General features: G+C 45.8%; 3 protein-coding genes across 3 annotated transcripts in view; 2 read left to right on the top strand and 1 right to left on the bottom strand.

Annotated features, from left to right (window-relative positions):
- Window positions 1-13,974: 13,974 nt before the first annotated feature.
- Window positions 13,975-21,356, top strand: LOC119374334 (innexin inx2). The gene is made up of 2 exons (XM_037644410.2): window positions 13,975-15,810; window positions 18,019-21,356. Exons 1-2 carry the CDS (start codon window positions 14,885-14,887, stop codon window positions 18,242-18,244), a joined length of 1,152 nt encoding a protein of 383 aa, XP_037500338.1. The 5' UTR covers window positions 13,975-14,884; the 3' UTR covers window positions 18,245-21,356.
- Window positions 21,357-30,838: 9,482 nt separating this feature from the next.
- On the top strand, window positions 30,839-60,075 carry LOC119374251 (ubiquitin-like protein 7). The gene is made up of 10 exons (XM_037644329.2): window positions 30,839-31,242; window positions 33,537-33,638; window positions 35,040-35,125; window positions 36,312-36,393; window positions 37,741-37,798; window positions 39,513-39,678; window positions 43,829-44,104; window positions 47,521-47,580; window positions 48,732-54,659; window positions 55,876-60,075. Exons 1-9 carry the CDS (start codon window positions 31,086-31,088, stop codon window positions 48,879-48,881), a joined length of 1,137 nt encoding a protein of 378 aa, XP_037500257.1. The 5' UTR covers window positions 30,839-31,085; the 3' UTR covers window positions 48,882-54,659; window positions 55,876-60,075.
- A 7,714-nt stretch (window positions 60,076-67,789) lies between these two features.
- LOC119373803 (retinol dehydrogenase 12-like) overlaps window positions 67,790-71,812 on the bottom strand; it is a 23,348-nt gene continuing 19,325 nt past the window's right edge. The window contains exons 6-7 of the mRNA XM_037643859.2: window positions 68,574-68,683; window positions 67,790-68,177 (exon numbers count right to left, since the gene is read on the bottom strand). Coding sequence (XP_037499787.1) covers window positions 67,800-68,177; window positions 68,574-68,683 — 488 coding nt within the window. The 3' untranslated portion in view covers window positions 67,790-67,799. The remainder of the gene's footprint in view (window positions 68,178-68,573; window positions 68,684-71,812) is intronic.

The following is a 71,812-nucleotide window of genomic DNA, read 5'->3' as shown; positions in this document are numbered from 1 at the left end:
TAATGCACGTACTTTCGCTCCAGAGTCTATAGTTCGTGTCATATCGGCGTAATTATAACACTTGCATCAGAGCCAACATTACCTTCAGATGACAGGTTCTTCAGCGACGTTACTCGGTTATCACGAGCATTTGTTCATAGCAATCGTTATACTAAAAAAAAAAACAAAGATGAAAACAAGAAAAAAACGATGACGCCTTTCAGTCCGTGAGTAGTGCACATACAGCCGTGAGTAATGTGAGAGGGAACACCGGAATTCGGTGTTCAATCAATTATTACCTGCAATGTACCGTTATGAATGTGACATAACGAACTGCAAGACATACCTTTCCGCTTAATCATTTAGTGCTGTGAACGCATTTGCTATTGCAAACTGCGGTTAGTCGTTATGACATTTAAAATTCAATTGCAGTGTTCCCTCTCATACTGCTCAAGACTGCACGTATAGTATACATACATGCATGCATACTCGGAGCACGACATTCATCCTTTATTTTCTTCACCAGCAAATAATCATCATTGTCAGCGTCATCATCGACAGCGCGCGGATCAGCCTAGTAAACTGCGTTGAGGTAACAGCAATCCGTGTTACACACACACACAACACACACACACACACACACACACACACACACACACACACACACACACACACACACACACACGCTAATTTAGGATTTGGAGAAGTATGTTAGAGTTTACATACCTTCGTTTGCTGTAAAAAAAGCATAAATGGAGATATCACGTTTAGTTAAGACTCTTGAATATGTGTATTGTCATAGTATCGACTCAGAAATATTTTCTTGTCTTTGGTCACAAGAAAAAAAAATCTACATTGCACCGGACACAGGTACTCGACGAAGTCATTAATGCTTCTGCACTCGAAACCAATTACTCAACATGGTCCCTATTTTGCGCGGCGAAACTTCTAGAACCCCGCGCACGCCTGTGAAGATGAAGAAAGACTTCAGTTTTTTTTTTCTTTTTTCACATATATAAGCGGGCCCAACCGGTATCGGCAAATTTTTTGATCGTGGAGAACATTATCAACAATAGTGCTTATTTCCAATAGAACTTGCAGGGCACACGTGCCCCCACTGTCCCTTCATTCCCTCCCCCCCCTCCCCCCCCCCCCCGCCACCCCATCTCATGTTTTTTCTGACAGCGTAGGCAGCGATTACAAAGAAGGGCGCTCACATAGCGAGGTGGCGAGCCAAAAAAGGACGAATGCCAAGATGAAGATGCCAATACCAGCGATCGCCACCTTCCAGGGTAGTTGGTGCCTGCGGAGGAAAACGCTGTGTTACGTCATCCGTCCGCATTACTTTGAATAAAGCCTCATATCATCATTATCATCGTCGTCATCTTGGCGATATTATTCTAATATTAGCATTCGTTATGAACAAGTATTCATTATAATTGACGCCATAATCGCTAGTATGAATTGAGACTTTTAAGATCATACGATCCGCCGGACACTTGGCCTATACCCCTGTGTGGGTAGGTGCCAATCATCCCATCAGCATCATCAGCGTCGGGATCATTATCGGGAGCTGCGAGCGTGAACGGTTTAATTGTCGAGTATTGAGATGAGGGACACAGCAGCAAAACACAAGGCGCAGTCGAACTGCTCTTGCTCTGATGAAGTTACCTGTATAGACTAATTAGAAATGGAATTAATTGGTTGGCTTCTGTGTTCCATACTGTAAGGAGTGTTTTCGTGTAGTACTTGAAACCGGAGCGGGCGAAATGAAAATTTCAAGGGAACGGGATCGTGTAGGTTTTTTTTTCTTCTTCTAGCCTTTTATTGTGACGTCACCAGATCAGTTAATCTACACATTATCCGCACCTGGGAACCAGTTCACGTTACTTACCGTTCGGATAGATGCACCGGGGCTGAAAGTAATGGCGGGCATATGTATTCGTTAAATGTGCAGATAATACAATACATGAGCACAATAAATGAACGAGCTGCGGTTGGTAGATGGGGTTACGCGATGCGCGACACCAATCCCCCAAATGGAGTTGCACGCACTCCTTCTTTCCTTTGGGCGTAGCTTAAAGGGACACTAAAGAGAAGCAATGAATTGGTTTAGATTGATAAAGTGTGCTCAGAGAACTCTTGTGTAGTTTATTTCACCACCATAGGTTTATTATTAGAGGAGAAAACCACGTTCAAAGTTTCATTTTTAAATTTCGCGCCGAACTTTGTAATTCGTGACGTAAAAGGTTTCGAAGAGCATTTAAATTATTTTTGGCGCCACAGGCTCGACGAAATTTCCACAAACTCGTTATGTCAAGTCTCTGGCCCCCTCAGAGGACAATGTACTTCGATTTAACCGATTAGGAACTACGTAGGCCCAAGCAGGCGCCGTCAAAAATATGTGACGTCACGGCAAATGGTGCGGGAATTCCAAGGTGGCGTCGCCACCTGTATTTTCTTTTTGCGCGTTTTCTCGCTTATGAAGCGTCTTCTCGCAGCAAGCGTGGTGTTTTTGGTATCGTGGAAGACTACTTTACTAATGCGAGAAAAATCGTTTTGCTCTTTAGTGTCCCTTTAAGTCAACGCCTCCTCTAGAAAGATGCCTGCCGCGTGAGCCAAAAACCTCCTGCCCTACCCTTTCCCTCTTTCACCGTTTCTAATGAGGGCAGTAGCTGGCGATCCTTGCGGTGGCCGCTTGCAACGCACATTTGCGCATGCGCACATTACCCCCCTCGACGTCACACCACACCAGCCCCATTGAAAACAATAGGGGAGAACGTGGCGCCATCTTTCGACAAGCGACCACAACTCAAGGCAGGACGGCTACAATGGGATAGCCAGCGATGCCGCAGGCATGTTTCTAGAGGAGGCGTTGCTTAAGTACATGAATGAGCTGCGGTTGGCAGACGGTGTTACGTGATACAGCGACACAATCCCCGCAAATGGAGTCGCCAATATTCGCTCTTTCCTTTGGGTATATAGCTTAAGTACATGATCGAGCTGCGGTTGGCATGCGGTGTTACGCGATACGGCGACACCATTCCCGCAAACGGAATTGTACGTACTCCCCTGTTTATGGTGCACAGCTCAAGTACATGAACGAGCTGCGGTTGACAGACGGTGTTACGCGTACGGCGACACCATTCACGCAAACGGAGTTGTACGTACTCACGTGTTCCTTAGGGTGTATAGCTTAAGTAGGTGAACGAGCTGTGGTCGGCATACAGTGTTACGCGATACAGCGACACCATTCCCGCAAACGGTGTTGCACGTATTCCGCTGTTGCTGAGGTTGTGCAGCTTAAGTACATGAATGATCTGCGGTTGTCAGACGGTGTTACGTGAAACAGCGACACCCATCCCCGCAAGCGGAGTCGCCAGTACTTGCTTTTTTGCTGTGGGAGTAGCTTAAGTACATGAAACACATAGCAAGCTACGGTTGGCAAATCGGTAACGTGCATTTGCAGGAAACACATGACCACCACGTCATACAGCGTGCTTGCATATCATTACAAAATAGAAATACGAAGCGACTCACTCATGGAATTCACGGCTTCTTCCACCTTCATTTTCATTTTCTCGGCAAGACACGAACAGAAAGAGAAATGTTTACACCTTTCAACGCTGCCGCAAAGAGCGATTGGCTACGCCTTTGACTCGACTTGGCTAAAGGTGGTTCATCGAGACAAGGCAGTGAGTTCTGAATATTGGTATTTATAGTTGTCTTAGCTCGATGCCTTCTCTCATTGGGAAAAAAATAACACCGCGGGTCATTCTTGTTTGTTATTTGCAACTTCCTGTCATGGTTTCCATTTTACCATGGTTGGAAGGTATTGTCCAGAAAACAATGTCATGATACTGAATCCATGCTGATGGCGGCGCTTGATGTATGAACCTTCTGTCTTGTTTTGTTATTTTCGTTCGACACTCAGTGTAACAGGGTCATTACATATGATCGATATCTTTCGGAGATATCTACTTACTCGATTTTGGTTGTTGTTGTTGTTGTTGTTGTCCTCATGGCACATACCCAATGGAGGGGATCGGCCGAGTAGTTGGTGAATTCTTCCTATATTTTCTGCATGGTGTGACTTCTTGGTACGCTATTTGTTTTTAATTATTGAATTGAAGTTCCAATTATGAGTAATGAAAAATTTAATGCCCATGGAATTTAGCAAGAGATTCTTTTAGTAGCAATGATATATTCCTGAACAGCAAGGAAAACATCCCTGTGGCTGTACCCCAGAGTAGTGGCCCCAAAAGAAAGAGGAATGGGATTCTGATAATTCCAGGTCCAGCTTTCGAAGAGGTGGTGCTAGTATTCTTTTCCTGAATGTGTTGAAACGGCGACGTGATATGAAAAAATGACCAACGGTTTCTTCCCGATTACAGAAGAGGCACAGAGAGGAGTTCACTAAACCTGATGGATGGAAGTAAAAATTGAGAGAAGTAACGCGGCAACGAATTTTTGTTATGGCAACTTCCATCATCCTTGAATTAGCTAATTCGCTGTGCCAAGAGAATAGAAAGTACTTGTACTCTGGAAAAGCTGTCAATGCCGAGTATAATAAGCCTTTTCTAATTGTAAGTGTGCGGAAACGCGCCGTCGTGATGTGGAGCTGTTGGCGGGAAAACAGGAATTATCGGTGCGGTCAGCGACGCTTTTGCAAGACTGCCCGCCGTTTCATTGCGAAACAAGCCCTTGTGGCCAGGTACCCAGATTAAATGGATACATTGAAGATGCGCTGGGACAAGTGGTTCCACTTGTGTTCTTGACCAAATTTTTTCTTTTTTTTTGTGCGATATGTAGGAGAATGGCAGTGCTAGTTTTCTCGCGTGATTTTTGTTCTTTTTTATCGCCTAGAGGAAATCGGCACGTACCCACGAGGGGGATTGGTGACATTGTTTTAGTTTATATTGCAAACAATTATGATTCTTTTAATGCCTTCTTTCGAGTCTACTTTCTTTCCTCTTTTCGTTATGTAACGTTATGTAATGCCCACTTGGGCGAAGCACGTATGAAATAAATAAATAAATGTACGAACAAACAAATGAACAAATAAATAGATCGCTCTGTGTTATAGTGGGTATGTGTCATTATGCCTGTGCTCTTTTCAACGCCAGCTGCCGGTGAGTTTCTCAGCGTGTGTTGCTGCCTCCTTCGACGAGTGGCGCCGCGCGGCATGCGGCGCACCGTGTGGCGTCGCGGCCGCTAGGCAAAGCCCAAGGTTTATCCCACACAGTGACAGGAAACAATGACGTCCATATAGACGAGTGCCCAGTATAGTGTGGTGTGTGGAGTGTACCCTTGCGAACACTCACTACACCCCTTTTTAAAATTCTGGCACGTATCATCCCCAACCAACCTTCTTGCCGGTGGCCATTTCATGCTTACCTATACTATCGATTACGACAGAGCCAGCCATTTTTTTAGGGGCGAAGCTCCTTAAGGCGGCACCCGTTCGTCCCTCGTAGTCGTAGTAGTCGTAGTGCGTAACCAGTCGTAACGCTAGTACCAGATCTTGACCTCCAAGGTGGTGCCGGTGGGAGATTTTCCTGTGCGTTGTTGAACAATAAAAAAATTCGCAGCGTGCGCGTTAACTAAAAGCCGAATTCTTCTGTCTCTCATTCCCCATTAGCAGCCATTGGCATGTTCCAGTAGGAAACGTTAGTAGAAGTAGAAGTGTAAGTGTTAGCTAAAAGCCGACTTCTTCTGTCTCTCATTCCCATTAGCAGCCATTGTTTACCTCCGAGGTAGTGCCTGGTGAGATTTCTCCTGTGCGTGATTAAACAATAAAAATTTTGTTCAAAACGCCGTTGATTGATGAAATAAACCAACGAAAGACGCCAGATGTTTTCTAAAAGCAAAACGAAAGAACGCCATATGTTCTAAAGCAAAACGAAAAGACGCCAGCTGCTTAACGAAAGACGCCAGATGTTTTCTAAAGCAATGGTTTTCGAAACAATGATAATTCACAGCGTACATGTAAAATTAAAGTGAGCTGCAAGTCGTCATAACTCATCGAACCTTTAGTATAAACGCGCCCGATCTCACGTCGGCGATGATGTACTGGGCAGAATTCACGGAAGATTCACGGTTTACCGATGAACCTCGCAGCTTCGCCCACTCATCATCATTCACTCCGTGGATATGCTGTGATTTTTTTAATTTCCTCAACAGTTGTATTGTGGCTTCCGCGATTAGCTCCGGCAGCACAACGGCGCGCTGCCGCAGCTAACCGCAGAGGCCACAGTAGTATCCCACTCGGTTGTACCAAGGTAGTGTAACAGGTTTAACCTCCTTGGTTGTATCCGACTTGCGCGGAAGCATGGCGGGAAGGGATGGGTAACACGGATGTAAGTTGAGTACGAAAATGAAATAACCGTAACTTTTATTTCACCTTTCTGTCGTGCACGTTAGAAGAATTAGTGTAAACAGTAAACGCTAGTAATGTAGTGCTATGCACTCCTTCTTTCGAAGTGGCTTATCTGAAGGATTGCAGGAGCCTCGTTGGCAGTAACTGCAGTGCAGCTTGAGCCAGAATGGAGGTCTTTACATTTGACGTAGAGACATCGCTGCATCGTTGTTAGTGGTCATAGAAAGATCATTCAATTTTTGTTGACTGGCGTATGAGCCTCCAGGCGGAGTTCAAGTTTCGGACGCTTCCATAGTTCTCGGAGTGGTCTTTGACGAAGAGAGCATGGCAGTTAGAACGTGAGAAGACGCGATAGCCAAAAGAAGGGACGTGATAAAAAAATATGGCTTCGGAATGCAAGCTGTCACTCGCTGCGAGGACAGGTGTGGTAAAGACGCGGGCGTGCGCGTGTGCTTGCTACGTCGCGCACGTTTCGTTTTGAATCGGCTTTCCAAATGACTATTCTTCGAAGGTATACTGCCACTAGCTGCTCTGTTTCCAAATGACGTCACGTGGCGTGGGCGCCACGTGACGTCATTGGACACTGGTTCCTCATTGGTTATTGCAGCTTCTACGAACAACTTGTGTTTCACAGTGTGTTTTCATCTGTTGTGTTGACTCCCATCTTTACATAGCTGCCGTGGTGGCTAAGTGGTTACAGTGCTCGGCTGCTGACCTGAAAAAAAATATATAACAGGCCGCGGCCTGCTTTGCATGGCGTTGCTATTACAAGGCTAAAGGCACAGCGTAGCTGTATTTTCTGTCATTCTATGGTTTTACTAGGTTATGCTATATCAAGTTTTGCTAAGTTCGGCAAGTCATATATCACGTTTAACGTTCATATTACAATGGTATGCTATATAAAGCTAGACAATGTTTATCCCTCATTCACCCTCCTTATGCAAGCTTCATCCCAGTATTTGCCCATGTTTTTCAAAGCACACCAGCAAGCTAAACTAAGCTTGAACTCTGGTTCGCTTTGGCGAGCGCCTTAGCGCTCCGTCTCTGGCTAGCTTACCTCTGGAACGCCTACCATGCTGTGGAAGAGAGAGCGTGCCGGTTCATGATGATGATAGTTTTCGGATACAGCAGACACATTACGCCCGGCTCAAAGAGCTCCGCCGTTAAAACGCAGGTTCGATCCCGGCCGCGGATGTCGCATTTCGATGGAAGCGAAATGCCAGAGGCCTGTGTTCTGCGCAATTTCAGTGCTCGTTAATGAACCCCAGGTGGATCGAAATTATCCGGAGTTAGTGGAATAGCCTTCAGCACAACACTTGGAGCAGGCGACGCCTGCTGCTGAAAACATGTATTGTCTCCCACAAATATTATGCTAGAGGAAACCCTGAAACCGCGATGGTTTAACTGCCATGAGAACAACGCGTGGGGAGAAAACATTTCCTCTCGGAAACATTGCTTTCTATTCGGTCTTTTTTACATGCATTTCACATGCATGAAAAAAAAATAAAATTTTTTTTCGAGGAACTTGATTCCATCCATCAGCGCTAACGCGACAGGGCGAGGGTGACATTTCGACGGCGGACACATACATCTCGCATGCGACGCAGTTAAGGCTGTCTGCGCAAAAAGAGCAAAGGTTCGTGGGCTCGAACCCCCCAGAGCTTGCACCGTGCGTCGTGGCATCGACAGCTGCAAACTTCTGCGTACGCACGAAAGCGAGAAGTGCTTCCCGCGCTTTCACCTAGCTGCCGTATTTACTCCCGTAAAGCCAGCTTACGTCTGGTCCGCTTCCTTCATACACGGTGACAATTTCTTATAGGAAATTTCAGATAGCATGCACATTGATTATTATTATTCTGTCGACGATGATGATCCACATTTATGGCATGGGCTCACTAAGAGTTACGAGCCGAGAATCAGACAGCAGGGCCCTCGTACAGTGGTCTAGGAAAAGGAACGCTTTCTGTTGTTTTTCTGCGAACATTTTGGACATTGTGACGATGACAGATGTGACACACTTATCTGGGGCCTCCGCGGTGGCGCATGTGGTTGTGGCGCTCGGCTGCTGACCCGCAAGGCGTGGGTTCGATCCCAGCCGCGGCGGTCGCGTTTCTGAGGAGGCGAAGTGCCCGTGCACTGTGCGATGTTACTGCATCTTAAAGTACCCCAGGTCGTCGAAACTATCCAGACCCCTCGACACACGGCGTCTCTCGCAGATCGAGTCGCTTTGGGACGCTAAAGCCCCTAAACCGTTCGTTCCTTTTGTGCCTGTCGTCGTGCGCTGCTTCATATTTAATCTAAACTAACCATCTTATCTGGGACACAGAAAGGGATAACGGTGCAGTAATCGCAGTGCAAGGTTTTTATTTTTTTGAAGAAATGGGTAGCCGTGATTCTTATCGAGAATGCAGGACCTCCTGGATAAATGGCCATGATCCAGGATGTTATAGGTCCTTTCGTCGCGCCCTGTTATCATCACAAGCATCAGACCCCCGTGCTCAGGGACTGGTCACTTGGGCCTCCCATCAGGCAACAAGCGCAATAACCAAAGCTCAAAAATAATCAGAACTTGAGCTTGATGGCTTTCCGGCGAAAAAGAATATCGCAGCGTTGTTTTGTCTATTCTTTCTTGTTCTATTAATCGGCGATGGCTTTCGGCATGGTATACTACAGTCTTCAGGGCTATATAGTGTATCTGACTCCTTTTAATAGCGACAGCCTAGGCATCGTTGAATTCACTAGAGACAACAGACTTGCACAGAAAGCGGCTGTATACTAGCTGTGTTTATCACAATTGACTGGCGCTGTCGTGTCAAAGTGAGCGCCTGTGACGTTGCGTATGCGTTCCCTGCGTTTCTCTCTCTCCACTCTTAACTTTCAAACTCCGCCGTCCCTTTCTCCGGTATACGTATACGGCATGCCGGTTATCTTGAACTAGTTAATCTCCCTACCTTCACTCTCTCCTGTATCCTTTGCTGCGGTCGCGTTTTTAACGGGGGTAAAAATGGGGAAGCTGCCATTTGTGAATATACTATTTAGATTTAGAATATACTATATATAAGAGATTAAATCTCTTAGACGCGAGCAACCACAAGCTGCCCCACGTATGTTAAAACTAAATGATAACGATATATCTCGAGTAGAGCTGGCAGAAGCTTTTAACAACTTTTTTACAACTCTCACCGATAACAACCCGTCAGAGGATTCCAATAAATACATCAACTCGTTTAATAATGAAACGATATTTCTGAGCCCTGTTACAACAGAAGACGTTATAGCAGTAATACAAAACCTTGAAAAACAGTCATAGCTATGACACAGATGGTATTCAAGTAAGACCTGTGAAGCATGTTGCAGCCGTCATTGCGCCTGTTCTTGAAGACATATTTAGCCTATGTTTAGATACCGGTACATTTCCTAGTAAAATGCAAGTTACTAAAGTAACGGCTGTGTTTAAGAAAGGAGATCGCAACGATTTAGGAAATTATAGACCAGTATCCATACTTCGAATATTCTCGAAAGCTTTTGAGAAAGTGCTATGTACTAGGTTGTCTGACTTTATTAATAAACATGGCCTACTATCACCAAATCAATTTGGGTTTTGTAAAAATAAATCTGCTGAGCTCTAGTCGAACAAAAGGAATATGCATATTAACGCAGTTTGAAAAGAAAGCCTTCGTTATTAGTGTCTCCGTGGATTTCTCGAGGGCGTTCGACCTTGTGAACCACACTATACTCCTTGAAAACATAGAATGTTATGGTTTTCGTGGACAGGCTCAAATTATCCTGAAATCATATCTATCGCATAGAAAACAGGCTGTTTGCATATACAACATAAAATCTGAACTAAAATCGGGTACTTCTGGCGCTCTACAGGGCAGTATATTAGGACCATTGCTCTTTAATATGTATCTTAACGACATTTGCAATATTAACACCACTGCAAAATTTATTATCTATGCTGACAATACTACCATTTTTTTTTACTGGAAATAATCTTGATCTCCTTGTTCGGGATTGCAATGACACCGTGAGTGAGTGTCATGATACAGAGGCGCGGAAAAAAAAAAAAAACAACTACTCAGTGATCGCCGTGCGGGGGCGATGAAGAAAACGAAGCGTGACGCGTGGTGCGTGCGGTGGTTCGAGGCAGCGCATGCAAGGACAGTCAGTTCTCGGCTGGACGTCTGGTCCGGGGAGCTAGACAACGTCGTCTAGGCGCTCTACCGTTCCTGGGCTCCGGCTGGGCGACTGGCCCAGGGACCAGGCGATCCGCTGCTGTTCCGGCTGCCGTTCCTGACAGCTGGACAACCGGTGAACGAGACCTGGACTCCGGCTGGGTGACTGGCCCAGGGACCAGGCGAGTTCCGTGGTTCTGGCTGCCGTCCAGAGTGGCCGCGAGTTGCCTTGCTGTGGGCCGATGTTCCTGCTGCCGTTCCGGGTGGCTGGCGCGACCCCGGTGCGCTGCTGAGACGAACGTGGTGGCGGAGAGCTGCTGCGGAGCTACCAAGCAGCTGCCGATACTCTACTGCTGCTGCTGCGGCAGAAGGCCGTGTCATGGCTTGCTGCGACGCACGTTGAGGACGGCAACGAGCCAGACGGCGCACAGTCCACGAGCGATCGGCGCTGGCGTCCAGCAAGCCACATCGAAACACGGCGAGACACTTATAATTTAGAGAGACATTGAATACAGCTAGGACTGCACGTTTCTACTACTTTAAGTGTTATTCGTTAAGCGTTACGTCTTCCTGTAAATATATTCTCGTGGGTGTGTGTGTGTGCACTCGTGTTTCGATTCAGTTCCTTGCTGAGTGGTCCTGGGCCCAAACCTGACACTAACGTCACAGTGAGCTACAAAAATGTTCACAATCCAAGTGTATGCGTATTAACGAGAAGAAAACACGAGCTGTCGTATTCCGCCCCCAAAATAAACCACTTCTTTTTTCCTTCGACGTTAAGCTGAACTCGCGACGTACAGATGTGGTTGAACAATTTAAGCGCCTCGGAGTGGTATTTTCATCCTCTATGTCTTGGCAACAGCACGTGGACCACATTTCATCGAAACTGGCTCAAATAACCGGGGTCGTAAGCAGGCTCAAATACGTTCTTCCAAAACCAATAAAATTACAACTGTAAAATTCCCTTTTTTACTCCTATTTAAACTATTACCACTTAGTCTGGGGACCGGCTACTCCTGGCTGTCTTCAGCACATTTTAGAAAAGAAATTTTTCGTCATGTTTATAATGTTCCCTGGGGCTCACCGAGTGCGGATCTGCTTTTGCAAAGTAGCGTATTAAAGGTCCAGAACTTGTGCAAATACTTCTTGAGTGTCAGCTTTAAATTCGTAAACCACTTACGGTGTCTTGCTGATTTACATGCCCTAGAAGCAGCATATATGACAAGGCATGCAGAGACTTGGGTTGTGCCGACACACAGAATAAATTCAGGTAGAGAACGTCTGCAGCTCACTCTTCCTTCCCTTTTAAATTCGTATCTACATAATAGTTTTGATCACTTCAGTTCGCCAAACAGTGCTTTGCGTGCTATGTACACTGACATGTAGATTCTTTTTTTTTGTTTTTTTGCAGCCGTACCTGTTTGTATCCGATGTGAATATTATCTATACTATATTGTATAACCTCTTTTTGTTTCTTTTTTGTATTTGTCGATTACTGTACTGATTTGTCATTACACTTTGTCAATACTGTTGTTTTCGCCTTGCTGTGAAGCCGCTGCCGAGCAAAAGGGTGCCGCGGCTCTGTCAAGCTGTTTCTGACAGCTTTTTCTGCGCCTCCACTGTCTGTATACCTCTACAAGGCAGAAAAAAATACAGAATTTGAATTTTTAACAGCTTTTTCTGCGCCTCCACTGGCTGTACCTCTACAAGGCAGAAAAAAATACAGAATTTGAATTTCTGACAGCTTTTCCTGCGCCTCCACTGGCTGTACCTCTACAAGGCAGAAAAAAATACAGAATTTGAATTTCTGACAGCCTTTTCTGCGCCTTCACTGTCTGTACCTCTACAAGGCAGAAAAAAAATAGTATTTGAATTTCTGACAGCTTTTTCTGCGCCTCCACTGTCTGTACCTCTACAAGGCAGAAAAAAATAGTATTTGAATTTCTGACAGCTTTTTCTGCTCCTACACTGTCTGTACCTCTACAAGGCAGAAAAAATTACAGAATTTTAATTCCTGATAGCTTTTTCTGCGCCTCCACTGTCTGTACCTCTACAAGGCAGAAAAAAAAATACAGAATTTGAATTTCTGACAGCTTTTTCTGCTCCTCCACTGTCTGTACCTCTACAAGGCAGAAAAAATATATAGAATTTGAATTTCTGACAGCTTTTTCTGCGCCTCCACTGTCTGTACCTCTACAAGGCAGAAAAAAATACAGAATTTGAATTTCCGACAGCTTTTTCTGCTCCTCCACTGTCTGTACCTCTACAAGGCAGAAAAAAAAATATAGAATTTGAATTTCTGACAGCTTTTTCTGCGCCTCCACTGTCTGTACCTCTACAAGGCAGAAAAAAATACAGAATTTGAATTTCTGACAGCTTTTACTTCGTCTCCACTGTCTGTACCTCTACAAGGCAGAAAAAAAAATACAGAATTTGAATTTGATTTCGGTGCGTATATAATAAGGAACCTGACGGACTCGAAATTATTCCGCAATCTTCGACTGTGCAGTTGCTTTAACAACTTCGTGCAAGTGCCGTTGGGAAGCGTTAAACTCTATGATGCAGATCATAGTAAAATGAAAAAAAAAAAAAAAAAATCTGAGTACGAAGACGAGTGCCACTACAGAAGTACAAATTAACCTTCCGGAACGATTGAACAAATAAACGGAGAGCACATCACAAGATGTCGAAGCGCACGTGTTTGAGAAGGTTCTTCGTCAGGCTCAAGGCATCCGATCTTCAACGCAAGATCGAGGGCATATCTCGTGTGGACTTGCGGAAGTAGAAAGAAAATTCGGCTAGTTCCACGCCATGAAAACTGTCAGATAGCGAATCTGTAAGCGTGCGAGTGTGTGTGATTGGCTAGCGAGATCACGTGGTGTCATGAATACGCCGCTAGACTTGAAATACGCTTTGAATCTTCATCATCGTTATCATCGTTATTTTGTTTTGTTTATCACGTGATCTGCGAGCTCATGACTACTGCTACTACTACTACTACTACTACTACTACTGCTGCTGCTGCTGCTGTAAAGGCGAACGTGCAAAGTGGTTAAGAAACGGCTTCGGGACAAACACAGGTCGTGAATGCGTGAACCTTATATAGACGTCCAATGGAAATCTGCTCGAAGAGGACGTTACCGTCGATAGGCATCCAAATGAAATCCATGCACTGCTCGACAAGACACCCTTAAAACCGATGAAGTTAAACGTAGATGCGTAGTTGTTGTGCACATTTACATCCTCAACTTTCAAAGGTCGCCGCGTCGTTGTTAAAAACACACAAGTGCGAGTCTTGCACGGATAGATACGGTACATCGATGTCGGTTCGCCCCGACCGTGAACAGAAAACAGTCGTCGCGTGCAGCGTTGTTCTCACAGGTGCAGCGCCATGCATTACGAAGGGCTCAGACTCGCCACAGCTGGCGCTGTGTGGTGGCAAGGGCGGGCGCCGGGATAAGCCCGCAGAGCGCGAATACTTAGTCATATTAGACTGCGGCTGCGCCAACAGCAGTACACCTAAGCCAGCTTTGCGGGGGAGAACCGTTCTTGCGGAACGTTTAGAAACGGGACCAACGACCCCGGTGCCGCTGCGAACCTGCCAGCTCTGCAGCCACAGAAACGGTGCTGTTCTTCCACGCCACGTGCTAGTACTGCGCAAAGATCAAGAACCCGGATCGAAGTTGTCGAAATGAGCCGAGATCGAGAACTCCGGCAAGGTCAGACTTTCGATTTCCCTTGACCTGGCCGGCCAGATGACCCTGTGAGGACCTGCAGCTTCGCTTCGTCTGAAGTTCATATTCTCAAAACCACGGGCTCTGCTTTGTCGCTTAGGTGACACATACGACGGGCTTGTGCTCTTCAATCATTTGCGCAGTCGCTTCGATTGCTTGAGGCAGGCAGCGTAGGATCTTCAGCGGTCATGATGTTGGGCTCCTGCTTCGTTACTCAGACGCTTTGATTTTGAACTCGAACAGCTTCGTGAAGGTTTCAACGACGGTTTTTCTCGTATTGCTGTTTTTCGTAGTGTTTCCTATACCTTCTGCCAGTGATTCAACTCGGTGAACTTTAGGACCACGTGTGTGTGTGATCGTAGTGCGTCCAGCGGCGGTCGTCTTTTGCCAGAACTGTCGCGGACCTTTGTTGTTCTTCTGAACACGAAATGTGACGGTGCAGACACAATGACAAAATCACACGCGTAGTCATCGATTCGAGAATATAGTCTTTCCCTGAACGAACATTGCATAGACAACCATACCGCGCTTAGCACCTCGCAGACAGCTGACGTAACCACCGTTTCGGACGTCTTCCAAGTTTAACTGCACGTCAGGACAAACCGCAAGCAACCATGCTGCACGTGCTGGGCAACCTCAAGAAGCTTTTCAGCATCCGTAGACTCAGCATCGACTGCTTCGTCTTTCGGCTCCACCACCAATTCACCGTGCTCGTGCTGGTAGCGTTCGCCGTCCTGGTCACCACCAAGCAGTACGTCGGCGATCCGATCGAGTGCGACAGGTCCTCGGGCGTCCCGGCAGGGGTCATCAACGTCTACTGCTGGATCCACGCGACGTACAGCGTCAAGAGTCTGTTCGCCAACGCCGACGGCAAGCGCATAGTCTATCCGGGCGTCGGCAACGGGGCCGACTTCACGGACCGCGACGACGTCAAGTACCACAAGTACTACCAGTGGGTGTGCCTCGTACTCTTCCTCCAGGCCCTGTTCTTCTACGTTCCCCGTTGGCTCTGGAAGGCCTGGGAAGGCGGCAGGCTCAAGACGCTCGTACAGAGTCTCGAATACCACGTGGTACTCGAACCGGACGCCAAGCGGCAGAGGACGGACCTTCTGGTCCGGCACCTGCTGTCGAACCTCGGCTCCCAGGACCTGTACGCCTGGAAGTACTTCGCGTGCGAGGCCCTGGCGCTGTTCAACGTGGTGTGCCAGCTGTTCTTCATCGACGTCTTCCTCGACGGCGAGTTCCTCACGTACGGCGTCGAGGTCCTGAGCTTCGTGTCCAGCGACGAAGACAGGGTGGACCCCATGGTGCGGGTGTTTCCCCGGGTGGCCAAGTGCCACTTCCACAAGTTCGGCTCGTCGGGCAACGTGGAGACCCACGACGCCGTGTGCGTGCTGCCGCTCAACATCGTCAACGAGAAGATCTACGTGTTTCTCTGGTTCTGGTTCGTTCTACTGGCGGCGCTCACAGGGGCCCTGCTCGTGCAGCGGGTGTTGCTGGCCTCCAGTAGGGCCTTGAGGTCGCGGGCTCTTCACTACAGGTGAGTTAAAGTTAAAAAATTGGGAGCCCTTCCCCTATCTGGAAAATGAAGGCAAGCGAAGCTTGGCCTGACCTATTATTTTTCTTTCCTTCTTTCGCATTACGCAATGCTCCCTCTTAACTTTTTCCTTCCTCCATGCCGGGAATTGGGCTTCACCGACATGCTTGGCAGCTCAACACTTCTGTTGCTACAGGCGACAACGACGACCATGCGTGAAACAATGGAAAGCAACGATGAAATGTCACAACGTGAAATTAAAAGTAACCTCGATAAAAGATGAGATTTGCATATCAGAAACGGCTTATCGCCGACAAGCCCGCGATTGATAGAGCATCGGTTATCGCAAACGGCGATACGCATGTGACCGCGGTGCACCTTCGGGGGCGCACTATTTGTACATAACCGCATCTCTGTACACTCGCTCGCGCCGGGTTTTTCGCGAAATATCTCGACGCTGCCGCCGCCGCCTGTGTAACTCATGGAAGCTTCGCTTAAAAAAAAAAAGTAAAAAGGAGAAAAACCGTACGGAGTGCAAAAATGAGTACAGACGAAGAAGTTCTGAATTCACTGTGAGTTCAACTTTATCGATCGCCGTTAAACATGGCCTTGCTTTCTGTAGCTGTTTTTGGCATGCACTTGCGCCTATAATTACAAAAACAAACACATGCGCTACGCCTGTTCAATTGCGTGGTCCAGTATTGTTCTAAGCCATACGCAGCACGTCAGGATATTTTTTCCAATCTGTCAAGCGGGCTAATTAACAAATTTGCTTTGCTTAATTAACTTTTTAATTAGCAACTAGCGAAAAATTCTCAATGCAACAGTTCTACCACTTCATCTGAAACGTCGGAATATTTCATCCATGGTAACATAACCGCCGATCAGATAAGCTGGGTAATAAACAATTATTGCCTAATTAACCTTTAAAATAGTAACTCTAACGGAAGATATTCAGTAGAAAGGTAACTTTTGTTCAGCAACGTCGGATTATTTCATCTATGCTAAGTTAGCTGCCCTGTTTATTATTATTTTTTTCAATCTTTCCATTCTATTCCATTTTCTTTGGGGTGCGCGAAATTAAAAAGCATACTTGGCGCAAGTTAGCTGGAACACCTTGTATATGGTTCTATATTATGAAAAATTGTTACTGTTTGGAGAATCTGTGCCGGGACGGCTTACTGCTTTGCCAATACAAAGCACACAGATTACTCTAACTCGTTCATCACTTGATCTAAATACAACTATGGAAACTCTTTATGCGTGGGACGACTGTGGCTGTAGGCAGAGCTTATATATAAATTACGCTGTTACCAACGAGGTTTACGAAACCTCCTTGGCTGTAAGCGACTACACTTGAATCTCGACCTAACGAAACCCGATTTTACGAATTTCCCGATCTAACGAACATATCCCCATTACCCAGAAGGTGCCCATAGGGTTCAGTGTTTTCATCAACTCGAATTAACGAAACTATCATAGCACCAAACCAGATTTAGCGAAGTTTTCCGGAAATAAATGAGTTAAAAATGCGGTGATTTCTTTCTAATTTTGCCACAGACGGGTTTCTCTTCGGACGTGCGCTCAACGCTATCGCGCTATACATCTAGCGCCCTAGAATAAAAATCAGTTGTCAGTAGCCGTCCGTCCGCGTCACCTCTTGTGTTCGTCTCGTTGGTGCCTTATTCCGCTAACATGCACCAACTAGCCCAACAAAAAGTTCTGTTGAAAAAACAGCCGGAACACTTGATACACCGAACATCGGGCAGTGCTGAACGCCCCGAGGAGTTGGCTTTCCCTCAGAAAAAGTTGGCTTTTTCTCACGGAAGGGGACTTTCCCGCATGCATTTGCGAGAGTGAGCGGTGCGATTAGAAAGGCCTCATATACACCGCATTTTCTCGCCTACAACCCGCCCCTGCATATAACCAACACCACCAACTACAGACCACGCAAAAATAACAATAAAAAATACCGCGCGTTGCCCTAAGCCGCCGCTTTTCTTGCATTATTGTGTAGCAGTTATGGGAAGCCAACTTGCGACCAAAATTCGCGTCCAAAATACGGCAAATTATTTAGGAATTTTATATCGAACTATACGATATATCGAACTGATTCCCGTTTTTTTAGCGAGTTAATATACGCGGGTGCGACTGTATATGCATATATCCATAAGCTATATATATTTCATTATGGCAACTCCACTGCTCCAGGTTCCACATGGTCCCGGCGGAAGACCTTCGCCAAGTCCTGGACAGCGGCTCCCTGGGCGACTGGTTCCTCCTCTACTTGATGGGTCAGAATATGGAGGCGCGCACCTTCGCGCAGATCATCGCGGAGCTGGCTGACCATCTACGGGAAGAGCCCAACCAACGCACCTTGCCCGCCGGGGACACCGAGAAGATGAAATACGGCTTGGTGCCAGTGCAGGACGTTTGAGCGAGTCGGGGAGAGTGTTGCACACTTCCACACAAAAAAAAGAGTGTTCCACACTCGCCGTCATGGCTGCGAGCGGCGCTGGCTAACACTCCCAGGATTACACAAATACCCAAAAAAGTGGAGCAAACCACGACTGCCACCGTAGCTCGATCGGTAGAGCATCGGACGCGCTATCCGAAGGTTGCAGATTCGGTCCCTACACCGAGGTCAAGTAGTCTTTTCGTCCACTTTAATTCCTTTCCATTTACGTCGTAATTATTACACCACAGTTAAAACTTATGAATGATTCCCTAGCTTCATTATAGAGAGAGAGAGAAGGAATATAGGAAATGTGGGGAGGTGGTCATGACAGTTCATGGCTGTTAGTACAATTGTTTGTTTCATTTTAGTGGAAATTATGCAAATAGCCAATTGGAAGGGCTTGCCGTGTTTCCATGCTCTTGTTCTTTTTTCTGCATTTTTGTGTTAAATTAGTGGAAATTATGTCATATAATATCCATGTAAGCTAAAAAATTTTAAAAGTGAACAATTAACTCTCGCAGTTTTCTGGTTTTTCTTTTGGGCCTTTGGATCTTCCTTTACGTGAGATGTCGTTCCGTCGCGCACTCGGGCACTGTGTTTCAATGCATGCGAAATGCTGCGCACTCAACATACCTTTGTCTTTCCACTAAAAGGTATTGGCACTTCCCGCCTGAATTAATTATTAGAGGCACCGTACCATGCAACTCGTTGCTTCAAAAGCGACTTCGGTAGTTTTACGTCGTACGATATCAGTAACTGAGCGACCGTTTTGTTCCATGAGCAGTTCTTTTTATAAATTTGTCAAAAAGTAGGCAATGCAGTATATGCAATGCAAGTATACTGTATCCGCGTACTTGATCGGGCAGAGTACGTGTACTTTTGTCTGAAGTATTTAAGTGATTTGGGAACGTACGTATGTTGACACACGTTTGCTCATATGTGTGAGGGATTCTGAGGTAGGCACCATTTGTGCTCGAAAATACTAAATCAAGCTATTTCTTCAAACTGCGTGTTTTGAAGCATAACCGTATATCTACACTCGCATGCGGCGCTCGAGACCCGCCTCTCACCGTTCCCCCGTGTTTGCCCATGTCTACTTATCGCTTTGTTCTATAAACTGCGAAATACCTTGTATCCATTCGCAAAAGAATTCAGGAACACAATCGATTACTCGACAACCGGTAACAAACTCTGATTACACTGAACAGCAGGCACCTTGAAGCAGCGAAGAGCGAGGACTCGAACCGGAGGTACCGTAGCAGACGACGCGCCGCTTTTCTATCCACCTACTGTCGGTCCGCCTTCTCCCCCTTTCTCTCGATTTGGCTCCTTGGGACTCGAATTCACTTCCAGCGCTTATGCTAATTTCTCCTCTTCTATAGCTAGCTCTCTGCGTGTCATAGATCTTCCAGCTCAACAAACGTCCACTGTGCTAATGCAGGCAAAATCGAAAAAAGAGTTGATGCTTTGCGCTAGAAAGCAAGTACTTCTGACTAAAGCTGATGGCATTGCTGCTCAGGCTTAGTGATTGGCTCCCACGTAGTGCTTATTGCTCTTTTGTGTATGCAAAAACCTTGACTTTATACGTAGAGGATATTTGCTAAGTTGCTTGCTCTACTGGCATAAGTCCAATTCGCATTTGACTCAATCCTTATCAAAGCCCAAAACAGGAGAAGCATGATGATTGCATGCATGCAGTCAAAAATGTATTCAACGATCAAATTGTAAAAATTGGGGATAAAATTTTGAAGCGGTCATTACCATATTGTTGTTTAGTAGAAAGTAGAAGCGTCGTACATCACCTTCATAAAGCTAAACAGTTTCCCAATGACTGAAAAAGTGAGATGGGGGAACTGAACAAGATTACTTATCTAATATAAAAGATGTACCAGCAGCTGCATTAATGCTGTGAACTTTGTGCACAGTAGAGCTAATGTGATCAAGTAGAGTATCGGACGCATTATCTCAAGGGTCCCTATAATCAGCAAGTTGATTTTGCATCCACTTTAATTCCTTTCCATTTATGTCATATTACTACTTTGCAGTTAAAGCCCACAAATTATGTCCTTTATACTTTCCTTGGCTTCATTGTCTCTAGGTTCTCATTTGGCAGAATCCCCGTTTTTGTATTTCAAATGCATAAAGCTGCCCGTATTGTTTTGGAAACATTGTTAGAGCAGAAAATTGATACTTGTGATGCTGCTTTGCATCCATCCCATTTTTGTATTTCAAATGCATAAAGCTGCTCGTATTGTTTTCGAAACATTGTTAGAGCAGAAAATTGATACTTGTGATGCTGCTTTGCATCCTCCAAAAACCTTCTATAGGAATCATTGAAAATCCTTGAATTTGGGCTTCGAAACCAGTATGAGCCCTGTTCACTCCTCCTGTACATTTTTTCAGCAGTGTTTATGTGCTTTTATTGCAATAGCAATTATATATGGACAGTCTCGGCTGGTTTTTTCCGCCGCCGTCATGCACCGTATATATATATATATATATACACAAAAGTCCAAAGAAAAATTCAGAAAAATGCTTACGAAACGCGGAATCGAACCAGCGACCTCTCTCCGCAGCGCGTGGCGCTAACCACTACGCCACAAAGCGCAGATCCTTCAGGTAGCTAATGGTACAGACCCTTTACCGCTGGCAGGACTCGGAGACGGCAGGCGCTTATAAGCGTTTCTTTATTACCAGCGAGTTGGCGCGAGGAGCGCAACGGGCACATTTAAAAGTCGTCGGCCAGCTCGCTCGCTTCTTCTAGTATTTGCGCAGGGAAAACATTGCCCTTTCGCTGTCTGCTCGCGCGGTATTGCTGCCGGGGGGCAGATATTTCTGCAGCATAGCAGCGCGTCCATCACGGGCCGCTTTTCTTGCTATCGCATTCATTGCTTCGCCCTTGCGGCGAAACTGACTTTTTTTGTTACCTTCCGATACGTCTAGTTCTAAAACTCATTTAATAAAAAGTGGTACTTTAGTGCAGTTTATTTTGTCAACTTGGATGCGGTTTGCACATTACAGTGGGAAGTTCTCAAGTATGTCAAACCACAAATATTTAGAAACTTGAATAAAAGTTGTTGCTTCAAAAATATTTTACTTAGAAAACTGTTCTCTAGTTTTGTCCAAAGTTACACGGTAAAAGAAAACTAAGGAAAAAAGATGCTGTTCTTAGTCTTCTCCGGCACGATTGAGCACCTCGCGCAGCGTGTACAAAGACCTTGGCATGCGTACTCCCAGCTTCTTGCAGAGAACCTTTAGCCCTTCTTGACAGTTTCTGTCAATAGTCTTGTAACGACCCATGTTGCAAAGGTCTGCCATCCGGTTCCCAATTTTTATTGTTGCGAACTTCTTGCTTAGCTTTAGACGGAACTGTAAAAAGAGAAGGTAAACATTCTTTTTTCAGTAGAAGTTTTCGTAGTGCTAAAAATGACGCAATTGTTGGAAGCTATATTTATTAAGTGCGTATATGGCATGCTGTACGGGTGGTCTCGTTGTGTCAAACATGACATATTGAAACAACCTTATGTCTTAAACCCCGCACATTTTTTGAAGTATTTTTATTCCAGTGGGCTACTGCACCTGTACTGTGCTGTATGGCTCTTTATACGCAATAAGCACAATTATAAAAGAACAACAGCGCCAGTCCTTAGCCCACTTAAACGAATAGCTTACGCACTATTCTTGCTGCCTGCACTGTGTCATGCGAAGCCAAGTGTCTTACAGTCATGCAGACACACTTCTGCTCAAGGCTTGTTTGTGCCCTTGTGACACCGTGCTTGTTAACTTGGATAACACTAGACTGAAAACCATGCGTCTAGCTGAAGATAACTATTAGTATCTTGCTTTCGCTATGACTGTTTAACTTGTCGTTCTAAGGCCCTCTACTTGACTCTACCGGAATAATGTCGCCACCGCTTCCACATTGGTACATTCACTCTTCTGGACAAAAGCCGTAACCGCAGGATTCAACGGCCGTGCGTGAAACTGCTTTTCTCCGCGGCGTTCCCATAATTCGCATTCAGTCAGCTGTTGACATTTGCACTGTTGCTCACGTGGTTGCATTCAGTGGGAGCCTCTCACGAACGCTTTCCCCGTCCGCTCATTATTATATTTTCTTTCTCTTACTGCGCACACGATCTGCGAAGGGATATTTCTACCAGCCTATCATGACGGTGCTTTCCGCTCATCTTATTTCTTTGCTGTCGTCTTTGATAACATTAACATAGAACTACTCTCTTTCCTCTGAAATAAAGTAGATGCCTTATTTAATTTATAGCTGTTCAATACTTACGCATTTGTAGCTCCGTGCCTTGATCAATCGTAGATGATCCTTTGTTGTCCATGTCCCTTTACCAACAAGGTGTTTACTGCCGTCGATCACAAATTCAACAGTCATGGCGCCTTTGTGTCCGTATCTGAATGCGGCCATCCATTGCATCGTGCTTTCTCTTGGGAACTCGTTCCCGAACGCACCTTCGGCAGCCTGAAGAGCTGCTTCAATTTCAATGCCCCTTCCCGTTTCTTGACACAACACACAGCCTCGGATGATCTTGTTTTTGCCTGTTGAAAAGACAGAAGACGAGTCTGTTGTACCCACCACAATATCCGAACTTTTACAGCCACTACGCCGAGTGCTGTGCACCCGAAAATTCGAGGTAGATACCAAAAAAGAGGTTGGCAAAAAAAAAAGATGCCAGAAAAAAAAGGGGGGGGTGGTGGTTTGACAACCACTATTGAGGCTGTAAAAGGCATGCTGTAGGCTTGTTCTTAACACGTTCCGCACGATGTGGCAGAGAGAGCAAACGCTCCAAATATATTTTGCTTTGCTTCCAAACTGTGCCTATCTCGTTCTCGCGATCGACACCCACCGCTAGCGCGACTTACACTGACGGCACTGTGTATGAAGCGTAACGAAAATTTTGATGGCGTCGTACCACTTACACTGACGTGCAGTGAGCAGTGATCCGCAGCACCGCCCAAGCCTGCAGAGCTGCTCGGCAGCGAGCCCACATTCTATCGTTTTTCTCAGTGATTTAGTTGCCGAATTAGGCAAGCTTGCTGGCATTTGCGAAGTGCTTCGCATCGTCACGCGAACCTGCGAGGACATTAGGTAATTTTAGTTTGTCCTCACACGTCTTTGTGTTAGCGTAATAACGGGTTACCGTAGCCGTAAACGTGACAAGCCGGATAGGTGGGGAAAACGTGACGGGTAGGTGGATCATAAGACGTGAGAGGCCGGATAGGTGGGGCTTATGATTACGAGGGAGTTTTGAAGAGAAGCCGGAACAGGTCATAATTGACGATGCTAGCATTAATTATGCGATACGTTATAACAATTACTATTCAACTTCAGGGTTACGAGACAAAAATCTGCAAAGCTATAAATGTCGCAAACGAAAATTTCGCTATCAGGATTCCTTCATGGTACGAAAGGACGGAGGCTTCCAAATAAGCTGTTCATTATACTCGGTTACAACCTAAGAAAAATATAAGCTCCACACACAGTGTGGCGGCGTGCCCACTCTTCACCTGTGAAGGACGGTCGTGTTTCATAGTTCCTGCTGGGAACGTAAGTACTTTTTTCTCGGCTAATGTAAACGCTACGCATGTTAGGAAGCTGAACGTTCGTCATTACTGCCTTAAACCCAAGTACTTCTGGAAGTGGGAAATATAAACGTGCTTGAGGCCACGAAAATGTGTAAACGCTATTGGATGGAGCATTTATGCAAATTTTCTATGGGAGTCAAAGCGATGGTTGTGGGCGGAGCTCACATTTTTTCTTAGGTTGTAAACAAATGTATATAGAGCCGGAAGTGAACGGTCGGCGGCATAGGCGTGCGCAGGGTTCCCCATCATCGCAGCGCCCCCCCCCCCCCCCCCTCACCTACTAATGGCATCTTCGGCTGGCGGCACTCGTGGCGTATTCTGCGCACTCGTGCGGTGCCGTACGTTCGTCTGGGCACCACGCGTGCGGTGCCGCATGTTCGGCTGGGCCGGCCACGACACGAGTGCACGCCACCGCGCCACCGCGGAGATCGACGGTGGAGCGTGGTGCAATCCCGTCGTTCAGCGCGCGCTGGCAGACGACGCTGCGTCGTTCCATCAATGCAGGCGCAATTTACAGCTGGCGCTGCAGCAGAACACGGCCTGACTGGAGGTAAAACATGCGTGCGCTGTAAATCGTCCGGCCGCGCTCACACAAGGCTACTTTTGCTGTCGGGATTTCACCGGAGAGCAAAGACGATGCAGAAACTACCAACCTTCGTCGAGTTTGTGCAAAACTGACGCAGTAAAAGCGCGTGTAGAGCAGGCGAGTTCACGCTGGACGCACAGCGTCTCGCAAGCGTCTCTAATCGTCTGGTTTTCCGTCGTTCGCGCTCTCAATTCCAGTGCAAATCCGCCGTTGCAAAATGTCGTCTGCTGAATTTCGACTGCTGTGCGCGCCTCGCAGACGGCGCTGCTGTCGCAGATTCGAGTTCCCTGGCTCACACGTTCGTCTGGGCCGTAGCGGGGCCTGAAACTCGGGCGGTGTTTGACGTAACTTCCCTTCCACCGCCACGGTGCCAGTGCGGCTCAGCCGAAGATGCCATAAGTCGATGTACGAGGCAGATTTTGCGCCCCCCCCCCTCCTAGGTCAGTCAAATGACACGCCAACTACTAGCCGCAAATACTAAGACAACAAGCTCGAGAAGCATGGGCGTCCGGAGGGGGGTGCAAGGGGGGGGGGGCGGCTGCCCCCCTCTGGAGTTTCAGATAATATATTTCTATGCAGTAGCAATAAGCTGCACACGTTCGTTAGCACACAAAAGGTCCGCATATCCGTGTGAAACGGTCTTCAGGATTGCCAGCCAACTTTGCACGTTATTACATATTATTGACTAACCTTGTCGGTCAAGTCACGGTAGTGAACTCTCCCCCCCTCCCTCCCCCCCATGGATGCACCCCCCCTGGGAAAATTTCTGCGGACGCCCTTGTCGAGCAGAGCTACAAGAGATATACAAGGCGCCGGCGCCCCGCCTGTCACTAAGGGCGACCAAACTGTTAAAACACACACGGTGCGGCTAACCAAGTTACCCGAAATAAACAGTGTCGCTGTAACGTCTGCATCGAGTGAGAATGTGCTGAATTTAAAACAGACGAACCGCGCGCCCAGTCTTGTTACTTCTGTAGAGAACGCTTATCCGTCAGGGCGAGAAACTCCAAGGCTTGCGGGTTTCGTCCTCATCCAGCCTCAGTCAGCATCTGATGTAATGTTTCCTAGGTGGTAGCTATCGGCACGCGCGATCGGCAACACGCATATTACGGCTGACATATCTTTTCGCTGCTGTCGGAGTCCGCCCACTGAGTCCGCCTAGCTGCGGCTATTTGCTGCCTTCTTTGTTGCTACGGTACTGCCGCAATCATAAACGTTAACAAATTGCCTGAAACGCGTGACGCGTCCGTGCTTGTCCGGATCCAGCGGATCCAGAGCTTATTACGGGAACGCGCGGCGCGTCCGCACTTCTCTGCTTGCCGCGTTCCGTCGGAAACGCTCGTGGGCTAAGACCGGCCGATGACGACGATCCAATTCTTCGACAACCTCGTAGGGGTTGACTTGCTTACTGGGTGCAGGTCAGAGCAATGAAGTAAACGTCGTCCACATTGTCACCGCTACATGATAAGCAGTTTTAGAATAGCGTACGCAAAGCTTTGCGTTGGCTTTTCGCGTAACTGCGCACGCTAACCGCTTGCGGGCTCCCGCAACGCCTCCTATATTTATATGAGGCGTTGGCTGCCGTTAAGTGATGGAAATAGCGGGCCGCAAACTCTAACGCTAACTTACCGTACGCTATTCTAAAACTGCCAATTAAGAAGGTACCACTCTATTTCCAGTGACTCACTCTATAGAACCCCCGTTATTTGAAAGGTTCGGTGCTTCTCACCCGGTGGACTGCAGACCTCTCGAATCGCTTGGAATACGCACGGCAGTTGATCCTTGTCTTCGCAGTCAGGTTGCCATGTTCATCACGAACAAAGTCTACCGTTTGCACGCGGTCATCCCCGTAGGAGAACCTTATAGACCAATGACAAAGTTCGCGCTGGGTGCGCGAGTGGCCGCGACACCAGCTGGCAATACGTGCCGCGATTCGAGCACTCGATTGGCTAACTTCATATCCGTAGAGAGTCACTCTTGTTGGCATTCTTGCAGCAGCTTTGTCACGTGTCCGGTTGAAAGAGGTCAGAGGTATGCCTCCAGGATACCGAAGGGAAGCACTCGAGTTCGAGCACCGAATGGCGACTGGTTCCGAACGCCGACCCGCCGACTGCTCGCGAGCACGGCGAGCACGGTGCCTGCGCCGCGCCGGCGCTGCCGGCGCCGCGCCACGCTATGGTGCTATGGTCGCTATGGTAGCTATGGTGGCTAGCCACGCCGCGCGACGACGAATGATGATGATAGTGATATTGAAGCGGGGTAGGCTGGCAACTGTAGTGGCTGGCCCCTTGAAGAAGTTAATCGGTGTTATCGGTGTCAAGGCATTGTCGGTGTGCGCCAGTCCTCCTTGGTGTGCGCGCGCTATGCGCTTTTGGGTAGCCTTTTAGGGGCGAAGCTCCTCAAAGCGGCACCCGTTCGTCCCTCGTAGTCGTAGTAGTGCGTAACCAGTCGTAACGCTAGTACCAGATCTTGACCTCCAAGGTGGTGCCGGTGGGAGATTTTTCCTGTGCGTTGTTGAACAAAAAAAAAAAAAAAAATTCGCAGCGTGCGCGTTAACTAAAAGCCGAATTCCTCTGTCTCTCATTCCCCATTAGCAGCCATTGGCATGTTCCAGTAGGAAACGTTAGTAGAAGTAGAAGTGTAAGTGTTAGCTAAAAGCCGACTTCTTCTGTCTCTCATTCCCATTAGTAGCCATTGATTACCTCCAAGGTAGTGCCTGGTGAGATTTCTCCTGTGCGTGATTAAACAATAAAATTTTGTTCGAAACGCCGTTGATTGATGAAATAAACCAACGAAAGACGCCAGATGTTTTCTAAAAGCAAAACGAATGAATGAATTGAACCTTTATTTCGTAGGAGAGGAAGGCGCTCGGCCGCAGTTTGGGAATAGGTGGGGAAGGGATTGTTCGGTAAACAGCATATGCACAATAAATTAACATGACTTGGTGCGAATCCGTTTTCGGTATAAGTTCAATGGAGTCGCTCTCACGAAAGAACGCCAGATGTTTCTAAAGCAAAACGAAAAGACGCCAGCTGCTTAACGAAAGACGCCAGATGTTTTCTAAAGCAATGGTTTTCTAAACAATGAAAATTCACAGCGTACATGTAAAATTAAAGTGAGCTGCAAGTCGTCATAACTCATCGAACCTTTAGTATAAATGCGCCCGATCTCACGTCGGTGATGATGTACTGGGCAGAATTCACGGAAGATTCACGGTTTACCGATGAACCTCCGCAGCTTCGCCCACTTATCATCATTCACTCCGTGGATATGCTGTGATTTTTTTAGATCCCGCGGCGTCGGCGTCCGCACTCACACTACGCATGCGCAACTCTCCTCCTTCCCTCTCTCCAACAGCTGTGCGTTACTCTCTCCACTTCTCTCCTACCACCTGCTTGCGCTTCTCCTGCGTTCTCGCTTCTGCTCTCGCGGCGCATGCGCTACTCTCCTCCTCTAGTCACATCTCCTTCAAGTGTGAATATAAAGCGGGTAGAGCGCTGCGTGCGTTCAGTGCAGCGCTTGCTTCGGTTGACTCCGCTTGACTCCGTTGATGCTTCCGGTGAAGTGTGATGGTCCGATGAAGTGTGATGGAAGCAATAGTCCCGTCCATTAGTGGGTTGGCGCAAGCAAGCGTCAGCATCAGCCCACAAACTAACAACAATTTCGTGTGCTTTCTCGTGTCTTTCTTGTGTGTGACCGCGTGTGTGGGCAGCTTGCCTCATGTTTCATGCTCCTTAGTACAGTTTTTAGATGCGAAGCATCTTATGGCCGAGTTCAATCCGGTGGTGTTGTGCGGCGTGACGACCCTTACTGCGCATGCGCATTCTCCTCCCCCTCCTCTCCTCTCCTACGCCCCCCCCCCCACTCGCGCGCCCGTCGACCGCGTTCCCCGCTCGCCCTGTGAGAATTAAAGGCCAGTCTAGAGGGAAGACACGACGCGCGTAGCGTTCCTCTTCGCGTTCCACGATCACTGACCTCCATTAAAAAGGCTGGACGGCGCATCCCCGCTCTGCGAGGCGGGCGCTTGTGAAGCCACCGGAAGGTGCCCTTTTTGTCCCGGAAGCCGGCGTCTTCTGTGCGTCTCAGTCGCGCAATTCAAATATTCTCGGGTGGCAGCTGTTGTTATGATCGTTTTTATTTTTTATTTTTTCAAACTCTGCGATTACGCGTCGCTTTAGACGCCGACGAACGCTACACGAAAGATGACAGACGCCGTGCCGGCACCGTACGAATACGGCGGAGTGCTGCAACGAACAAAATGCGTAAAAAGTAATGCAACTTTGAGGTACTTACGCGTGAAATGTCTTCCCTGACAACTTTTCCGGTCGATTCGTACAGTTTACTGAGCTACAAGCAGGTATTTCTTTGAAAAAAGAAGAGAAAAGCTCTTTTCCGGGACAAAAACGGCGGCTTCCGGTGGCTTCACGCCCGCGTGCTCGATGCGCCATCCAGCTCCTCCTAGTGGAGATCAGTGTCCACGATGCGAGTAGATGTACGGAGAGGCCCCGCCAAGACCATAGAGTTTCCTACAATACTTACTAGAGGGAACTCTGGCGCTAGTGTCTATGGGAGCTGCAACGCATGACGCTTCAGCTAGCATGGGAATGATGGGTAGTACACAAATTTGCCTAAACTTCGTACTTTCGGCTCCGTTTGGCTCCTCGTTGGCTGCATCCGCTTTGTCGAAAAACGAACTTCAGCAAAAGTCAGCAGTTTCACTTCGCTACTTTAACTTCTTTAGACTCAGCAATTCAAATCTGGTCACGAAGTTCACAGCGATCCATTCTTTTATCCGAAAGAAATCCAAAACATAGCAATAAACAAAGCTACAAGTACGTTTGAAGCCGTAAGCACGAAGACTAGGCAAATTTGTGTACTACTATAGTACTACCCATCATTCCCATGGTAGCTGAACGATCGCAGCGCCAGAGTCCCCTCTAGTTAATTTTAGGAAACTCTATGGCCAAGACGACCGAAGCGCGGCAGCCGGTCGCTTCCGCGGCTCAAGAAATAGTCCCGCGCCGTGCACTCGGCAATGTTCTCCGAAGGCGGGGTCACTGGCCGTCCGGCTCGTGACGTCAGTCGGGAGGGCGCGCTTATTGGTGCACGGCTTGTGTGCATCCGCCTTTGAGGAGGAAATGCCGCAGTGTAGGCGTTTTCAATATTCTTTAGGCTATCCGAACACAAACCCGACCTTTCCCCCTCTTTAGTAAGCGGCTGAAGCTGCTACAACCGACTTCCTTGCAAGAATGCCGGTAATTGGAAATGCAACTACAGCAGTGGCGTAGCCAGAAGTTTTTTCCGGGTGGGGGTTTCAGCTATACATGTATGCATGTACGTTCGTGCATGTGTTTGTATGTGCGCGCATAGGCGTCAGGAGGGGTTGCAAGGGCGGGGGGGGGGGGGGCTGCCCTCCTTTGGAATTTGGGATAATATGTTTCTATGCTGTATACCAATATACACACACGTTGGTTAGCACACTCAGGGTCCGCAAATCCGTGTGAAACAGTCTTCAGGATTGCCAGCCAACTTTGCGCGTTATTGTACACTATTGGCTAATTTTGCCGGCCATGTCACGGCAGTGAATCCACCCCCCCCCCCCCCCCTCCCGGTGGATGCACCCCCCTGCAAAAAGTTCTGCGGACGCCCTTGTGTGTGTGTGTATACAAAACTCATACAAAACTGAAAGATTTCAGAGGGGTTTGAACACTCCCCTACCTCCCACCCTAGCTACGCCAGTGGCAGACAATACTTGGGGAAAAAGAGCTCTCGTGTCGTTGCACCGTCAACTAGAAAAAAAAAAAAAGAGCCCGCAAACCACTGGCGCAGCCAGGGGTTGGTTTGGCGGTGTGAACTCCCCAAAATTTTTACATGTACACAAAAGGGGTGTTGGACCGCTACCCCCGTCCCACCCCCTAAAAGAAAGTTTGGACAACGCCTTGAGGCACATCCACCAGGGCTTAAAGTCTCCCTTCATTGTAGGGGGGGGGGGGGATGTTCCCGGCGTGGACTTCAGCTACTTTATTTGGCCTCGTTAAGGGGCTGATGACACGAAATTAGACACCATGTAAAATACTGTGCGCAAATGTCGCTCTCTTTATTGAGTTCCGCAACCGAAAAACTTGCATGCCAGCGAAAGTACAGTTTGAATTTTCCGCCACATTGGAGCATCGCGTCGATCGCGTTTTCCGAATGAAATGCTATGCACTAAAGGAAACTGACGCATGACGCGCCGTACATACGCCACAACTAACGGTGAAAGCTATTTACTGCAGTATTTAGCGCTTATATCTAGCAGCGCCAGAAAGGAAGTGGACGAGAAAGAAAAAGAGAGAAAAGCACGGAAGCGTCGCTAGCGCCGCTTCGGCCGCTTCGAGCGTGTGTTGTGTTTTGGTCCTCCTCTGCGTGGTTCGGCCGTGCGCTCGCGCTCGCCTCACGACTGCGTTTCTTTCCACGATACATTCGGGCGTGATTTCGCCGTTCATCCAAGGATAGGACATGTCATTCGTGACGCCTTGTCAACCGTCGCCGTGATCGTAGCATCCATCAGCGCTGTTAAGTCCACACGCCGCTTCGTTTCCGCAGCGTGCGATCGGCGGGTATCCGAAGAAAAAAAAAGAGAGGAACATGGCTTCGGACGAGTGCTGCATCTACGTCTCGCTAGTGCCCGAGAATACGTGCAAGTTCGAGCGACACAAGCTATCTTGTCTCAAGCTCGAAGATAAGGTGTCGGCGCTGCACACCAAGGTGGCCGAGCTTTTCGGCAAGGACATCGGAGATCTTGGTAAGAGTCCACGGCGCGACCCTTCGAAGCGGCAGCCGCTGCTCGCCTCGGCAACGCAATTCGATCATTTTGTTCTTTCCCCCTCCTCTTCTCCCCGGCACCCTATTTGCTCTCCTGATTGTTTCTCTTTTTGTATCTTTTGCGCCTAAGCTGTTGTCGTAATGATCCGCCTATAGATTGCGCCTGGCGCACAAACGCTTGCGACATTTTGCGAGCACTCTCCGATGTCGTGACGTTACACTAGAATGCGGGCAATGCGGAGGTTGTTTGCTTCCTGTCACCTTGAACTTGAAAAACCTCTCGCTTGCAATGGCTTAGCTGAATTAGTGTCTCCTAATGCCGCATATCGAATTGCCTTTTTACGAGGTTCGTGTTTCGTTGCGTGCTCGGGGTATTGATTGATTTTGTCATCGATAGCTGCGTGAAAATGCGAAACTTGAACTGAAGTACCGAACCGCGAATGTTTTGGATTCAATTCTCGTTTAATTGCGTGCGCTGTGTCCGGGCGGGTCACGGAAGCACTTAATTAATACGTGTCAGCACGATACAGTAATGAATATGGAGGTTAGCATAACGTTTAAGGTTTGGGATGTTGGAGAAATCACCGACAAACGGCGAATTTTCGTGAATGCCTTGCGTGACATGCACTGTCGGTTGTGTGTGCTCCCCGTGTGTTGGGTGACATTTCACCCGTGCAGCTCGGTTGTAACGCGTCTTATCAGCCTCAGTAACGTCACGCAATGACGATTCATTTGTGTACATTTTAATCACACTCTAGTTGAGGCAAACATCAGTTATTCTGATGAATGAAAATGAAGAGGTAATGATTTCAGTACAAGCAGTTGTATGTCGGTCATACATACATACATACTTACATACATACATGCATGCATGTATACACACATACAAATCCTGCTTTCAGTGCACATGTTGACACCTATTTAAAGCAGAAAACTTTTGCACAATGGTTAGCTCAATACTAAAACAGATGTGATTCATACAATTGTACTTAGTTTCCTACTTGGAATGTATCTCATTGAATGTTCACATGCCGAACGACTCACAACTTTAATTCGGCACACTGTGTATGTTTACGAACCACATTGTTCACAGGCTAGGCCAAACTGAAAACATCAGTTCATACATGCTGTGACACCTCGGCACGGTGACGCTTCTAGAACAATGGCGATGTTTGATGCCTACCAAGACAAGAGCAGGGACGAGAGGCTCATGCATGGAGAAAAGTGTCGTGAGAGATGGTGGTAACATTGAACAGCATTCGCCTGTTTCATTTGTCTTTAACCCAACGGAAACAGCTAGGTTAGTACTTCGGCGTAAAAGAAGCGTGTGTGTGCGTGAGTGTCTTCAACTGTGATCTTATAGTAGGAGTATCGGGCTTTAAAGGCCCAAACTTTAAAATGGAGTTATCGCCCAAACTTTAAAATGGAGGGACTTCAACAGCTATAAAAAGTTAACCCATATATGCCCAAACTCTGAAAAAATGACCAAACAAATTTTTTTTTTCACAAAAAGTGTACTTCTGCCCTCAAAAGAAAGCACAAGTTCTTTATATACTGACAGGTAAACGAAACACTGTTTTTCAAGCCGTCCTATACATATAGGACACTGGTCATTAGGGGTGCTATGTGCAGGTGTGGTAAGCCTTGAAAGATGTCACGTGCACACCGGCATTGCACTTCTTCCTCTCGATGACGTCTTTCATACAAAGCACGCGTTTGCCCGGAGAAAGCGGTCGGCATTCACGTGCACTTGTTCCTCTGCATGACGTCTTTCACGCAAAGCACGCGTTTGCCCGGACAAAGCGGTTGGCACGTGGCAGCATGAAAAGCAAGCAATGTCTAGACTTGCACACGTTGAGAATGAGGCCTGCTTGATGTGCTGTAGGTGGCGCTAGTCATCAGCTAAAGAAATAGCGATGTTAGAGTGCATCAAAGAAGCGTCCTATATGCAGGACACTGGGCATATACGGGTTAAGATGCAAGGAAGTAGTTTCACTTTCGTGCGTCGAGTGCTGAACAAAATGACGAAACTTCTTTTTGTCATGTATTTTCTGTCTGTAGTAGAGAGCTACTTCATGACGACCTTTATCGGCTTGCCCTTTCTCTGTAAGTGCTTACAGAACTAATCAAATCAAAAGACAATGAAGCTAAGAATGGTATAGGGACATTACTTTTATGGTTTATCTGTAGTATAGTAATTAAAGTGGATGAAAAATCAAACGTCTAACAAAAGAAACAAGCCCTCAATCGATCTCCCCTCTTTCGTTCCTACAGAACTAGTGTTTCTCGGCAAAATACTCAAGCAGGATGACACCCTTGAAGCCAGCGGGATCAAGTTCGGCATGACGGTGTTTGCCTACCCCCACCATGAACTTGGTAAGTAGCTCCCCCACTCCCCCCTGAACTGGCATCCTTTTCCGAGCAGTTAAAAAGAAGAAAAAAGAAACGACTGCTTGAACGACGACCTTGCCTTGTTGTATGCCTAATGCGTTCATAGTGATCGTGCTTCATTGTGCGATGATGCCTTGCGTGCCTTGTATGCAAAGCAGTTTGTGTTTTTGTTTCTGGGTAAGATTACGCGCGACACGGGACACGCCTACTGGAGCGACTCGGTGTGCACGACAATACACAAGACATGCGGCTTGCAACGTGGATTAGAGCATAGAGTTTCATTCAATACTTACTAGAGGGAACTTTGGCGCTAGTGTCTGTGGGAGCTGCAACGCATGGCGCTTCAGCCGCATGGTAATGATGGGTAGTAGTACACCGATTTGTCTAAACTTCGTTCTTTCGGCTCCGTTTGGCTCCACGTCGCCTTCATCCGCTTTGTCGCAAAACAAAGTTCAGCAAAAGTCAGCAGTTCCACTTCACTACTTCAACTATTTTAGGCACACCAATTCAAATCTGGTCGCGAAGTTCACAATGATCGATTCTTTTAACCGAAACAAAACCAAAACACAACGATAAACAAAGCCACAGGTGCGTTCGAAGCCTGCAAGCACGAAGACTAGGCAAATCCGTGTACTGCCCATCATTCCCATGGTGGCTGAGCGATCGCAGTGCCAGAGTCCCCTCTAGTTAATTTTAGGAAACTCTCTGGATTAGAGAACAGATTCAGGGGTGTAAGCTAGTGATTTTGGAAGCTTACTGACGCTCCTTTTGGATACTAAGTGGGAAGTATTCTGTAAAATACTTCCCATTTCCCATACAGACCACACGTTGGTGTCACTGGTTTTAGGTCAGAAACTTGAACGTCCTGATAAGTTTTGTCAGGGATTCTGACATCGCTGCTCAGCCAAACGTAATGCTTTAGGCAGTAACGATGAACCTTTAACTCTTTAATGTGCATAGTATTTAGATTAGCCAAGGAATAGTACTTGCGATTCAAGTGGAAACCAGCTAGCGTGACTGTCTTTCACAGGTGCATGGCAGGCAAGCCGTGCTGGGGTTCTCTGTGCGTTTTTTTAGGTTGTATGAGTATAGCGTTCTTGAGTAAATATGCTATGCTTCACACAAGCTACACTATTTTTAAAAGTTATTTAACGGTCTCGTGTATATTTCCTCTTGATTGTAGCTTTGTACGATAGCTCGTACAGTTTGTGTTACATAATTAGTGTTTTTTTTTCCTAGTTTGAGCTCGGAAATCTTTTTATGCTGATTTAGTAATTGCTTCTGATATTGCAGTTTAGTTTTCATTAAAATGCTTCGCACTCATATTTTCAGACTGTCATTCCTCTCGTACGCTAACGATTATTCGCCTGTCTTTGTTAATTGCAGAGAAGCCAACCTGCACGCTCGATATGCAAGACATCCCCATGATCGCATTTGGCACCGCCCTGGTGAATCCGGCCTTTCGAACGGTGGTGAGTTTTCGCGGCTCTGCCTTCCATGGTTCCTAGAAGTTTCCTCCTCAGAATATTGTGGCGCAACTAAATGGCTTTCTTTGCCATCGCCACGGTGTTCTAGTAGTTATGGTGCTCGACTGCTGACCCGAAGGTCGTGAGATCGAATCCCGGCCGCGGCAGTCGCATTTAAGTAGAGAAAAAATGCTAGAGGGCCGTGTGCACTTAGATATAGGTGCACGTTAAAGAAGCTCCAGGTGGTCAAAATTTCCAGAACCCTCGACTACGGCGTCCCTCGTAATCATATCGTGGTTTTGGGACATTAAACCCCAGCAATTATTACCTTCTTTGCCTCGAGTCGAAGCTTTGCAAGGCGACTCCACATAAAAGTTTCATTCTAAAAAATTTTTTACTGGTACCCCAGTGCTGGTATATCGGTTTGACATCATCATGTTGTCAGTATCGAAAATGATGGGTTGTATGTAGATTTTTCTAATCTTCGTGCCTTTGTCTTCAGTTGTTCTTGGGGGAGGGGGGGTTGCACAAGTGCCTTGCAATCCCAAATTTTGGCATATTAGTGGTTTTCTGAACTATATTAGCCTGGACTGCTTGCAACAGAGACGGCAAGCAGAGTAATACTTGTGTCACACGGGTAATTTTGATCGCGCATCAGGACCGATCCGGATTAGGCTCGTTCCGGGTGAGGTGCTGCTACATGGTCACCTTTAATCACGATCTGCGCATCAAGATCTGGCTCCGTGATCGTGGTTTGACTGACGTCTGCGCCAAACTTGATACGGATTAGTTTGGACCGTGAAGCAACGACCGTTGTTGATTGCGATCAAGAATTTTGATCCAAATTGGCGCTAATTGCGATCAAAAGTGCCCGTGTAACACCGGTATAAGAAAGCTGTTTAGTGAACAGGCAACAGTGGGTGAATGAGTTAAGGTGACACGGAATCAACTAATGCATAATTGAAGTCAATCTTTTATATTCCTTCTTAATGTCTCCATGTTACAGGCATAATATGTAATAAATATCGGTTGTAATTAAAATAATTTCATGTTAGAGACAACTTTGTTCACAGAAGATTCAGATGTAATGCGCTGCTTGCTGTCACTGTTTTATTTCTGGAATTTGTTGCATTTTGTTGCAGTTCATTTGATGGTGAATGCATGTGGCATTTCTCTGCCTTTTTGCCCCCAGCTACAAAGCCTCAAGGACCCTGAAGTACTGGAAAACATAATGGCTGCGAATCCCGCCCTGGCCGACGATCCGGTTGCTGTCGGTAGGGAACCTTTTGTCTTTTTCACTAAAAGCAAGAGCCCAGTTCCAGTGCTTATGAATTACATTATATGGCTTATGAATGTCATTACAATGGAATCTCGTCGATATGTTTTTCACGGGAACCGGAAAATAAATGTATTAAATATTTGAAATTTCGAATATTCGCACACCCCTAGTTTTTTTCATTGTGTCATGGCCATCCACAAAAGCAAATTTTATGTTCCCTCTCTACTATTACCTAAGATGAGATTGGCAGTACGTCTAAATAAATAAATAAATAAATAAATACTGAATCAGAAGCTTTCCTTTCATTTGCGCACAAAGTTGTCCTTGATGAGTATAGCTGAAAATTTTCTTCGAAAGTGATGTTGGTCTAAGCAGATTAGATTGTCAGGATTAATAACTTGCGTGTATTAGGAATTGCCTTTTGTGGCATCACAGTGCAAGTTTGAAGTTTTGGCTAGTTGGTATGTTTCCATGATGAAATGAAGGTTGCATAAAACAACAGAAACAAATAGACCGGAGTGTATACGAGTGCTCTCTCTAATCAGAGATTTATCATAATGAGGAGAACTTGTCGAAGCCAAGAAAAATTTATTTATTGAGTGAAACTGGTCATGAAGTAGAATTACCTTCTCATTGTGTATCTCTCAACAAGCGTCGGTTGCGAGTAAGCGTTTGCTGTGTCCCATCCAACCGTTTGTTTTCATTGTCTTGCACTATGTCCATTTTATTATGACATGTTTTCTCGTCTGCATGTCAGTATTGATACCAATCAATAAATAAAGCAATCAATCCAAAAAACTCGAAAGGTCCCTTATGTATCCGCCTCAGTTGTCTCTAAGGCGAAAGCCACCTTCTTCATTTTCTTCTCTGTCGATGTATTGAACCTCCCGCGCCTCCCTCCGAAAGCTTTCTGCAGCTAATGTGGTTTTGTATTGCCTCCAGGATCGGAGGCATTGTAATGTTTCTGCACCTCACCTTCTTTTGCACTGCCTCTGGGATCGGCGCACCGTTGATCCAGCAGTGATGTCACGTGATGACGTTAGAGTAATGTCTTCATGACGTCACCTATTTCGGCGATCTGTGACGTCATGATGACGTCATATGGTGATGTCATCAGGTGGTGATGCTTTTTTGCATCACTCATGTTGACGCCGCCGATGCCAGTCAATTTTCGCGTTTGATGAGGCATCTAAGGCTTTCGCCTTAATAAATTATTCAAATCAAATCTTCATTTCCAACAACAGTTGGCGGTCCCTCACTTGAAAAGCAGTTGCACATCACTTGAAAATGCCTGTTCTTCTTGCCCAAGCTTTTCCTTTTTCCTTCTCTCTTTCAATCACAGGCATCCTCCAAGATCCAGAGCTCATGACACTGCTGGCAAACCCAAACTTCCTCCGAAAGTATGTTCCTCAACGTGGTATCATTTCCTTGCGCTGAATGACCAACTTTTGCTTTTTAACTGGATATCTAGTGTTATTCCAGTCGCATTACTTTTCATATTGTATTATGCATAGGCCTCTGCTGCGTGTTGTTGGCTGCAAGTCAACGCATGTAATGAAAAAAAATGTCTGCATGGAACGAACCATGAATGTATAATGAAGATGCGTGATCCTCGTTTTCTTGCCGCAAATGTTTGTTTGTTTATTTATTTATTTATTTATTTATTTATTTATTTATTATTTATTTATTTATTTATTTACTGTACCCCTAGGGATATCTAGTGTTATTCAGCCAGTGTAAAACCCCTAGGGCTTTACAGCATTGTAGAGGGGAGGGGCAAGAAAAAAAGAGAGTAGAAGATAACATTATTCCAACTAAAGCACTTGCAATACAATCAGTACAGCAAACCAGGAAAATAAAAAAATACAAGAAGGCATATTTAACTGAAAAGCGCAGTACATGCACAAAAACTGAACGCGTACAAAAGAAAAGTCGCTGCATCACGTAAGCATGAAATGAAATCATAGTGATGTATTTAATGCATGTTGGAATGTGTCAGAGTTAGTAATAGTGACGACTGATGCAGACAGGTGATTCCAGTCACGGCATGTTTTCGGTAGGGAAGAATGAGAGTATGTTATTGAATTAATTATAGGGTGATCTTTGGTGGGCGTTGCAAGTACTATAAGTAATAGAGATGGGCGAATATTCGGGCGTTTCGAATATTCGGACGAATATTACAGCATTCGAATTCGCTTCGATACGAATTTAGATAATTCGAAATTTCGAAGTATTCGAAATGAACGAATATATGTATACATTTGACCGCACATAACCCCCTGTAAAGGTGCTTTCACTGCAGCGTCTGGTTGCTGTGCCGTGAAACAACCCATTCAGGGGAAATCTGAACCGGCGCGAAGCCACACTTCAAGGTTAAATGTACATATTTTTTTAAAGTTTAAAAGCGTGTTATATGGGCTGATATGCGCTAAGTATAGTAATTTTTAAATTGTAACGTATTGCACCACTTATAACTTGCACCCTACTGCTATTCAAATCTTGGTACTATTCAAGGCTGCTTCATTTCAAACCAAAAAAGTGACATTCACTCGTATCTAGTTCCAGTCCTTAAAGATATTGTGCAAGGGTCATGACAAAAATGCTAATCTTTCTTAATATTAAGCGGTAAATACTATTTGAACTATTCGATTCAAAATTATTCGACCAAATCACTATTCGCTTCGAACCTCAAATTCACTATTCGCCCATCCCTAATAAGTAATATTGCACGCCGTTTTAATATTACTCATACTGCTTGGAATAAATTTGATTGATCTTGCCCATGTGCAAGTCAAAATGTCATTGCTTCAACATAGTTACCTTCAGACGGTTCTCTTGACTGCTAACACAAAGATCGTGGGGTCAAAACCTGGCCGCTGCATTTTCGGCGGAGGCAAAATGCTAGAGGGCCATGTGTTCATATTCCGGTGCACATTAACAAAGCTTAGGTGGTTGAAATTTCTGAAGCCCTCCACTACAGCATCTCTCATAATCATATTGTGGTTTTGGGATGTAAAACCCTAATAATTATTGTTCCGTCGGTTCTCTTAGATTTTTTGTGCACTGTATCTTCAAGTTGCACATAACACATTGAACTGGGTTTACTGTACACAGAATGGCCGAGAGTCATCCCGCTCTGGTGGAGGCTGCCGTGCAGATTGCCGTGTCGTTTCACGAAGAAGGCGCCGCCTCTGGGCGCTCCACGTCGCCGCCGCCTGAGGTGTCCTACTCTCTTGAGGCTCTGAGCGACGACGAAGACCTGGAAGGGCAGCTCGAGCAGGTACATGTGTGAGACATTGAAAACACTGTCTTTGCATTATTGATCACTTCAGTCAGTCAGCTTATATTTCAGTTTCATTATGAAAGAAAGCAAGTGTTTTAAGAAAAAGATAGATATAGCAGTGGCGTAAATCCAAAAAAATCACTAGCGGGGACTCACATCATGCCGTGGCGGCCATTTTGTTTTTATTTTTATTTATATAAAAATTAAAATCATGCTATGAAATAAAATTGAAAAAAGCCCCGCCACGGTGGTCTAGTGGTTAAGGCGCTCGACTGCTGACCTGAAGGTCGCGGGATCGAATCCCGGCCGTGGCGGCTGAATTTTCGATGGAGGCGAAAATGTTTGATGCCCATGTACTTCAATTTAGGTGCACGTTAAAGAACCCCAGGTGGTCGAAATTTCCGGAGCCCTCCACTACGGCGTCTCTCATAATCATATAGTGTTTTTGGGACGATAAACTCCAGACCATATCATAAAATTGAAAAAAAAAAAGAGCATGCATTTGCAGCTTCTGTAATTGCATTTTTCTATTGAGTTTTCGCTGTAAGCAGTTAAGCAGCAGTTCTGATTTCAATGGTCTCACACAGCTGAGGGGTATTGAACACAGGTCTACACACTACAAGATAAACAGGCATTGACAAAAAAAAGTTGATTACACTTAACTCACAAGCAGTTCAAATATATGGTGCTCGAAAGATAAATCTCAAGGGGGGACACTTGCAAGGGGTGTCCCCCCCCAGCCTGAACACAAAGGGGAATCAGGACCCCTCCTGATCCCCCGCCCCCACGTGATTTACGCCAGTAATCTTCAGTGTTTCCTCGAGAAGCCTTGCCAGTCGTAGAACGAAGTTGGCAGTACCTGAATGACATAACAATGTACAGCCAGAGCTATACGATATATTGCCTGCCATGTGCCCTTATTTCTTTATTTTGATGTATTCGGATTTCACCCACAAAAGCTGTTAGCACCGCTCTGCGCAGGCCACGCCACAGTGCTTGGGAAGCTTTGCAGTTGTTTCAGATTGTTCTGTTAACATTATGCGCAGGACGCGAATAGTCAAGTTTATTCAGGAGCTTGCGCGAGCACCAGTGATAATGCTGGAAGGTTCGATCACTGATATATAAAAGCGGACGCGTTCCGTCAGTGATCAGATTGCTAAAGGCTGACCATTGTGATTGCTGTTATCAGTGTATGGAGTGCATCGCTTGTACTTTGAATTAGTTTTCTGGGCACATGTTAGTGCAACAAAGAGTTTCGACTACCAGTGTGATTGCCGCCTTCTTCACCGTCACTACCATGTGACAGTATGACAGTTATTAAACAAGCTACCCAGCACCTCCACCAATAATGTTACGGGTAGCTTGTTTAATAACTATTTACAATGCATAGTGCAGGCGGACAAGATGGCGGCAGTCCAGCAACAACCAGAAAGCAACGTCGTCTTCCTCCTCTTTCATGCAGCCATGCTGCGGTGACAGTTAGGTATAAATATAAACTGCAGATCAGTACAAGTGATGTGAAATAGCGCTCATAACCCATAATAACCCATAATAAACATGTACATAGCGATGATAAGGATAATAAACACCAATTTGCATAATGTATTTATAATGTCGTAGTTGTATGGTATGATGCGGCATTTATATGCACGTAAAACACACAACAGATATAAATGTGCAGTTCAAGGTGTGGTTGAGTTGAAAAATATGCCTTATAGGGCTTTTATAAAAGGATATCTTTGTTCTAAGTAGTTTCACACAACCACAAGATGTCAAGCACCTCCTTTCTTCTATTTTGTAAATTATTGCTTTTGGCAAAGTTGAAAAATGGCTCTCACTTGCAGGAGCCCTGTGGAATGTTGAATGCCACAGTGAACCTCTGAGCTTGTTCATTGATGTTTGCTCCTATGAAAGTGTAGTAACAATGTGGTTTCTTGTTTTATGTCTTTTTTGTAGTTTAAAGTGACCCTGACTAAATTTGGGTATTAAATACAGAGGAGCTGGGTAGAAGGAAAGCGGACTGGCTGAGAAATTAAGGATTTTAAAATTCTTCTGTGAATTTTGGCACTTCAGCCTACACAAGATGTGTACTCTGTGTGATAACTGCCTGCTGTCTACCAGGAGCTAAAGTATGAGTGTTTAGCAACTGCCCGTCAGCATAAGAGAAACGAGCCCATTGCATGACAACTTACTGGCACTCCAAAAGCAAACACCCAGCTTTCTGTTTTGCAAGTTGTTTTACAAAAAGAAGAAAAAGAGAACTTTTATGCACATAATTTGAACTTGCTATACAGGTCCTGTTGGAAGGAAAGAAGGAGAGGCTTTTTTCGAGGCGCTTGTTTTTTTGTGAGACGCAACTGAATGAATCAAACAGACACTTAGGCCAAGGAAAGCATAGGGGACACAAATTGTTGTCTTTAACTATAGTTTAGTGGTTATGACATAAATTGAAGTTATGTCCACTTTAATTAACTTCAATTTACGTCACTATATTACTGCGCTACAGTTAAGGACAACAATTAGAGGCCCCCATGATTTCCCTGGCCTAATTGTCTATTTAATTTGGTTAGGTCCTGTTAGAAGCATTTCAAGACAAATGTGACGCATTTTGAGTACTGTGGCATTGTTATAGTATTTTCGTCAGAACTTGACAACAATTGAACTGACAGAGTGGAATTTGAGCAAACACTTAATTGCAAAGATTGCAACTTCACACACCTGATGCAGATATAACCGGACCATTTCTACCTTCAGCCTCATTGTGAACAAGCTGTGAGAGCCGAAACATCTTTGATTTTTAACGCGAAGCTGTTGAAGCTATCGGTAACATGTGCTCAGTTGTGCAAAACTCCACAGGTGGGTATGCGTCACAGGAATCGGGCAAGCCCCACTACTGAGTACAGCAGTTGCGAGCGTTAAGCGAAAACTCCGCTCGGCAAAGTGGAGCACGTGAAACACAGGAGAGAAAGAGAAAGAAAGAGATAGAAAGGGAAATGAGAGAAAGAGTAGAGAGAAAGAGAGAGAGCAATACAAAGAAAGAGAAAGAAAAAAATAGAAAGAAATAAAAGGAATAAAGCATAAAAAGATAGAAAGACAGAAAGAGATAGAAAAAACAGCAAGACAGGAAGAGAAAGAAAGAGAGAAATAAAGAAAGAGAGAAAAAGAGATAGAAAGAAAGATTGAAAGACAGACATCGAAAGAGAGAGAAAGATATAGAAAGAAAGAGACACGAAAAAGAGGTAAAAGATAACAGAGAGCAAGACAGAAAGGGAAAGAAGCAGAGCGAGAGAAAGAAATAGAGAGATAAGGACCAATAGAAAGAAACATAAAAAAAAAGATTCAAGAAATGGAGAGAAAGAGAAGAACGAAAGAAAAAGAAATAAAGAGAAGCAAGGAAAGCCACCAAGCTGCGCTCTTCCTTCAGGCTTGGCACCACTAGGGCAAAGCTGCCATAATATCTTTTTAGAAGTTTTTGTGGTCGGCATCTGTTTTTAATTGTTGTCACGTAACTTTCTCACTATACTCGCGGACAACTTTTCTTGGCAATGAAGGGAACGCTACAGAGCCGAACTACGCATGTGCTACCGCTAAAGAATATAGTCCCACAATTGTGTCCGTGTTTTCTGCTTGAGAGTAAAAAAAACATTACTTTATTTTCTATGGGACGCTGTTTGAAAAGAGGGTCAGCACGCACCAAGGAGATATTTAGATTTGTTTTACTTCGTGCAGTTTCATTTCGCGTTTTTGCACGTGTAATAATGTCACATCTTTTACGGGTGCCTCACAGTCAAAATGGCGTCTTCATCTTCAGGTGAGCTCTCGTCACCCTCCAGCTTTTCCGACGACTCGACGAAGGAGCTTGGGATGAATTTCAATAACAGATGGCTGTCTAAGCCTGTGACCGCCGCTCGAATAATCAAACGGCCGTCACTGGAGATACGGAAGGTTCACAAACCAAAACTAAATTCGAAACACATGCCGAACCGGACTACTTCGCGGAGCAGTACATGTGCAGTAGCTCCGCCCCCGTAGCCTTTCCTTCATTGCCAAGAAAAGGGTTCCACTAGTATAGACGTGTTTCCATCCAACTCTCGACATCTTCATGAGCCCTTGTGCTTCCGATGCGCTCTCTTTTCCACTTCTGCAGCCAGCGGCAGCCGGAAGTGGCTTGTTCTCGCCCAACCGCATCACGCCGGCACAGCTGGCTGCTGCGCTAGCCGCAGCTGCAGCCAATCCGGGAGGCTCCGGATCGTCCTCGCCACCGGCAGCTTCGGGTAGCCCCCTGATTCCTCCCTCGCCGCGGCTGCATGCGCCACCTTCGACGCCGAGGAACCCGATAACGTCGGATATGCTCAACAGCGCGGTGCAGACGGCGTTGGGGTCCCTGGCGCCTCCGCCGAATGCGAGTGCAGCTGCGCCAGTTGTAAGTGTCTCTCGAGCGACTGTTTTAACGTAGGATGAACGAAAGCAGGGGAACTTAAGGGCTCGTTTTCTTTGTTAGACACAATATTAATGACAACTAACAGAAAATCAGGCCAAAGAAAGTATAGGGGACGTTATTTGTAGTAATTATGATATAAACGTGAAGAAATTAATGTGGACTAAAAGAGAACTTGCCGCCGGCAGGAACCGAACCTGCAACCTTCGAATAACACGTCCAATGCTCTGCCAATCGAGCTACAGTGGTGGTCGTCATCCTGTACACTTTATCAGTTATATTCGCGCATTTAGACCTGGCAGTGTTAGCCAGCACCGCTCGGAGCCATGACAGCGAATGTGCAACACTTTTCTTTTGCCTCCTGCCATCACGTAGCATGCGACGTAGGCATATGCGAATATTCAAGTGCTTTGAATATTTGAACGAACACTGCAGTATACAAATTCACTTTGACAAATGTTTAGGATTTACAAAATTTCAAATTACAGTAGACTCTCGTTTATAGTAGAAGATGAAGGGACCAAGATAATACGTTCCCCTTAGCAGGAGTTTTGTTCACTGAGAGGTGAACAGGGGTGCAGAATTCAAGCACAAAACCAATCATATGACAGGCAGTTGTTCCATTTAAGCAACAGTTTCATTTATTAAGAGATTTCCGTTTATGGAGAGTGTACGGTATTCTTAATGAACTAATAGACGTATTTGACTGCATGCCTTCCACCTGAAAAAGTGGTTTCACTGCAGCACTATGGCATGCCTCATAATCATATTGTGGTTTTGGCACGTAAAACTCAAGATACCATTGTATTAGTTTGAAACTGGCATTGACTGTTTAATTTGCGTCATTTTGTTAATTCAAAGGATATGGAATACCGTATATAGTCGCATAATTTGTGCACTTTTTTTTTTGCAAATTTGGAGCTCCGAAGAGGGGGTGCGCAGATTACGCGGAGATTTTGTGAACACATCTGAAATAACGCGCAATATATAGTCCTAACACGCGCGGTACATACATCAAACAAGAAAATAAATTATAGCACTAACGAAGGGTATTTGTTTATTTAAGAGAATTTGCATGTATTTTAACGAGCCAGATCCAGTTATGCACGGTCTAGTCAGAATCACTGGTGGAGAAGTTCTGTTGAGCGCGTTCGACAGCCCAGTCTTCTTGAAGCTCTTCTCGACAATTTTAGGAGAAACGAGATCTCACAGCACGGCAATACCAGTGGATCTAAGCTCTCGCATATATTTGAAAAGGTATCCTTCAACGGCAGGAAACTTACCTTGCTTCGGTCCTCTGAACGCTCTCCTTCCCTGTCTTGTATTAACAAGCAAACTCTTCTGCTTTATCCAGTACTTAAACGTGACTCTCATTCACACTGAAGTGCTTGGCGGTGGCAAGCTTCCCCTTTTCTTCGGCAAACTCTATAACAGTGAGCTTGAATTTCGCCGATAGTGATTGTACTAGTCCAGTACAAGAGAACAGTGAAAACGTGACTGGCTGATGGCGAAACCTAAGCTTCCGAAATCAACAAAGGCTGCGCTGCAGCACGGACGCAGAGAACGAGGGGTAGGAGACAATGGAAAAAGTTGGTGCGATTAGCCCTCGCACGCCTCCAATAAAGAAAATAGTCCGTGCCGTGTCGTGTGCATGCATTCTCACGGCAGGAGAACGCTCGAGCAGTTCCGACAACCCATGAAGACGTTCGGGTGTTCGGGTACAGTCCCTAGAATATATATTCTAGTGACCGCAGTTCGGGGGTTTCTGGAGGATAGAATGAAGTAATCGGAAGAAGGGACTTCGCATTCGCAGCCCGTCTTGTGTATGACTGCGCTCACCTGCTAGGTGAGGGGTGCGACCGTCCAAAGTCTCTCAGCGCGCGCGTGCCGGTGAGCTGGCTCGGGCGGGACGGGGAGAGCAAAATATGCAAGTAAATATTTTTTTTAGTAAAGCTGGTTAAATATTAGGGGTGTGCAAATTATTTGGGTAAATACGGTATATCTATCTACATATGTGTATGTACCATTGATTCATCTGTTTATCTGTTTACAGATATCTACCTATTGTATATATATGAATTCATTAACTATCCTCCACAATTCTACCGTATAAACGCGTGTAAGGGCCGCACTTTTTTTTCAAGAAATGAGGGCCAATTTTCAGGGTGTGGCCCATACACGCGACATTTTTTTTTTTTTTTAAGTAAAAACGCACCAGTTAGCGAACGAAAAGCGTTTATTGCAGTATACGACATTTCTTGCGACATACGTGCTCAATCGTCGTCACTCGGCGAGTCCTCAGACTTGGAGTCCGAGATGAGATGGTGTGCTGCGAAGCGTCGACACCCCACATGCAGTCATCTTCCGTACCATCCAAGCTGTTAGATATCCCGGCGACTTTAAAACTTCGGGGCACAATGTCCGTCGACACCGAGCTCCACGCAGATGGGATCCACCCAAGTACAGTCGCCAAGGCTAGTCCCTTCACACGCAGCATGTCCGTTGCGAGTGCAAGACCATCATTCCGCACTTCAGTCACATAGCGGAGCAAGTCTTCTTACAAATCGGGAAACTTGCACTGCTCTCCTCGGAAAGCGCGCTTAGTGCTGTTGGTGTTTCGCAAGGCTTCTTTTTGAGCACACCAACGTCGAACACACTTCTCGTCAACGTCGAATTTTCTGCCGGCGGCACGTTTCCCATGCTCGAGAGCATACTCGATCACCTTCAACTTATAGCCAGCAGTGTAGCTATTCAGGTACTTGCCCATCTTGCCAAAACGTGAACGCCGAGTAGAAAACAAGCTAGCACGAAGGTCATCGAACAGTGCAGAAAACTACAGCAGACGGCTGGCTGAACTGCAAAAACCGAACAACGCGAATGACGCGAACGCCATGCCAAAGTTGGTGATGCTAATGCCGATATGGATAGCGCCGATAGCGCGTTTGTATAGAGATGTGAGAAGCTAAAGATAAAATCCTGCTTTAACCTTTAGTTGGCCGGTCTATGAATACTAATAAAAAGTTAAAATTTTTAGCCCACTTCACGAACATCTTAACACGAATAAAATTCAAAAATATATATCTATATACTCTGGTGAAGATGATGATCGTTGCGTTTCCTTGCGCCATCTATCGACTACGCCTAGAAGCTCACGCGCGCGCGCATTTTGAATACGTATTGGTTGAGGAAAGTGTGGGTGCGGCTCTTACGCGGATATTTTTTTTTAGAATATGCACTTCAAAAAAACGGGGTGCGGCTCTTACACGGGTGCGGCCCTTACACGTGTTTATACGGTAATTTAAGGAAGCTGAGAATTTATGAAAGAAAGGCAGAAAGATCAGCCTGAATAATTTTTAAAAACTGGAATACGACATATGTGGTACTGTATCTTGTATGCGCAGGCGTCATCACCTGCGGGAGCCCCTGCAGCTGAAGTGACAGATCCTGCCGTCACGTATCAGGTTCGTAGAACTCTTCTCCATGGACAAAGAGCTTTGATGGCAGTTAAGACCCCACATTCATGGACTTAGTCGCAAAAGGTAACCGTCATACCTGGATACACCCGCCACGGTGGTCTAGTGGTGGTTATGGTGCTCAACTGCTCACCCAAAGGTCGTGGTATTGAATCCCGGCCACGGCAGCCGCGTTTTTGATGGAGGCAAAAATGCTTGGGGCCAATGTACTTAGATTTAGGTGCACATTAAAGAACACCAAGTGGTTGAAATTTCTGGAGCCTTCCACTACGGCATCCCTCATAATCATATAATGGTTTTGGGACGTTAAATCCCAACAATTATATTATATTATTATTATCAGACCTGGATATAATGAACACGAAAAAGATAGCAAGATGGTTAATTCAGAAAGTGCGTGAAGAACAAGGACAAAAAGAGCTACAAACACAACTGTGTTTGTCCTTGTCCTTCAATCTGTTTCTGGATTAACTACGGACAACCCACTAGCAGAAGCTACCCTTGTATAGCAAGACAGTTCAACATATTGACAATTCAAAATGTAGAATCTGCACATCTGAAGCTTATCTACACTTTTCATGTCTTTGTCGGTCTTGGAAATAGTGAAAACAGTGGGAGCTTGCGGATTTGTTTCTCCGAAGCCATGTCAAAAACGTAATCACTCATTATCTTTTTTCATCCCAGCCTTTTTGTGGAACGTGTGTATTGAATTCCGAGGGCTTATGCCTTTTTGAAGCAGCATGACGGTCGCCTTTCCTACAATGAACAGCTGCAGACAATATGCTTCGCTGCTTGTTGCTCAGTTTTCTCCACTCTCAGTGTTATTCACCACATTACAAAGCCATGTTGCAGCGAAGCTTACCAAAGCAAGCTTGCCATTGTGGAGCGCAAATAAAATTGCCTGCTATGCGACCCGTTCATGTTTTTAGACTCTCACTTTACAGGAACCTGCAATTTGCAATTATACAGGAATATTTTTTTGAAAATAGCAAATCATCTTCACTTTCTTACGAAAGAAATGGATTGTTTGTTTCCCGCAGTTAAACTGTGCGTCTTTTGGTATCAAGTGCCGTGCATCAAGACTGGCAGTGCTGGACTTCACGTGATTAAAGTGTCGCGAATTTCCACTTCATTCGCAGAACCAGCTCCAACAGCTACGGGACATGGGCATCGCCAACGACGCGACATGTCTGCAAGCGCTGGTCGCCACGGGTGGCGACGTCCAGGCCGCCCTGGAGCTGCTCTTCTCGGACTTCGGCGATAACGACCCAGCCAACATGCCCACATAACTCCTTCCCCGCGATCGGCAGCCCAGGCACGTGCCGGTAAACCCTTCTTTGTGGTGCCCCATCAACTCGTCAATGTCGTCCAGTAAAAGAAACGATCGGCAGCGCGACGGCGAGACGTTCCGCCGTGGAGCCGCCGCTCGAAAACACAGAAAAACGCGCGCGATACCGTATCGTTCTGCAGCTACGCGCAGATCTCGGGAGATGGTCTCAGTAAACGCAAAAGCCTTTACTGCCTCCTTGTTCGCTGCTTCGACATTGTTGCCACTTCTCCCTGCCCCTTTCTCGACCAGTAACGCTGTTAACAGTGTGGGATATCCTGCATGTCGGGAGCTTTATGTAACAATGTGACGCGAAGCTTTTCTGATCAGTGTGAAAGCATTTGCAACAAAGACTCGTCACGTGCAAGTTTGATCTCTCAAAGGCATCGCAGTAGCGTTAGCCGAGAGCTTTGTAAAAAAAACGAGAATGGCAAGGGGAAAAACAAATTAAAAGAAGCTTATACCCCTGTCACATGGTACATATAATGTCATTCGCAGTGATTGTCATTTGGTGTTAATGCCATTTTTGTTGCTGCTGCTACACGGTCATAGCAAATGACATGCATAGCTAATGGAATTCACCTGCTGAACGCGTTTTCTCTGAACTTTCGCAAGAGCGACGTGTAATCTCGATGACAGGTGCTCAACAAAAAACTACAAAATCGGCAAGTTACAGCAAACTGTAATCAAGGTTAAGGTTTTTATTAACGACTATTGTTAAATTTTTTATAGCTTTTTAACATACAGTGCTGTAGTTGGAGCAAAATGTGGAAATATTATATTCTTTTCCCCAGACTCCGACATGATGCAAGTGCCTCCTTTTGGCCACATTTACAAACACTCGTCTGTTCTTTCTTCTTTTTCAATTCCTCCCATGTCGTTTCGGTGAAGTAGTGCCGCAGTAGCAAGGTTGGAATTTCACATGTGATATCTATCCAGGAGGCTATGAAGCAAACTCTGCAGTTTCATCAGCGCATAATAATAGGAAGCTAAAAGCGCACTGCATTGATGACAAACATCGACAACACTTGTGAATGCCATTTTGTATACCCACACAAATCAGGAATGCAAGACACCAATGACATTAAAAATGAATGTCATTTACTGCAAATGGCATTACTACATGTGCCATGTGATGGGAATATTACTCTAGGTAGCAATGACTGAAAAAAAAAAGGAGGAGAAATTATGTTTATGTATGCCTGAAACAGGACAGGCCCTGTTTGTGAAAGACAAAACAAACACTGGTTAACAATTTCTGTGCAGAATCCGTGACATAACATATTCTACTTATGCATTGCAGTAGCATACCATAGTCTATTTATCAGTTACGCAGCAGTGGTTCTAAAGGAAGGATGGATGATTCATTATTCTCGTTAGTGATAAGGAACAGTGGCCTTTGGCAGGATTACTGTTTGTTTTTTCCTGTGGCATTTAGTTTTGACAATGTTACTTGCTTGGCAATCTTATCTTGAAAATGGGTACTGGACATGCCATGAGGCAATGTTTCATTTTTCAGTGCGATTAACTATGACAGGTTGATGACTCAGCATGCCTTTGGCAGCATGGCATACTTGAATGATGTAATATTAGAGGATCCTTGAGATCCTGAAGCGTGTTTTAAGAGTCTGAAGCGTGTTTAAGTAGCAATTTACGGGCCCGGCTTGTCGTTCATCAATAGATCTCATGTGGCGTGATCACGCTCCCAATCAAGTGCTCAATACAGGCCTAAAACGAGGTTAGCAATGCTCAAAACCGGGTTAAAATAAAGGAACAAGGTCTAAAATAATATAGTTAACAGGAATAACCAAGAATTAATTGCAATAATTAACTTAAAATTGCTAAAAGTGCTTTGTAAACATGTGACTGACACCCGCGCCGTGCTAAAGAGGGTGCCACCGCCTCGCCAGGCTTGCGGCTACTCCTCCCGCTGGCACTTCTCTGGCGCCGGTGTTATGAACCCCTGCGAGAGATCATTGATAGACAAAGACTAACAACAGCATAACGGGAATCGCTGGGTGCCCGTGCTACGCACTTCCTCAGGTTTCACAGCAGTGGAGCTGCAGTTAGCACAGGATTTATAACTACACCAATTGCTACAGAAGAACGACATCGGTGCTGAATGTGAATGACCTTTATTTTTTATCTTTCCACTTTTGTTATTTTCTATTGTCTTATAGCCTGTGCATTTTGGCTGTGGTCAGTGCCTGTATCGTGAGCATTCGTTGCGAGATGGGGTTTTGTCGAATGCGTTGACATTGATTTTCGTGGTGACGCGCAAGCGCAAGCGATCGTTGACGTGTTTGTGGTATCAAGCGAGGGAAGTGCCTGCGAGTGGATGGGCAGAGAAGATGCAGAAGGTAGGAAGATATAAAAACAAAGTTGGATAATAAAATAGGTAGACTTTTGTGGCTGCTTATGTCCTCTATGTTGTTAAGTGTGTTTCCTTCTGCTAAAGGTAGTTGATGTAAGCTGCCACTTCTTGAGGTTGGGGGAGTGTGTTCATTTTGGTATACTTGCAGAAGAAGCATTGAGGTGGATGTACTACTGTAAATGTGCATTATCCTTCTTGCAGTTCTTCCTTCCATTTGGTTTACTGTTCTTTGTTTTTTGTTTTTCAAATACAATGAAGCTTGCAAAAGGCTACATTGTTTGTGCTTGAAAAACGAAAAGATGTACCCCAGTATACATTCTCGTTAGGCAATGCCGAAGCTTAATGCACAGTCTAACTAAAGGGATAGGTAACACTTCTAAGGAAAAACGAATATCGGAGTTTGGAATCTGCCGGATGTCGGATTAGGTGACAACAAAATCTCGGTTGATGATCACAATGTCTGCGTGCGGGTTTCTGTGCGTGAAAAATTTTGCTGGTGCAACATAGTGCTGTATCAACAATTTCTGAGGTCATGCTTTGCCAGTTACTGTTGCACCATGCAAGTTGGGGAGGGCAGCACAGGGTAGAACACTCCTACAAGTGTCACTGATGCTGCAGGTTTTGTTGTCATCAGCATCATCCTTTTTTACAAGTTGCAGCAGTGCTGCCACCATTGCTGCAGTGTGAATAGCAGCTTGTTCTTGGCACTGAACAGTTGCTGCCGCCGTAATATGCCCGCGGGAAGAAAATGTATAATTTAGCGCCAGGCAGTGTTGTGTTGCCAACGATGGCCGCATTTATGTTGTGTTGGTCTTGGCGAGAGACCATGCTGCACTGCCTCCTATTCAAGAAGCAGTGCAACAGTGGCATGATGTTCATATCAGCACCTCGCAAGCACAAGTTATGTGTGCATGTGGAATGAGTTCACTGCTGGTTCGCATGTTAAAGCGTGTGTGACACTGATCTTACTATACCAAGATAGAGAGACTTGTGTCTCTCAGTACTTGTGTTATCTGTGCTTGCATGGGGCTGTATGCTAGTCTGTGTGCCCTTTTTTTTTTTAGTTCTGTAGTGTTTACTGTTTTCCCAAAGGCTTTTGTCTTCTGATATCTAATGGTTGGAAATAGTGTAGAGCAAGCTTGCTTCGCTGACCAAAGAGTCACTTTTTTATGTAGTATGTGTTTAGTTGTGTTAACTATTTCACGTATGGGCCATGTTGTAAGGTACCTAAGGCATTTGAGGCATTGGTCATTCATTTCTGCATTTTGCTTTTTTCTTCTTTTTTTTTTCTCGTACAAGTTCACTGTCATTCTTTTATTTTCGCATCAGATAGCACTTTTGCTTGTTGCATCGTGTGTCTGCAGAGACCAGGGGAACGGTAGTTCACACGCCATTTTTCGTTTCTGTGGCAACAAATTTCACACACTGTACACAGATTGGCCGGGGCAACTCGTGTCTACTTCATACAGACGAATAGTGTGGGTCTGTAGACAACGCCTGTCAAGATGAAGTTAAGGTGTACTAATTTATGTAACTTGTTGCACTTTAGTTTTCAATGTCTGGGGTGGAACGTCTTCATTGCAGTCATTGCAGTCATTTTCCTTTCAGATATGTACATAACTTTATAAGGTCTGTCGCTTTGACAAAGGGAGCTGCAATTCAGTTCTTTTCCAGCAATTCAGTCCTTCTACTTGATTTTCCACCCGCTTTAGTTTATCGCATCACTAAAAACAAGACTAAGTTGTAGACACGAGAGTAAAATTTTGCAGCTCTGCGGCCGATTAAGTCACCGCTTTTCGTACCAGAAGTGCTCAAATGCAGCTAACTGCAGTCTGTTCCACAAGGCGTAGTTTCGTCTCGTGCGAGATGTATGCGGCTTTAAAGTGAAAGGAAGCTTTAGATATCGCATCACCATGATTAATTTTGGTCGTGGCTTCGTGAAGGGTGTGTTGATCTTGCCTTTATTCTAAAACGTACTCAAGATCGCGTGTCTTCAAGAAGGTGACTGAGGCCTTGTTCTCATAGCCGCAGTACTTTGGGAATCACAGATTTGGGAAGAAGTCTGGAACACTGTGTATCATTTAGTGGGCATTGACTGAGTTGCAGTCTTAGGATTAATGACGGTCACTTGACTAACCATACGCACAGTCAAACATTAGGTTTGTTTGTTGTACTGGTGTAGCAGCATCAAGGACTTTTGTTGTTGTCATAAGCCGGCTCTCTTTCTTAAGCACATAAACTGAAAAGTAATGTACATGTCTGGTAGATGTGTTGAAGGTAGGAAAGTTACGTAACAATAATTTTTGGTTCAGCGTTGTTCCTACTGTTGCTTATAAGAAGTGGCGTGAATTCTAAAGCTCATGTGGGTGTGAGAAGGATGACGATTGCAAGCTATCGCAACACCCAACTTTGATATATTCTTTGGAAAAAAAGCCCTTTGCCTGTGTAGATTGATCGATACTGTAGAAACAACCATACTGTCTGTGCTACATGTCTGGCTTTTTGTATACAGCCCCAGATAACTTACAAAACTGTGTTTAGACTCGTTATTTTTTAGGATTTGTTAGGAATCGCTTGGACACTTTGCCAAATGTTAATCGGGAAAATATCAAGCATTTGGAAGAGATAAACGCGACTGCATGAGCATGTAATGTGTATTGTAAGTTACGTAGAGGATCGACACGTGTGTTGTTCAAAAGGCAGTGGACTGGATTCATGTGCTTTGTAAAACATTTATAAAAAATTTATTGGACCAGATGACATTTACTTAGTGCAACACGATGTTCCATTTGGCATGCTAACACTGATGAATGGCAAATATTAAGTACGCAAAAAAAGCGGTGGGCAGAAGCAAAGAATTCAGTCAAGCATTGTAGATACAATGAAATGTAGCAAATTTTTGCGATGTGCGCCTGAGGATGCAATACTTGCTGGCTTTGATTTCTAGGCAATGTGTGTTTAGACTCGTAAGTGCTTGTTGCCTGTTGTATTTTCATCTCCACATAGTTATCGCTAGAGAACATGCTTTGTGACTTTTAACATAAACTGAGAAGAAATAGCTAAATAAGAAACATCTTGGGAAATAACGTTTCAACACGGGAACTGTATGTCCAAACGTTGGCTCCATCGGTAATCATAGCTTGACAATTTCTCATCTCTTCAAGCCTTAAATTTCTGTCCCACCCTGAACTACTTTGAATATCACGTGCGCTCTGTTTCTGATCCATTTTCGGCACCTCGTCACTTGATGTATATGCATGCTTGTTTTGCGTCACATATGAACCATTCTTTAAGTGTGACCAATATGGCTGCGATATCGGCGTGGGCGTCATCCGACATTTGAAATTTATTTGCCAACGCTTCAGAGTTATTCGGCTAAGCAGCTAAAGAACATGCTTCTTTCTGGTAGACTGATTATATTTTTTGTTCACCTGATCCATTTTTCGGTACTTCGTCACTTGATGTATATGCATGCTTCTTTTGCGTCACATATGAACCATTCTTTAAAGGGACACTAAAGGCAAATATTAAGTCGACGTTGATTGTTGAAATAGCGGTCCAGAAACCTCGTAGTGCTGCTTTTGTGCCAAGGAAGTGCTTATTTTGAAATAAAATGACGTTTTTAGTGGTCCGCATCGCGTTAGCGCGCTTCAAATCTCCCGCCTGAAAATATGACTTTCATACGTCACTGCTGCCGTGCCCAACGTTGCCCGCTTTTACTGCACGGCCGCCGACACTAGTAGCAGCCGAGCGGAAGTAGCGGGACCCACAGTAGCAACAACGGTGCTGCGGCAAAGACTTGCTCGGATAGGCACATTCAAAGCCTTCACCAAGTTGCGGTTGGTCTCGTAATCCTCAGTACGAAAGTGCAGCGAGCACACACGCAGAGGTTTTGACTGTTTAGCACACTGGCACAATGGCATCACACTAAGCCACTTCGAGCGTAAGGGTTCATTATGCGGCACCCAGTGAAAAGACACACCGGTTTCCTTGCTGCAGCACTGGCGTTGTGCACCATTCGGGCATCCGGCAATATCACAAGCATGCGGCATTTTGTCGAACTTTCTGTCAGAGCGACTTTCACGAGCGCGCAAAACACGCACGGCAGTACGCGATCCCGAAACTACCACTGAGACGGGCGAGGCGAAGTTCGGCGAAAACGGAACCTTTGAACCACGCGCGCCGTTCCCCATGGCAACGCCACGGAGGTTTTGTTTTTCCATGAATCAAGCGGAAACGAACAAACAGCATTTTATTACGTCTTTTGATGCTCGGAATGTTCTTTTTTTACTGCTGCTAGTTTGATTACTAGTGATTTATTGTAGGCCGACTTCCATACGTCATCGGGATCACTTCGAAAATGTCCCACTCGTGGCGCTCATCATGTGATACATTTAGCTTAATTTCTCGGTAAGTAGCGCACTGCTGTTGATAATATTGCCGTTTTAGAAGTTGTCATACATTGGGCTTTCACTCTGACATAAATTATTTGCCTTTAGTGTCCCTTTAAGTGTGACCAATATGGCTGCGATATCGGCGTAGGCATCATCCGACATTTGAAATTTATTTGCTGATGCTTCAGAGTTATTGGGCTAAGCAGCTAAAGAAGGTGCTTCTTTCTGGTAGACTGATTATATTTTTTGTTCACCCCAGTCTTGTCTCGGCAGCAAGAGGAGCTTTGTTTTGAAAGTTTTACATTACTAAAAGCAGTGCTGCTCACCTAATTTTCATACAATTGCTGCTTTCTTAGATAATAACTTGTCTAATCACAGCCTTTGCCATTTTCTAGCAAATGGCTAGAAGAAGGTTCTAGGAAGCAGTGTAAAGGTAGTAGAGTAATTGCATGCATACCTTGCTTGCCTACATAGAATGTGTTTGTGGGAATATAAAACATCCTCTATAATTAGGTCTGTGTGGATAGTATTCTGGCCAGTTCATTAGGGGAAAATATAGCACCCTGTAGATTTCGTAGACAAGCAAAAGACTGAGTAACACTTAGACAGAAAATATCTCTGCTGACGTGCTTAATCATTTTTATGAGATTAAATTTTGTCTTATGCGCTACCAAAGCGTACTTTTCATTGTACCTCTGGTTCAATGTTTTTGTTCTACCGTACTGCCATTGAAAGTCATCATTTTAACAGGTTGTTCCTGCCATTGGCTGCATATCACTAATTTATCACCAAGATGAACACTGAAGCACAGATGAACCAAATGTTGAGAAACGTATTAAAATATACCTAGAGTAGCTACGACTTTTTCACACAAATCTTTTCTTCTGAGAAGAAATGTGATTTATATGGCCTTCACAGTGATGCGCGAGACAGTTATTGTCGTGATTTCTGTGCACATCAGTTGAACGCATCGATGCAACGATGTTAATCAAGTGTTTGTGTCATACAGCTTCTGTCACTTGTCGACACTAGCCCCTTTCCGCTGTGGCGGAACGCTTGTATAGCACTCACAGACAACAATACTAATTATGGGTGCCGTTAGGGTTGAGGGTTGCAGCTTATCGTAGACCAAGTCGTCTGCGAACATCTTCAGGAGCACTCGATGCCACCGTGACTGATGTGTGTATCGGTAGTTGACTCTTCACTTGACCTGCGCAAAATGTGCACTAGTGTGACATTTCCTCCTCACTTGTGACACAAGTGATGCTTCTGAGGAAATATTGCTAAATTTTGCAATATTTCCTTGAATTTTATCACCGATGCTTATGTAGATGTTATCCTAACAGAAACAAAACAATCATTCTATTCCTGTTCTTTTCCTATTCGTGTTTTGTCATGTACCCTAAGCGATGCTTCACTTATGATGTCTTTAGGACAAGCCATTCAGTGTATCGGACAATAAGGAATATAAAAAGACTGTGAAAAAAAAAATGCCGATTTTGGATGTTTACATTTCCCTCGTTGCATTAGAACTATTGAGACCTCTTTACTGTGACAATGTGCCCTTGCAGTTATGTATTAAACATTCAGTATTGACAGCCACAAACTTTTATCAAAAGCTACTCATCTGTGCCACAGAAATATGTAATATAATGTGGATATTGCACAAAATCAAGTTAGTGTAGTAAGTTAATAAAGCTTTATTGTTCTGCACTTCAATAGCTTAAATTCAGCCATCACCACAGTGCAGTTGGGATTTTAAAATTTTCTCTCCGTAATTCATGTTCCATTGATTCTTTCAGCCAGTTGGGCCGCATGCACTGTGGGCAATTTTTTAGAGGCAGCTACTTCCAGGAGACTAGAGAAACGTGCTGTTGCGTTTTTTTATTCACGTGTCATCATGTGACTAGCGTCACTTTGGCAGCTTTGATGCATAACGAATGCATCTTTTCAGGCAAGGAAATGGATGTATTTTGCATAAATACTTATTTAATCGGAAGCTAGCAAATTTATATGCTTGAGGCAAGCTAGCTGATTGCACAGTAATTGATGTTTTTGATCAAGGCCTGTTATGGCACTGACCAGCCAACAAAATGCAAAGAAAACTTACGACATGGACATTTCTTCTAGAATTATGAAGTTTAGTGGTAGCCGTTTGTCTGCTGGAAGTCGATAGTCGGCATATTGTAGTTCAGGCAGGACTTGCTACGTATGACAAGTCTGCAGACAGCTGGGCCGTGCAAAGCATAGCAGTTTAAAGCACACGTGTGTCACAACTATGGTACCTATTTGACAAAGGCAAGTTTAACACTATTAGAAGACTAGCATCTTAAGACTGTTAATGCCACTACGGCTAAGGCTGCTGCTGTGTGCATACCTTCAGTGATGATAAACATTGCGTGGTAAACTGCAGTGAGTGCACTATTTTGTTCGTATTCGACAGCCGATTGAGTTGAGAGTGCGTGATCACACAAATTGCTTTAAGTGTTCAATCTCATTGACCATATCTGTGTGGCAGTGCACAAAAGGCATTAAAACTTAAGGCGTCAAGCAGAATTTTCATGTGGAACACATATAAGGTAATGTGAATGCCTAAAGTGACGTAGGCGTAGGTGACTGTAGATGTGATAAAGTACCAAAAAAGAAAAAAAGAAATGTATTCCTCCATGTTCAGTATGTGCTCTTGCGTGTTTGTGCTGTTTGATCGTGTGATTCTGCACAGGAATGCCAGAATTCTGAGAACATCTATAGCTACTTAATATTTTGTGCCGATGTAGTTTTCCCGCGAAATTGAGTGTTGTATTTTCGAAAGCGTGTCGTGTTGCAACTTGTACAGAATTGTTTGCATGCTCAACAGACCCTCGTCGTGAGTATTGTGTCTCAGAAAAAAAAAGAAATTGAATTTTTGGTGTGTTTATGTACAAATGCCGAACGTGGTCGCCTTACTCATGTGCGACACACGTTGTGGTTACTTTGCCGCGTGGTCTGTTGACAGGTCCACCACATTTTGGACGTGGTCCGTTGACTTGGTCTCATTGTCCGTACAATTGAAAGTTGTGCCGCTAATCAACTTTGAAGGTGGTGAAGTGCTATTTTTATGCGTATGTTTCCCATGTTGTAATGTTGAAGTTAAGAAAAAGAAAGAAAATGTGTACAAATTTTCACCTAGCACACTTGTCGTCGTATGGTAACTTAATTTTAAACTTGTCTTTTTGTGACTGGGAGCAGATTTCAAAGAAACGTTTCCCGCAGATGTGTGGCAATGGAAAGTAATCCTCAGTGACTGCTGAATAGGGAGAGTAAGTCTTCTATTCACGACCAGTAACATGTGACATTTAAAAGTACAATTTATTTGGAGAAACCACATTCTTCACTGAGTCGAGCTAACGCATGAGGCAGAGTGGCTCAAAGAGGTAACGTCCACGGTTGTCTTTGATGAAACAGGCGTGTTATTGCTTTGAATTAGTTTGCAGGACCTGAGGAATTGGTTGATAGCTGTCTGGTTCTAACATATGTGTTCTTTGTGGACAGCAATGCGTTTCCCATGGTGTTTAGTGCCTGCAAGACTTCCATGTTGTTTCAGTTCTGCCGTACTTCGATGTGTAAAGTGCAATATGCCGAGTGCTGCGCTGAAAGCGGAGGCGTGTACCAAAACCTTTCTGACACGCAAGCAGTGATTGTTGGTCTGCAGAGTTTAGCTTAAGGTGATTTTTGATGGTGGCCTTCATACAGTTTAAGGTTTGTGGACAGTAAGTTATCAAGTTTATATAAGTGTCCTTTTTCCCGAGAAAAAAAGTACTGCACCTCCGTTTGTATCAAAGCGCACATAAATATTAGCTTACCCGCATAGACGTGCGCAAGGCTCACCTTCAGAGGGGGCAAAGGTTCGTCGCAGCCCCCCCCCCCCCCCAATATTAAATCAGAGTATGGGGCATACTTAACGCCCCCCCCCCCCTCTAGTTAGGCGCTGTTGCAGATTGTCCGTGACTCTTATTACGGCAAAGTGTGCGGTAAAATTGATTAATCTAGTTCACCTGCAGGCTTCAGTTGTGTTTTACGCAACATTTAGCAGCACTTAAGTTCAGGCAACGCCACCATTTATGTGCATCCACGTACGAAGCAACTTGGCCATAGTGTACAGCCATGCCGTGTCACTAGGAACTCATCACCCATTTTTTTTTTTTTAATGGTGCAGCACATACTTGGAGAACAATTCACTTAGTTTCCCTTTTTCTTTCTTTCTTTCTGGACTTAAAAGTGTGTTGAGTGTTGGAAGATTGTACCAGAACGACGTTGGAAGGAAATGCACAGCACCATATTTTTGGATCCATGTTACTGTAGTCGTGTGAAGGTGCACCTGAATATGGAATAAACGTGAGGAAAAGGAACATGGTTGCCGTCTTTTGTTTGTAAACGCCACCAACATGGGTTTGTTAATGCGCAGGGGGTAGAAAAGCCCCTTGCATGAAATGGCTCACTGAAAGGCAGGCCCATAGCCAGGAATTTTTTGTGGGGGGGGGGGGGGCACCACTTGCTGAAAACCTTGACTATTTGAGAAAAACACCTATTTTCATTATTTATTTTTGGTAAAAACACCTACTTCACAAATTTCGAGGGGGGGGGGGCAGAGGGCGTCCCCCCCCCCCCCCTGGGCCTACGGGCCTGCTGAAAGGACTTGCAAATGCCAAGTTCTCTTTGCATAGGTGCCACTCACGCTACAAGGCTAGATGGGGCAAAGAGGTGAAGCCTGTCTTCGCCGCGTTACTGCATGGTAACTAGTGTGTACTCGACGGAATTTGTTGTCACAATTTATTACTCACAGAATTCGGTAATGTCGAACGTTAAACAGGAATAAAGAAAACCCCGGCGCCCGCGAGCGCCAAGAAATGCGGCCCTCTAAGCCTGCATAGGCGTGCGCAGGGTTCCCCATCAGGGGGGCAAAGGTTCATCGCAGCGCCCCCTCACCCTACTAAGTCAATGTATGGGGCAGATTGTGCGCCCCCCCCCCCCTCTTAGGTGACTAGAAGGGTCAATATACGGGGCAGATATTGCGCCCCCCCTCTTAGGTAATTAGGGGGGAGGCGGCCGCCCCCCCCCCCCCCCCCCGTGCGCACGTCTATGCTCTAAGGTGCGCCGGTCACACGCGTATTTGCATGCGCCGTTTTCCAGTGACTGATGCTCTCTCGACCGTGGGCTTGTCGGCGATCAGCCGTTTCTGATACGGCAATCTGATCTTTTTATCAGATTGCCGTTAGAGTGCAGTAGAGAGCTAGTACACTGTATCGAGGCCGCTTGTCATTTCACGTTGCCGCATTTCATTGTTGCCTGGATACGAACGCATGACCGTCGTCGTTGCCTTAGCAACAGAAGTGTTGCGGTGCTGAGCACGTGGGTGAAGGTCAAACTCCCGGCATGGGGGAAGGAAAAAGTCAGGAGGGAGCATTGTGCAATGCGATAAAAGAAAAATAATAGTTCAGGCACGCACACGCCAAGCTTTTTTTTCTCCCACTTGCCCGATAAGGATAGGGCTCCTAATGTTTTTGTAGCGTTAGCTACACTTGCCTAGCCGGAGCCGATTTCGCGTGGATCGTCATGAGCCGTGCTGCGATAGCGAGGATCAGTGATGACACACAGCTGGCTCATGGCTGGTTCACCGGAGCCGGCATCTCGCGCGCTCTCCGCCACCGCCGCTGCTTGTCTGCGCGTTCGGGAGGAGTGGCGTCGTAGCCGCGGCAGACAAACTGGCGCCGGCGCGCGCGCAGACTCCGCCACCGCCGGTCTGCGCTTTCCAGAGGAGTGACGTCATAGCCTTGGCAGACGTATTGGCGCCAGCGCGCGCGCAGCTATTCGCCTTCGCTGTGCAGTCGCCGTCTGACACTGTGCTGGAGCCGCTTGATAGCGCCTCTGACTGGCGTTTGCAGGTGGGTAACGCCATGGAGAAGGAGAGCGCAAATGCTGCTCAACGGCGCAGAAGAGCCGAGAAGCTTATCTCATCGGATCCCGAAGTAGTTGCCTGGCAATTAGCTGTTCAGCGTACGAAGAATGAACAGAAGAGGGCTAATAATCCTAGACAATCTGGAAAGCTAAGAATAATCAGCTGAACCTTTGCTAAAGCTACGTCTACCCTGGCATAGCCGAGCTAAGCCACTGCAAAATTTTTTTTTTAACAGCGAAGCTGTTTAAGCCGGTCGTAAAAACTTTGGTGTGTACAAAGAAATATCATCATCATGAACAGGTATGTGCCACAGAAATTGGGCAAATCCCACTACTCACCGCTGGTCCACACTGAAAATTAAGAAGGCGACAGACGGGTGGCAAAAACCAATTGAAACTCCTACACAGACGCAACCAGCGGTACGTACAACGAGAGAACTAGCGAACAAGAAAGGCAACGGCGGCTGTGAGAAAACCCCGAAGCGATGGAAGCCCTACGCGAACGACGACGTGCTCGTAGATCTGTGGGAGGTGCGAACGCTCGGTTTCAGCACGAGTTTCTGTCTCTGGAGTTTGGATATTCGTGTCCTGTCTGTGACTGTCTTGTGGTTTAACTCGAACCTCTGTGCGCTGAAAGCAACCTAGAAACAACCCAGCATCACCTAGCTAAAGCCTAGCGACAACCTAGAAGCAACCAAATTAAACCAGAAGCGTCCTGCTTCACTGTTTCAAGCGTTGCGCGACTTAGTGCAAGCTGCGGCAATTTCTTTTTTAAATCCACGCAAAGATGAATGACATTGTACTCCAAAAGAGCCGAACAGTGAACTCGGCACTTTCCGAGCACTTTTGCCGAGCCGCAATTAACAGCCACGACAAGCTTAAATATGCTTTGAAAAAACGGTAAATTACAATGACGTCGTACCATTGGCGTAAATCGTGGGGGGGGGGGTCGGGGGGGGGGGTCCTCACCCCCTTCGTGTTCAGGTTGGGGGGGGGGGACACCCCTTGAATGTGTCCCCCCTTGAGATTTGTCTTTCCAACATCATATACTTGAATTGCTCGACAGTTAAATATAGCGCATTCAGCTTTTTCAAATGGCCGTTTATATTGTGTGTACCCGTGTTCAGTACCCTTCAGGTGTGTGAGACTATTCGAATCGCAACTGCCGCTCGACCGGTGCAGAGAAGACAATAGAACAACGCAATTACGCGAGCTGGGACACCGTGCTAGTTTTTAAATTTTTATTTCACAGCATGATTTTATTCTTACATAAATAAAACTAAAGTTATATTTATAAAAACAAAATGGCCGCCACGGCAAGATGTGTGTCCCCCCTTGTGATTCTTGTGGATTTACGCCACTGCGTCGTACTGTGATCGTTTTATCACAATGATGAATGATCGCCTCATTACCGCTCTGTTAGCGAAATCCCCGAAAGAGCATAATTTATCAGCCTAAACTGATTCAGTGTTTCTGATTGGTGTCCCCATGTAAACTGCTCGCGTCGATTGGAGTTCAGAGCAGTGTGTGTGTGTGTGTGTAGTGTGCCAGCTAAATCTTGTGTTTTTCTTTGCGTTCGAAAAGACACGTCGTTAGGCGAGTAATCTGGGTCTGAAGACGACGTTCTGTGGTTTGTGACGAGAAAATAATGGACTCTGCGGAAAGCCGCAGACATTATTAAAAAAGATAGGACAAATAAGAAGGACATTAGCAGAGCGGCCATCTTTGTGCCAGCCTGTCATCTCTTTGCCTTTACTTCCAGTCCGTGCTTCCAGTGCACCCTAACTCCGTGAAGAACGAGGGCTTTCTGTCATGATTTACGAAGCTCTCGGCGAAATAGCCCGCAGCGACGAATCTCTGCAGAGCAGGCTTCTCTATCGCTAACATCGTTTCGTTCGTTTTTTTGTATGCTTATTTTATGTAGACAACGAGAAAATCAGGTTTTGTAATTTACTTACAGAATACTGCAGGCCCTAAAAAAGGCCAAAGCAGGAGGGGCAGAAGCACATAAAAGATATCGAGGCAACGCGTGCAAAATACTAGTATATAACAAGATGACATAGCAACAAAAGAAAGAACGGTAATACATTTAAAAACAGTTATATGAAATTGCTCTGAATGTACAAAAGTGAAGTCCGAGTTGTTCCTGTCCGTGGTTATATATATATATATATATATATATATATATATATATATATATATATATATATATATATATATCGTGTGTGAACTTGTATGGACTTCATTAGTTTCGTCTTCACAAAAACGTCGTTTGCATCGCGTCTTCGGGCACCATTGGAACAAAGCGTTGGCCGTTGCATTCAAATATGTATACATAGAGTGCGAGCGCGTACTGCTGCATTAGAAAGCTAGGCTAGCCGCGTTTCCCGATTTTAATGTATACAAGAGCGTGTCTAATGAATGTTCTTTGTAAGCTGCGGAAGAGAGTTATCATTGTAGTGGTTTTTGTTGTTATGTTTTATAAAAGCTGCTGGCGCCTTTATTGGAGCTGGCTGGCTACTACTGGCAAGAACAAAACAAAAACTTGGAGGACGCTTGAGCTTCGCCTTCAAGAGTAGAACGCGATAGCGTAATCGGGCCCCGTGCGCATAGCCTTCAACCGTGCCGTAAGGAAAGGAACGTTTGTGCGCGTAGCATTGGCCGTTTCAAACTACCCTAGAATGCCTACAGCGTGTACATATTGCTAAGTGCCCACTACGCCATAATTCTTCCTTTCGCAAATTGTCGAAGTGCCCACTATACGCGTTTGTGAGATTCCACCCGCGACTGCTCAGCTGCACACATTGTAATGTGTGGGCAGCTTTTAACCACCTGCTCGTTGCGCAATCCACATGTCTTGACGCCTGGTACGATTCTGCCACGCAATATTACATGCGTTAAGGAGACTCCTCACACTACACATGGCAGCCTTATAGCGTTTTTGTTTTGTTTTTACAGTCTTGGCTCCGTGGTAGAACACCTGCTTGCCACGCAGTAGGCCTGGGTTCGATTCTCACTCAGAACGAAAAAATTATTATTTATTTATTTGCATCTATCTGGAATTTCCACTCACGGACAACGCCAATTTTTCGCTCACAACCAACCACTGTGACGCTTCATGACCCGGGAATTTCTTCGAAGAGAGCTCTTTAACGCTGGTCCCTTATGCATTTGACTAAGACGACCCGAAGACGAAAGCCATCTTTTAATTCTCAGTCGATTGCACGGATCCACCCCACCCCGCCCTCCCAAATTAAAGGTTTCTGCACCCAACGTAGTTTTGCACTGCCTCCGAGATCGGAGGCATTGGAAGCTTTCTGCACCTCCCGTCGTTGTTGCAGTGCCTCCGGGATCGACCCACCTTTGGCCAAGCGACGACGTCATATGGGATCATGCCGTCGCGCGACGTCACGTTATTTGTTCTCGTAGTGACGTTACGATGACGTCAGAAATTTTGTCCACTTAAGACGTCATGTGGTGACGTCATCATGCACTTCATGATTTTTTGCATCACTCGTGTTGACGCCGACGGTCACGTTTCGCATTCGATGAGGCATCTAACCTTTATAAAAGAAGTTCGAAAAGCGAATGTATGGGGCAATAGAATGGCACAAACACTTGCTAATTCTTATGTATTAGTATTGATAATCACAGTAATAATGGTAATGATGTGTGTTTTCCATGATATTGATGGAGGAAGCTCAGTGACCAGTCTCGGCTGTAGAAGGATATCTCCTTGGGCTTGTTGGTTTGGCATTACTGGTGCACTGTTGCGCGTTAAAGACGTAGACAACGTGTGCTCCGCGTGTGTCTCTGTACTCTTGTCTACGTCTTTAACGCGCAACGGTGTACGAGTAACAGTATGAACTAATTTAGTTGCAACGAAGGAAAGAATGCTCTTTCCCAAGAATCTCTACCTGGCCTTGCCTTCGATTCCTAGTTGTCTCATTTCACACAAATCTCTATAGTTATCGATCAACCGATTCCAACCTTATGTAATCATGGGCACCACCTAATCGTCCCATTCTCGACTGCCTCTCCTTTCCACTAACACACTTATGCTATTAATCTGATAAGCTGTAACCGCCGGTAATTCGATCTATATACATTACATGGCCTGACCCAGTCAACTCCTTTTCTTTTTAAATAAATGTGTGTCACTGTGGCTTCCGTGGCATTGAAGGACAATGACCACTGCTTTTTTGAAATGCGGATTACAGGCGGGGTTTATACCTTCGACAGTAGGGTTTTCAATAAATAAGTCAGTCTCTCGTCCCAACGACAGGCTAATACTCCTGTACGACTACGTTTCTATACTCGGTTACAGCCTAAGGAAATAGGTCAGCTCCCCCCCCCCCCCCCCCCCCCCCCCCACAGCGCATCGCTGTCCCTCCCACAAAGAATTTGCATAAATGCACCATCCAATAGCGTGTACTCACTTTTGTGACGTCAAGTACTTCCTGGGTGTTTCAGATAGTTGACTTTGGCATGAAGACGCACGTTTGTGTCGCTGGTTTTAGGTCGGAAACTTGAACGTTCCGATAAACTTCTACAGGGATTCTGACATCTTAGTTCAGCCAACCGTAATTTAGGTAATAACGACGAACCTTTAACTTTATATGCGTAGTATACTTACATTAGCCGAGAAAAAAAAAGGTAGTTAAAGGAACACTAAAGGCAAATAACAATTTATGTCACAGTGAATGGTCAATCTGTGAGAACGTCTAAAACGTCAGTATTATCAACAACAGTGCTCTACTAATTAAGGTAAATGTAGGACACGATATGCGCCACGAGTGGGACATTTTGGAAATGATCCCGATGACGTCAAGAGTCCCGAGTGCAATTAACCACTAGTAATCAAACCAATTGCGATAAAAAGAACCTTCCGTGCATCACAAGGCATTATAAAATGCTGCTTGTTCGTTTCTGTTTGATTCATGGAAAAAAGAACCTCTTGGCGTTACCATGGGGAACGGCGCGAGTGGTTCAAAAGTTCCGTTTTCGCCGAGCTGCGCTTCGCTCACGCGGTCGCTTCTCATTGGTAGTTTCGGTATCGCGTAACCGTATACTGCTGCGTGTGCTTGGCTCTCGCAGTTTTCGCACTGTTGGTACTCTACTTCAGCTGCTGGTCAAGCTAAGCTCCGTTACAGTGAACTATACAATTTCGGTATAGTGCCTAGAATATACTAGTTTCGGAGTGGCCTGTGGCTACATCTTGGCAAGGTTGATGGCCGCTATTGCCCAAAAAACCGTAGTGCCAGTGGTCGGGCAGTAAAGGCGGGCAACGTTGGGCACGGCAACTGCTACGTCAGAAGGCCCGTTCAGGCGGGTGATTTGAAGTGCGCTAACTCCGTGCGCACCACTAAAACGTGATTTACTTTCAAAATAAGCATTTCCTTGGCACGAAACAAGCGCAAAAGCCAAAACCAAAGCAAAATAAAAAATATCTATGCCGGGTGCGTGGTGCATGCCTGTAATCCCAGCACTCGGGGAGGCAGTGGCAGGTGGATCTCTGTGAGTTCAAGGCCAGCCTGGTCAACAAAGTGAGTTCAGGACAGCAATCAACGTCGACTTAATATTTGCCTTTAGTGTCCCTTTCAGGTTCGGCCGGAAACCACCTAGCACTAAAGCCCTATCACGACTGTCTTTCGCAGGTGAAGGACAGGTGCGCCTCGGTTCTGTGGGTGGAGTTTGCATTTTTTCTTACGTTGTAACCGAGTACATCAACCTCTTCGCTTTTTGTTTTCCTTCTTGCAGCGAAGCTGTTTACCTCTAGCCCATGCGTTCCCAGAGGGCGCGGGGGTCGGGTGGGGGTAATCTAGGCGGCTCGCGTCCGTATCGTGGACAGCAATAAAGAATGGTAGGACTGAATGGGAGCGAGCGTGGTGGCGGCCTCGGCGTGGTGTTGTGGCGATGCTGCAGTATGACGTATAGAGTCATAGGCGTGCGCAGGGTTCCGCATCAAGGGGGAGGGGGAACGCGAAGGTTTATCGCAGCGCCCCCCCCCCTTACTAAGTCAAAGTATGGGGCAGACTTTGCGTCCCCTCCCTCGTAGGTGACGGGGGGGGGGCGCAGCCGCCCTTCCCTGCCCCCCTTTCCCCGTGCGCATGGGACGGCGCAGCACGCTCACGCCGGAGAAACAAGCGAAGCATTCAGCGGGGGTTGCATAGCCTCTCTATATAAACTGCGCATCCACGAATGACCGTGTCCTGTCCACTGTGGTTGCACGTTGGGCTACTCCACGATCCCTGTCGAGGGATCCTGGAGTTGCCGCACCGCACAGAACACTGCAAAATTGGTCGTCTTGTGCTACCCCGTTGCAGCAGTTGCGGAAGATGGATTTCAGAGGTCTCGAAGAGTCGTTGTCGACGTCTTCCAGCACGGCGCGAACGAGCTCCACGCTGCGGCACCACACTTTGTGCGACGTCTCCTCATCGAGGACCTTGCGGGACCAGGACGACTGTTGACAGGAGACGAAGTACTTTCCGCTGACGTCACGCAGCCCTGGCGAGGACGCCAGGTAGACCGAACCCCGTGCGCCTTTGCGAGGACTCTACAAGAGAACAGAGCGAAGAAATGAGGCGTCTGGAGGGGTGGTGGGGGCGCAGAGGGTGTGTTGATTGAGAAAATACAAATTAAAGTCAGTTTTGCCGCAAAGGCGGAAGCAGTGAATGCGATGGTAACAAATCGGGATGTTATGTGAAGTAAGGGTACCTGACTCGTTTAGCGCGCGACCTGTCGTAACTCAATGAAGCGCTGGCGTAAGGAAACGCGGTCGCTGCAGCGAGCGAAGCGAGCCGAGTGCTCTCTATGGCGTCACCGCAGTACAACACATATACAAAGCTAATAGTTTGCTGATCCCTGTAAAGATACACCGCGGGCGACCGCGATCGCCCCGGTGAAAGTAGGCAGTTCCTACAGGAACCGGATGTTTCCATAGGATGCTCACCGTTCCGAACGTATGGAGGAAGGAGTTCCACAGATAATGACGCAGGCCCGATTCTTTCTGGTTGAAGTCTGTCGCCACCACGCCTGGATGCACCGCGTTGCAGGTCACCTCTGTTGAGAAGGCGAACACACAGCCGCGCCTATAATATGAGTTGCAACATGCTGTCCGTCCTGCTGGCCAACAGATGGCAACACTGCAAGCGGCTCAGACCCATAAGAAACATGGTGAAGAACACTGTTCAGTCAATGGTACTTCTGAACCAATTAACAGATTAGTGCCAGTTCCCGTTTCAAGTTTGGGGCCCTTCACCCCTGTCGCCGGTTGCAATCATATATTAAGCTCGACTGTCCACATATACAACATATGTGCACACATTACATACATACATACATACTAAATACATACATAATACTAACCTACAATACATACATACATACATACATACATGCATACATGCATATTAGTCGGTAACGCGCGGATCGAAGACAACGATAGCTCGCGAAGCGATGTTCGCATAACGATCATGAACATCCTGAATATCTTGAAAAAAATGAGAGGCCACCCTGATTCTCGACATGGGTGCCCGGTTATGGTGGCACCATAGCCCGGTAGTGCACTCGCACCTCGGCGTTCGTGTGCCCCTGGTGTATTCCTTGGGTTAACTTGGTGTTTCGTCGCGCTGCCGAAGCGAATCTCAGAGGCCACGTAAAAAGAAGCGCAGAGGGGCTTTAAAGGTGTACTGACACCTCTTTTCGAAGGCGAGTTTACTCTGCCATACAAATCTCCTGTATGCAGACACGGCTCTGAGCAAGCGTGAAGCTCAGCAAATGCTGATAAGATATTTTAAAGTCTTAAAATGTACTCGTGGGCTAGTTGGTTGGTCATATTTACGATAAATGGCAGCGCACACCGGGTTAGGACACATACACGAAACGCGATAAATACTACATGGGTATGTATGTAGGTTGAAGTTCAGCGCTAGTGTCGTCTTTTTTATGTTTAGTGTATGTGTCCTAACCCTGTGTGCGCTGCCATTTATCATAAAGATATTAAAGTCAATTTTTCCATGGCGCACCTACTGACATCGACACTAGCTTGACGTCAGGCTACAGTACAAATTCTGGTGACTTCACGCAGCAGTCTGGCTTGTTGTGATATGGCGTTGTGATGACGTTAGGTACCAAAACTTCCAAGATGGCCGCTGGTGCGTCACCAACGGACATGGAGGAAGGAAAAATAAAGGAGGGTGCATTACGTCACGCGACCGAAGTCCACCGTGTTGGCTCAACACGTGATCAAAACGTCAGAGCGCGCGGTTGGTTTTAGTACTATCGGTGGAGTTCTGTTTTTGAATCTCCTCTGTGATCCGGCCGGTCTGCGCCGAACGAGCGCGCTTCGATTAAAAGCTACCGGGCGCCATACCCGAAGTCTCGGCGAACCTCATTTCTTGCGTGATCTTGACGCAAATGATCACGTGTTGGGCCGACACTCCTGGCTTCAAAACGAGTTGGCTTGCCAAGGCTGGCTGCGTGACGTAATGCTCGCTCCTTTCTTTTTCTTTCCTCCATGCTAACGGAGCCACGGTGCGGAGCAGCCGTGGAAACGTCACTATATATTGTGCGAGCACGTGACGAGAAGCTCATACCGTGTTGTGAGTTGTGACGTCAGGGTACAGTAGGAACCGAAACTAGCTTTTAAAAACATACTGTAATTACTTTTTCAGGGCGCACTCGCGCCTAGCACTACCTTTTCTAGGCTCTTGAGGGCTTGACCTTTCATTTGACGCAAAAAAACGACAACTGAAAATATTCGTGTCAGTACCCCTTTAAAGCTGCTCGCAAGAAAGCCGTCGTCTCCTCTTTCAACGAACTCGTTCAATTAATTTTAATCTTCGAGCCGTCACCTGACGCCATCATCATCGACGGGGGCGTGGGGCGGGACAGGGGTTAATTTCCTCTTCTTCCCGCCTCGCCCGAAGGAAACTGAAGGAGCCTTTAATAAAGGTCATTCATTCAATATCCTGGCAATTCATTTGCCCTTAAAGTAAGCTTATGCTCCCATGTAATACGTGTCCAATATAAGTCTTAACTTGAACGAAAACCATCGACTTAGTGTCACTTTTAATTTTGACAAGGCTTCTTTATGAATATTCCGAAAACAGTAAATAAGTGCTTGACCGAGAGTGCTTGCAAGACGAACAAGAGAGTACCACTCCAATTACCCGACAGTATAGGCTCACGATTCTCGTCAGGGTAGCATATTATTATTCACAAATTTTGCCATACAGATTAAACGTGTACAAGGTTTCTCCCTATGTGACTGTCGCCGCCACGCTTCAAAGGGAAGACCAAGGTTGCCAATGGTGGCTACTTTTCGCCAAATTGGCGAATTTGAGAGGCTCGCTGCGACCTAAAATGATGAATGGCGACATGGCGAATTTTTGGCGATTTTCGGCTTAGGTCTCCACCGAGTTATGCATCCTAAGCTCAGTGTCTTCCCAACGAATGAGCGGAAACATTCTCTATTTTTTCTTGGTTTCAGAACCACGAGTAGAATGTGCACATTACTCGTCATTCGGTATGTCCGTCTTGTAACTCGTGTGTATCTCCTCAATTCATGTAGAAAACGTTTATTTGATGTTCTGTGAGAAGATCAGTGAGTGGGATCCTTAGTCCGAGGTCCCATCTAGACGCAGGAGGTACTGGAACGTCCCCCAGCGACATTCTAACAAAATGTAAGTCAGCGGACTGCCTTGTGAACCGCGAGGGGGCAGTGTTTGACTATAAGTTTATAGCTTTAGGTGCTTTACGCTTCTCTGAAGTTTCGCTTCTGAAGGGGCTAGACGACGGGTTGGCCGCGTGTTCCGACCATGTCTTCCGCCAAAGCTTCAACTGTTCTGAATAGCTTGGCGACTTATTCGCTGTTTGAGTACCCCCAATTCAGCTCGTAAAGACTGTTTTAAAATAGCGAAGAGAGGCGGATACGCGGCTATTTGTGCAGTAAAAAATTATTTATTGAGGCATTTTCCACTGTTCTCGGTGAGCGTGTGCAATGAAAACAATTGCTATGTAACGTTTTACACTGTCTACCTGATCATTAATCGGATTGACGCGTGTAGATACAAGTGACTATAAGAAAGGGTTGGTGGCGTCCGGTATTATTAGTTCACACTGAAAAGGTGTAAGTCTCACTAATGATCGGTTTCTGTAAGAATTCTGTCGTGTTACCTTCAATAAACC

Source organism: Rhipicephalus sanguineus, chromosome 11 (assembly GCF_013339695.2).
Source record: "Rhipicephalus sanguineus isolate Rsan-2018 chromosome 11, BIME_Rsan_1.4, whole genome shotgun sequence".
Taxonomy (NCBI): domain Eukaryota; kingdom Metazoa; phylum Arthropoda; class Arachnida; order Ixodida; family Ixodidae; genus Rhipicephalus; species Rhipicephalus sanguineus.
The sequence above is the reverse complement of the archived record's forward strand: the minus strand, read 5'-3'. Positions and strand labels throughout refer to the sequence as shown.

What these genes read in the sequence shown, in the direction of transcription:
- LOC119374251 (XM_037644329.2), top strand. Translation starts at nt 31,086, where the DNA reads ATGGCTTCGGACGAGTGCTGCATCTACGTCTCGCTAGTGCCCGAGAAT. An exon ending in ATCCGGCCTTTCGAACGGTG is followed by an intron (nt 35,126 to 36,311) that starts GTGAGTTTTCGC and finishes TTTTGCCCCCAG; the next exon opens with CTACAAAGCCTCAAGGACCC. An exon ending in CGACGATCCGGTTGCTGTCG is followed by an intron (nt 36,394 to 37,740) that starts GTAGGGAACCTT and finishes TTTCAATCACAG; the next exon opens with GCATCCTCCAAGATCCAGAG.
- LOC119374334 (XM_037644410.2), top strand. Translation starts at nt 14,885, where the DNA reads ATGCTGCACGTGCTGGGCAACCTCAAGAAGCTTTTCAGCATCCGTAGA. An exon ending in TCGCGGGCTCTTCACTACAG is followed by an intron (nt 15,811 to 18,018) that starts GTGAGTTAAAGT and finishes CCACTGCTCCAG; the next exon opens with GTTCCACATGGTCCCGGCGG.